Source organism: Tauraco erythrolophus, chromosome 15 (genome assembly GCF_009769465.1).
Source record: "Tauraco erythrolophus isolate bTauEry1 chromosome 15, bTauEry1.pri, whole genome shotgun sequence".
In the NCBI taxonomy this organism is placed as follows: Eukaryota; Metazoa; Chordata; class Aves; order Musophagiformes; family Musophagidae; genus Tauraco; species Tauraco erythrolophus.
The window spans coordinates 3,516,604-3,588,692 of NC_141479.1; the positions used below are offsets into that span (position 1 = coordinate 3,516,604).

Consider the following 72,089-nt stretch of genomic DNA (forward strand, 5'->3'; position numbering starts at 1 on the left):
GCAGGGAGGTGCCTGCATCAAATCCGCCCTGATCTGACAAGCAGGTGTTGCTATGGCAATGGAGACTATCAAATGTTAACACGCTGCTCCAGCTATGTGACAAACAGGACCTATGATACACATTTTCATTTTTTAAAGCATGTGTCTGCTATACTTTTCCTTTAAAAATTTGGTAGCAATGAACCATTTTTTTTCTTCTAATATTTTCAATAGTTGCAAGTTCACTTTGGCAAGCTTCAAACTTGCCTACAGTGTGTTTATAAATAAAACTACTGAATAAAAAAAAGCACAGTGTTTTACAGGTTGCGTGTTTATTGATGCTCCTAATAGACACTGGAAGCTTGTAAACTGTTTCATGAACAGTTTAAATACAATGCTTTGTATGACTGATGTTAAAATGCAGCAAAGTTGGCTTTACAGTAATAATGTTTGATGTTAAAGTGAAAAAAAACACATCATGTGTGTAAGCTGCCTCTATGCAAGTCTATATGCTATGAACTATTTCAAGTTAGCTTATTTCTCGTTCATCCTTTGCATGTCATAATAACAATTCTCTGCTGAATGACAAAATATGACTTGAGTGTTTGTAGAGAAAAAATGAGAATTACCATCATGTAAATGAGACATATACTTTAGGTATTTTCACCGTGCCAGTGTTGCTGGACAGGACTAGAGAGTCAGGAAGTTTTGGACACTAGTCCTAAACAATATCTGTTCCCTTAAAATTTATGTAAATGCTCTTTGAGCATTTGAGTGTATTCTTTCTTAAACACTATCCTTGAAGGTCTTTGTTGAGGGAAAAAACAAATGGCATTTGGTATCCGAATATCACAATCTCCTTTACATCGAATAGTTTACTGCAAATAAGTCAGAATTCAGTAGACGATTTTGCTTCGTAGGCATTTCTGCAAGATAGACTTGCTTGGTTCTGTGCAAAGAAGCTTGACTCTGCCGTCTCAGAAACACACGCTCCATCTTTTGCTCTGATAATGAGATTAAACACTTGTTATTTTTCTCCCTTTCCTTGCTATATTCTTTTTTGATTTTGTGACGACTCATTTCCCAAATGGTATAGAATTATTTCATTGTATATGCGTGAGTCCCACCACACACCCACTTCCCGCATGGGATTATTGTACAGTGAGCACCCACAAACAGAATGCCTGCTTCTGCAACTCCTGTGCGTGCCTCAGTAAGAGGATGTGCCTCAAAAGGCCCAAGAGGGTCTAGGCAGATTTTCAGTTCTCACCAGAGCTGTGTTTGTATTAACCTCACTTCGTGTCATAAATCTTTGACAGATGGGGTAAAGATCGATTTTCCACTTGTGTTTTCAGGGATTGCTTTGTAAACCAATGAGTGCAAAGGCCATAATGATATTAGTTACCATGAGCTTGCTGCCAGGGCTCTTCTAGGACAACTGAAGTTTGTAAATAGGGATTTTTTTGTTCAGAGAGAACATTGATGAAAAAGGCTGTGCTTGAATGTAGAACTTGGTGGCAATTGCCACAGGTTTTACATTGCTGTAGTGTAAAGCAAATGGTATACATTAATTTCATTATCTAAGAAAAGAATTTTTGATCTGGCCTTACACCTAGTATACACACTGACTTCAGACAGCACTACTCTCTCCCCTAGATTAACTATACTGCATAGTTACTATAGAAACTAATGATTTCCTAGATTTCCTTTAGAGCTTACTTTTAACAATTTTACTGTAAAAATAATATATTCCTATATCTCAAAAGGCTTTACCACACTGCACGAATAATTACCAAAAATGTTGTGATGTCTGTCAGTGACAGTTAGAAGTTTACTTTCATAATAAAAAAGTGTAATTTAATTGAAGAATTTTAAAACTTTGAATTGAATTTGAAAATTGAAGAATTTTCTGCTTTCATTGTGTAAACCACTACTGATTTAGAAATTTCTGTGCCTTTGTAAATAAAAGAAAATTACCCTCCTTCCTATTTAACATTTTAATACATATTTTTTATCTCAGAATTTTGCAGTGTTTTTAGCAGGCATTCCAAAAAATATTTGCTTAATGGACAGTTAACAGCATGGTATGGAGAACTGCCATCTCCCAGATGCAAAACTTTTTGCAGGAGCCTACTTTAATTAATTAAAAATTAATTTATTCACTTACCTACTATTTGTATATTAGTGCTATTACTTAGAAATACTTATTTTCTGAAGGTGAGCCTAGTCTGTGTCTGATTGAAGTCTATTTTATGTGATGTTTTGAATTTCAGTCTGAGTTCAGAGAGAGATCCAGGTGGTTTTGCTCAGGTCAGCCTCAGATGCCTGACTAGCCATTTTTATTTTTTGAGGCTTTGGTGTGGGAGCAGGGGGAGCAGTTTCTAAATTTTTTCAGAACAAGTTATTTTTTATCTTAAAACGAAGGGAAGAATTTGGTCATCAGTCAGCCTTAGGAGTCTCATGTTAACTTCTAGAGTAACTTAGAACATTATTAAGAATTTTATAACTTTGCTTTCGATTCTGCAGCAAAAGCAGTAAACTTGTGTGCTTGATGAGCATGTTTGTTGTAACACAAAAATGTATAGCTTACCTGTTTTAGTTCCCAACTGCAGGAGATAATAATAGCACTTAAATATGGAAAATAATTTGTAAAGCAAAGTAGCAAACATCAGTCTTTGTAAATACTTGGCTGTATATTTAACCTGTCTTAATTAATGCATTAGCTATGCCAGATGATCATCTAGCTGGCAGGAAAAATTAGTCAGTCTGAAAAGAAATACCCTAGTTTCCATGGAGCTACTCTAGTCTTTATGGACATGTTTGTAGTTTAGAACTGTTCTGTAGATAGAAAAAGCAGCACTGAAATAAATGGAGAGCAGAAAGGCTGCGTAAAAAGATTTTGAAGAAGAAAGAAATTAAACAATAAAGAATATTTAGCATTAGGCACTTCACAGGTAAATAATTCTACAAGGATCATGTTACCATCAAATCACCTCGTCAGATAAATATTCCTCTCTTCTTAACTTCTCTGGATTTTATTTGTGAAGTGACATTGCATATGTCACTTCACAAGTGACAAGACAGTAATAAAGTGACAAGACAGCAAGACAGTAATAAAACATCAGGAATTCCTCAGTCATTCTTTTCTGTTTTGTAGCTTTGTGTTTAGTTGGTGCTATATTGTGCCCTGTTACTTCTGAGCTAACTGTCAGGCCCAGGGTAAGAAACTTGCCATCAGCTCAGGGGCTTATACACCTGGTTCTGACAACTCTGAATGAAAGAATAGGAGTAGAATTTATTCATCTAGTCTCCTCCTTGGGCTAAGTATCTCAGCAAGGGGTGTTCCTAGTAAAGACACCACCTTCTCCCCAAATCCCAACTGACTGAAAATACTGTTGAGCTCAGCAGCAACACAATTAATGAACAACTTGATTTAAAAAAAATAAATAAAATCTTTCCTCTAGCAGAGAATCACTGGTTTATATAGTGGAATATGAAAAGCCACAGTATTCTCATTAGCTTTGCCAATTTCAAGATGCCAGTTCTCAGTGGTCAATGATCTTTGTCAAAAGGTAATTGTGTCTGACTGGACATTCATATCAATTGACTGCTTCAGCCAGCATACATGCACCCAACTGTATTTGAACTAATTGAGTCTCCCCTGTAAATCTAATTATAAACATAAACAATATCATCAAGGGCTCATTAAGAGGGTAATTACTAGTTTTGGAAACATCTATAATGAAACTCTGCCATTCTACAACTGCAATTTAAAGCCACAAACTAATTTTAAAACACCATCTAATATATCTCTGGGATAAATGTGGTTCTTTCAGGCAGAAGTTTTGCAGATTCCCAGAAACGAAGAATTCAGTAACGAATTATAAGACATGCTTTCTTCTATATTTGGCCTATTATTTCAGTGCAACTCCAACTCAGTGAGCAAAACTGACAGTGAAGCGAACGAGACTTTTAAATGTAGTCAGCTCAGGTTTGAATTTTGTGTAAAAGGAGAAAAGCATAAACACACAAATTTGGAATCAATTGTCGCTGCTTAAAGTTGCAGTCATTGGTTAAGGGTATAAATATAGTCTGTCCAAACAGCTAGCCTTGATGCTCTTGTTGCTCTAGAGTCATGTAGACACACAGCTGTATTCCCCTTTCACAGCTGTGCAGTGTTAGGATTCAAACACTGCTGTTTTGTTAGGACAGCTTTTTTAACCAATAAACAACTCGCTTACCATCTCTTGGGCAGTTCTAACACCTGTATGAACAAAGAAGAAAAGCTGCATTTCTTGCCTCATCCAATGAAAGCTTGTATTACAATAGGTACTATATATGTGACATATAAATTACGTTATAAATTAATAGGAATAGCAATTAGTTGGAATGAGTAGGTGAAAGTGGCTGTAATAACACTGCTTGTATGAAGCAATCTTTTTCATACGTTAGTGAAGATAATTTGTTACTGCTTTTCTAAGAGAAAGGTGTGATTTTTAAAGCTCTGCACTGCGTTTCTGCCTTTATACATAGGAAAATCTCCCTGATAAAATCTAAGACATTGTTACCACCTCAAGACTCACCTTTGCAATAGTCCTCTTGTTTCAACCCTCTTTGTCAAAATTTCTAACTCTAGTTGTTACAGCTGGTTTTAACATAAAAAAGCCATGTCCGTTTTTCCACATTTAATTAAGTTTTCTACATTGGCCCTTACCTTCTCATTTTCACTTGTCTTTCAAATATTTAAGCCCTTCATGCTCCTGATTCTCTCTCCTATTTTATGTGATCTGTAGCACAACAGTACTTGTTGGTCTACCATAAAATATCAATGTCTTTAAATTCAACTGTAGCAGACTTGTACATCTTTGTGAATCCTGGATAGTAACTGACAACTGCAAGCTAGGTTTGGAACTTGCTTTGGGAGTTGGTTCATCATCTTTCAGTAAAATTTTGCTTGTTAACTTTAAAGAGAAGAGGAAGCAGGAGTAAAGACAGGTTTGCATCAAGAATGTAGCACCACTTCTATTCAGCCTTAAAGTAACGCTGTGAAGTACGAGTGCTTAGGAGGTAAAAAACTGGAACAAGTAATTGAACACATAAATAAATAGCACAGAGAATTTTTCAAGTGATTCAGTACCTTCCTCTGTTCTGAAGTTTACCCACCCACTCCTACATACCACCTCCCGTGGTGCAGGACATTTTAATGCAATGTGGGAGGTTAGCATACAAATTCCTACTGCCTGCATTTGTGCATAGCTTCCCACACACCTTTTGAAATAGGGTCCCTTATTTAGAAAAATTAATGAATATTATAACTATGTCCCAAACTACACATGCAGTGGGTTGAAGATTACTTGTTACATCCATTTTGAATTACTTGGCATTTCATAATTTTTCACTTTGTTGCTGAGACAAGTTTGTGCCTCAGCTGTGAGCATCCAGTAACATGGAGAAAGGTGGTATTGTGCTGACGACTGGACAGCTAGATGCTGCATCTCGAAACAAGTATCTTGCAAAGGATGCTGTCCAGTGAAGTTAAACATGCTCTGATGTTGATTCACTGCTTGCATTGATGACACACACAGACCTCAGGAGAAAACAGTGATTTCTCTGCAACTATTTCATAACAGTAATATAGTAAAGATGAAATAAATCAACACCAAAAAAGGATTAACAGGTTATCAGTAAAACTTAGTGACAAGTCTCATCAGCTTTCAATGATACGCATGCTTTAGGCTGCTTCAGTCAGTCTTCTGTCTTACAGCATGCTAACATACTCTACTTCTATTTACTAAAGGTAGCCAGGACTTTCTGGTCTGTTTTGGTGTAATAGATTCCTGGTTCACAACTGGAGCTCAGAGCTGTTACAGTAAAACAGATGGAATGTAAGGTCAGGTCTAAACCCTACAGCTCTTATTATTTATCACAACAAATTATTATTTATCACAACATCAAACTTGACTAATTTCAACAGATAAAATATGGCATTTCCTGTTTTCAACCTGACACTTCTTTTTAAAAAAAAAAAATTATATAGATCATGTGTTTGTACATTTCTGAGAAGTCAGTCTGAGCCAGCCCATACCTTCGACTGATTAGTGAAACCAGACAAATCAGTTTAGTTTCCTAATTTACTAATTAGAGTATAGGAAACAGAAACAAACAACAAAACAGTAACAAAATAGATCGTTTCCTCTATTGGTCTGAAACATTCAGAAAAAAAATACTGGTCGAACATAGAGTTGGCCTTTCTGAAAGGACTAAGTGCATGATACTTTATTCATAGAATCACAGAATGGTTTGAGTTGGAAGGGACCTTCAAGATCATCTAGTTCCAACCCCTCTGCCATGGGCAGGGACACTTTCTACTACACCAGGTTGCTCAAAGCCTCATCCAACCTGGCCTTGAACACTTGCAGGGATGGGGCAGCCACAACTTCTCTGGAAGTGGATATCAAGTTTATGCCTTCATTTCCCTGTAATCCTGAATTTCTCAGGTGAAATTAACAGATGTCATTCAACATTACAAAAAAAACCCTCTGTAACCTATATACTACTGCCCTCTACTGCATTTTTAATATAAATCATTAAAGTATGCATTACGGCAACTCAAACCATACAAGTCAGTTCTTGTCAGGTTTATGAGGATCGTTCATGTCACTCAACCAGCCCACCTGTACAGCAAAGCTATAAAACAAAAAGTGTTCAAAGTTTTGGGGAAGAAAATTGTAATGTGTCTGAACCACAAGAACCAAAAAACCACAAGCATTTGTATAGTTATATTCAGTAAGTGTCCCATCTTTCATCTCCCAAATACATAAGAAAAATACAGCATCACAGTGACTGTAGAATTGAAAGCACTCTCCAGTCAGTCCTAGCTGTTCAAATACAAGTTGGGGAAAAAAAACCACAACAACCTATAGGAGATGTGAAACACAGCTAATATTAATGCCTTTGGATTACCTGAGGTTCACAAATCTCTAATGCTACTGACTGCTGAAGATGTCTACTAGTACAAAAGACATTAAGTCTATACAAACATTTCTTTCCCAAGAACTGAGGTTTTCGTATTACTGAAAGCAGCTCACATCCAGGATACATTTTGGAATTAATAGCACCAGAACAAACTAGGTGTTAATCCTCTTAGTTCAGTTTCCCAGGAACTGATGTTTTGTTTCAGTATAGGAAAGATTTCTGCAGGACATGAGGCTCTCCAGCCTTAACTTGGTTCCTCCAGTATTTACAAAGCATTCTGCATACTCCTACATAACTCCTTTCTAAGGGAGAATGGGCAGATTGAAGTAGAAAGACAGTGCCGCATATTTGTCATTAAAATATATTGGATTAAGGTACGGTAAATAACCTTCCTTGATGCCATCATGCTAGGGAATGTTTTTTCTTCTCCCTCCACTGCCTGCCATGAGTTGCGGTTCATTGCCAGGACACCCCGCCGGAGCGTTTGTTGAGACACTCCTCCCTCTACTGGATGCTTTGTTAGTTGTAGAGACAAGGTTTGCATGAAACCGTTCCCTTCGTCTTTACAAAAACGTGATAACGATCTTTTTTTAACTGGACCAAGTGTTGATGTATCCAGGCAATACAAGTAAAAAGGTTCATTAGTTCACTAGCTGCTCTGTAACAACTTACAAGGCTACAGAAATATTTTATTTATAATTTGGCTTTCCAGTATCCTAACGTTTAAAATTACCTGCTCATTTCCAGATTTCAGCAGAAGCTCTTTAACAGCCTCAGTAACATGCTATGGAGTGTTTAGTTAAAAGCTAAATTTAAGAATTTGTTCCAGTACGCAGAAATTGTTCTAGAAATAACATTATTTTCTATGATTGTTAGCTGAGATTGACACTGATCCATATCGAGCACCTTGAAATGCTGAGAAAGTGCAAACAGTACTGTAAGTAGTAAAATGTGCTTTAGCTGGTAACAAACTGAGTAGAACCTGCAAAAGTGCTAGAAGTACTAGTACGATACCACTATTGCTTCCAGATCTGCTGGGGCAGGGGGGAACAACTTAAATTTCAACTATTGGAGAACTAATCCCTAAAACCTGAAATGAAGGTACTTTATTAATCTATTTCACACAGAATTAGTGATCACCTGTTACATGAGAAGGAAAAGAGTTCAGGATCAGGATATTCTGCTCAGATGTTGCATGGTTTAGAACAAGATGTTGGCAAGCAATATTAATATAGACAAACTTAACATCAATATTTTGAGTAAAACATTGCATATGGATTTCTTTGATTTCCTAGGCTTATATTACATTCTGCTTTTGCCTGAAGAATCCTGATTTAGGAACTAAACATTCCACTTAATTCTCATTTGTTGATCTGAGTGACCACAAAGTAAATTAGTCTTAAAACAAAGGAAACTATTAAGTTAGAACTTCAGAGAAAAACTGCAATTCAAGCAAAAGAGAAAGTTGACATAGTTTCTCAAAACTGTAATCCCATCCTTAATGTAAGCATTTAAGATAGCACAGCAAAATAGCATCAGACAGCACGCAACTATAACTTTGTTATTTGAAAGATGCACAACCTGAGCTAGCACCAGTGTTACATCAATATTCCAGCACTGCAGAGGACACCAGTCTTCACATGGCTTGGCATTGCTCTAGCCAGGCCCTGTTATCATTCTGTCTCCCCATTCCCTGGGCTCTCAGCCTTCCCAGCTTCTTCCAAGAATTGGCACAGTGCTTCAGTGCAGGACTTTCCCCATTTTAATAGGGAGCTGGAGGAAGGCCAAGTTCCCCCTTCTCCTGCAATCATATGGGGTCAATGAACCTTGAGGAAAGTATGAACAAGGACTGTACTGGGACAAGATGTCCGATTAGTAGGGATCTAGGGCACAGAGAGGCACAGCAGTCAAACACTCATCTTCTGTTACAGTCTTTATCATGTGAAAAAAAACAACCTCCCATAAGGCAAGTTTCAGCCTCATCATTTTTCTTTCTTTCTCAAGAGTTATAAGCAATCATATGTACTGTTAGTGAAGCATCCAGGCTAGCTACCCAAGGACTTCTGCTTGCCCACCAGGCTTTTGGATTACTTTGATAAAGGAGATAATTTCCAGGGTTTTTTGCCCTACAGAACCATTGTCTACTGTTAAAGTTTCTTCAGAGCCACAATGTGATATTTTTAATTGCAAAAAGATTGTTTCATACAACCATGAAACTGTATCATCAACATGCATGAGTTTGTGGACCAGTTTGGAAACCAACAGTATAAAGGCAACTGCAAACATACAGGACACTTCAGGATCGAGGGACCGATTTCAAAATGATTACCTGAACAGAAGCATGAGGCATCCCAAGAACCATTTGTTTTTTGTTGTTTTTTTTTTTTCTTCATATGAGATGAGCAAGAGAGAAGCAAATAAAAGAAATCAAGTAATCTTAGTCCCACATCTCCATAAATTCAAGAACAATTAACAGAGAATGCCAAACGTACCACAAGACAGTAGGTACATTTGGAAGATGAACCAAGAAGCAATTACTGTGAGAAAATGATACACCAAGAATCCATGGGGAAGAAAAACAGCAACAAGTTGACATTCCATCTGAGCAGTGAGACAAGACATTATTCACCATAGGACACAAGCTGTATTAGATCAACTTTATTATATTATCAAAGTTTGACAATAAAATATTCAAAATCTATTGACCGCATTCATACACAAAAAGAGCATATAAAATGCTAGGTCTCAGAATATGTTCCATACAAAATACTGTTAAGTGTAAAGCAGCAAAGTCATTGCCAAACATTCCCTGAATTTAAGAGGGCCTTGAACACACTGTGCTCCAAGAACTACCTTAATACCAAACATTCCTTCCTTCGGTCTGCAAGTCCTTTGCAGTTATTGCTAGTTATTGAAGCCTTCTGGTTTTAAACAGAATCACATAGTGACTCTGAACCTCTTCAGAAGTATTACAACAGCTGAAAGCTTCTTCAGCATTTTCCATACATTTTGTCAAAAATAATAAACACATTTGGTCCTCAAGACTATTTTTGGTTTCTGAAAATATCCTGGAAGAATAAAACCTAGTAAAAATTATGAAAAGAGAGAGACATGATCGCTATGTGTTAAGTATAACAAAGATATGTCAGTAAATTCAAACATTTCAACTGTGCAGCCTGGCAAAGCACCTGAGTTACTTCTCTTAAGGAAGTGCCACTTTCTCCTTTCAAAGATTTGTTTCTTCAGACCTCTCTCCCCTCAGGAATCTAGAGTGCAGATGGCTCTAGCAGGCCTGTAACAGTAATGCTAAATACTTTTGCCTTGTAGAGGAACATGCTGTAGTGAGTAAGCACCTCTCAACATGCTGAGTTAAGTGGTTCAACTATAGCCTGCAGAACCTTCACATCCACTCAAAAAATCTCACTGTGCTTGCTCCAGCACAGCACTTAGAACTCAGGCATGCACATTCTTGCACAACAAGGCTTTATAGCGACATACAACATTTAAAAAAAAAAAAGCCCTGAAAAACTTTCAACTTCATTTTACCAGGTTAACTAACACAAGTTTAAAGAGACTCACTCTAGGGCTTGTCTACTAAAGGAAAGGTGATTTACAAGTCTGTAGGTTAAAAGATACAGTCAACTGATCTCAAACATAGTACTAGATTGCCAAAATTAGAAGAGAATAAGAGAGAGGGTTTTATTTGAGGGGAGCACAAAAAGTAGTGTTATAAAAATAGTAAAGGAAAAAGAATAATAGAGCATCTTCTGGAATCATGTATTTTGGAACTTCAAATCAAAAAAAAACGCTGAAGCTAAACTCCTGGTATGAGATTGAAAATGTCACCAATTAATGGGTAAGGATCTAAATGATGCTTCTCTCCTCTAAATGAACATTCTCCATATCAGGTTAACAACTGTTTACCTATGTTCTTTTCTCATTTTTTCAGCCCTTGATATCCATGTTGGTATTCTGCCATACAGCCTGCCTCCAGCTCCACTCATTCCAGTGCTTTTTAACAGGCATCCTACTTCATCAAGACAGAATGTGATAAGCAGTTTTCTTTAATTTCTTTCTGTTGTAAACCAGTAACGTAGCAATTTATTCAAAAATTGAGTCAGACCATAGGAAGAGCTTTATCATCATTGAGCAGTCTTGGAACACAAGCCTGAAGCTTATCCAGCTGACAGCCCTGCATAAAATAGAACACTTGGCTGAAGGACTTTTTTGTGGGGTTCGTTGTTGTTGTTAGTTTCTGGGTGGTATTTTTTTTTTTCATTTCAACAGTTACCAATTACAAATGGCTTGGGGCAACTCAGTACTTACTCTGGAAAAGTCTAGGCAACATTGCTGCTGAACTGTAGGTTCCTGGGCAACTGAGGACAAGATAAACATTCCATTTTTAAAATCAGGAAAAGATGCACTCTCCCTCAACAAAAGTAATAGGGAAAATGCAGGGTGAAACTGAAGCTACATAAGGAAGTTAAAACCTAGGAAGATATTTAGCTTATCCATGACCCTAGCTCAAGTTGTTCTGGATTTATAAGTCATTTCTGAATTAAACCCTACTTCCTATGCCAAAATGTTTGCATTCTACAGCAACAAGAGTTCAAGCCTGTCATTTCAACACGTCTCTTTGATATCTTTAATGGCAGCAAACATTTTGTGCATGCTATTGAAATAGTTAAAAACTTAACCCTTTAGACAAGTTCAGTTTCTTAAGCAATGAATCCTCAATAGTTCTGATGAGTTTCTGAAAGTCTTAAAACATTTTTCTTGGAGGACCTAGCATTTTGAAAGCATTCAAAATTGTGTTTTCAGAAAACTAAGTGCAGTCTAACTGGGTGACTGGTTTTAAAGCAGGCAAGTGAAACTGTTTCTGCAACAATACTTACGTAATCAAGGCTGTAAATACGATGGCCTTTAGGCTATCATTTCTGTGGAGTTCAGAGTTGAAGTTTTTTTTAATACAGAGTAAAACAATACTGTAGGAATAAGTGTTGCATGTTCAGCAATTTATAGAAACATATAAGAAACAGTGTATCTCAACTTTTTGAAGCAGTAATATTGAAAATTGTAATCAATGGGCAATGAATTTTGATTTTAAAATGTTACATTTCTTTTCAGCTGAATGTAATGTTGATCCAATGACTACTTGGTCAGAAACTGGATCAGAGCCTAAGTATTTGACTGAGAAAAAGGGTTATACTTCATACTATATTATGCTGGCTTCCATTCCCCACTCCATTTCAGGAAGTTTACTTTTATTGTTGAATTAACGCTTACCATCCGTTATCATTTCCACTATAGGAGATCATTTTTCACCAGAAATGCAATTCTGCACTGTATGGGTTGTTTGCCAGTATTCAATTCAGTTAGCTTTAATTTATGCGCTACTCCATACAGCTACAGTTATTGCTAGCACCAACCACTGTCTAGCTTCTTTCCCTCATTGATAAACATGATAAACACAAGGTGAGGATTCCTCAGACTCCAGATCGTATGTAATCAGGTTCTAGCAGCTGATGAGCAAACAATTTCTTTTAAAAAACCCAAAAAGGTACCTAATAAGAAGCTTTAAGTAATTCACACATCTATCCTTTTTCCCCCAAAAGTTGTAATAAAAGAAAGGCTGGATTATGACAAAGGTAGTACAGAGAAGAGGTCTGCCTAGTACTATCTGACCTAGTAGATATGCACATTTACAAACCAAGGTACTGGGAACTGTAGGTGAGAATATGCAAGACCCTTTAAAAAGTTTACTGTGCTTCCCAAATTCTTAATGTCATTCCCTTTTTTTATGGGCATCTGAAATTGCAATCCTTCCTAGCCCTCCCGCTCCAAACCCTGCAAAGACCACACGAAGGAACTCAGGTATCTGTGATTCTATGTAGTATGTGCAAGGGGCTGCACAATCTCCAAATGAAAGTCTGTATGAATATTGGGCACACCACCAGAGGCACCAAAATGCATACTTGACCAAATTTGCAGAATGTGAAAATACCATGAAGCATCATAAACACGAATCAGAGACAAACAATCATTCAGGACACCAAACAACTTCTTGAACACAGCCTTAAAAAAACCCACAAAATAAATAATTCAAATATCTAAATATCAAGAGATTAAAAGGCATTTTCCCATATTTAAGGGAAGGCATCACAGGTGAGAAAAGTAACTGTCAACACAAGGTATCACAAATCAAAAAGCAGCTTTTTCACATAGGAGATAGTAGTATCATTGGATAGCATTTGAATATGCTCATTTCCTGAAAGCTCAAGTATCACCACTTCCTGTTTTTGCATGTCCACCCACTTTTGACACTGCAAGGCACTCTGTAAGTTTACTGTACCATCCCCGTCGCTGTAAAGAATCTTGGGTTCTTTGTCAGGAAAACTTTCGTAATGGAAGGAATCGGGTGTTTCCACGCCAGTACCGTAAAGACAGTGTACACGCACACCAGGTGGGGTCATCTGGTAGACTAGGGGCTCGGTGTCTTGTCTCATGAGCCAGCCATCTTCAAAACTGATGTCCCTGTAGAATTTTTGGTAATCCCGAAGAGTGTAGTTAGCTGTAGGTGTGCTTACAAACACTTTATCTGGAGGCCATGTGTAGTTGTAGGGGAGCAGCCAGTTTGTGGAAACAGCCGATCTCTGCTGGTCTCTAATCTTGAGAGAACTGATAACAGGTATTCTATTGTTGTCACCTTAAAAAAAAAAGGTGGAATTTCATTACACGCAAAGCAACACATGAATCTCAGCCAGCAGCAATGACTACACAGTGATAACAGGAATAAAAAGATTATTCCCTTTGCTCACAGTGACAATTTAAGAAGTTTTTCCTCATTTATGATTGTCTTGATAATTAACTTCTGGAAACTAACTTCTGATAACTTACACATTTATATACAAGTTGATGAATGAACAACTGACAAACCAAGAACACTGGTGCCTTTCCAATATGCTCCTTTTTAAAGGAGAAGGTATTTCCTATACTAGCCAAGTAAGAAAACAGCTTTTATTAGGCATCATTTATACCATTTGCAAGTTTTGTCTTAAATGCTCCTCTGGAAGCGTGTTTTACAGAAATTCTGGTACATAGATCATGTTTTTGCTGAAAGAACAGATAAATACTACTATCCTTACACACATGTAAGAGCTCATGAAGAGACTTTATAGGCTTAACAAAATGTTTCAAGTTTTGCACATTCAAAACAAGCAGATTAGCAGTATTTAATTCATTACTATATTGTCTATTTACGATTTGGCATAGTGTTTTACCAGTTTATGCACTCCCTGGTGCTAACAAAACCTACCAGAACATGCCTCCAATTGAAAGAAAATGGTAGACTCTTAATAGTTACCAAGAAAACTTGTCAAAAACAAACAGAAGCAAAGCAAGCGTTACTGTGTCTGCTTATGATATCAAGTAAGAATGCTGCTCTCAATGACCAATTCGGTCTATGCATAGTACTTCAGCAAAAGAAGAGTTAAAAGCTTATTAGCTTCTAGTGGGAGTCATGGAAAATCACCAACACCAGCATCTTCCCTTCCAGCCAGCATTTCAAGACTGCTAAAATACTTGCGTTGCTCAGAACCCAGGTTTTCTCACATGTAGCACTAATATTTTCTAGCAACTCTGGTAACCTAAACTATATCTTTGCCAGGAGGGAAGCAAGGGGGGCGACAGGGACACAAAACCAACAATTCCTGAAAGACCAGTCAATAACTACTATACTTTGGAAACATTTTCAACTGGCCAAGCTTTTCCAAGGATTTACATTTTCTTAATATAATACAAATCTAGAGAGCTAGAGCTTATTATCAATACAGGTCTTAAATTATCCAGTACCCAATAAACTACAAAACTGTTACGTTTTACCAAATTTAGACTTACTCTTATAACAGAACTAGTGTTTGACCAAAACATTTCAAGAATTTTTTGTAGACATCAAGTCCCTTGTTTTCTTAGCAGTTGGTTCCAAAGATGGCTCACACTAACACATGACTAAGTTATTATTCACATGCATCTTTATTCATATTTTAACTTCTTGCATTGTTTTCCGCAAAATTAAAAGCTGCTTAATAAATGGCAGGTATCGTGATTACTAGAAATGAGGCTTTTTCTAATAAATAAAAAAGAAATTTGAGGCAAAGTTATTTTCACAGTGACTGTCTGATCAACCTGTTTTCCGTTATTGCAATGGCTGGCACACCTCAACTCTTGTCAGCTGAACCTTGAATCAGATTTTCCATTAGTAGGTCCAGGTGGTTACAACAGGTAGTGATCCAGGTCAACCACACCATAAAATTGAAATACTGAAACAGAAACCGCTATTCCTGGAATAGCACCAAAATATATTTTCAGTTCCTTAAGGTGGCACTATTGCTTCAGCAAGGAGACCTAAAGCATAGTCTTTAATGCCATCTTTAGGAGTACTATATGGAGACATTGCTAGTATAATTCTGAAACAGATAAAAATACTCAAAAGAACACAGCAAGAATCACAAAAGTCCTGAAAAATGTGTTTCATATTACTGTGTGGTATAAACACTTAAGGGTGAACACTCACCACTAAGCTACTGAATGCTACTTGACAGTTTTCAGCAAAGCAAGCCCAAGTTCTGAATTGAACAATGAAAGGAAGGCGTACAAAACTTATTTCCAGTAGAATAATCAAACACAGAACCTGACTGTATTCCAGCCTTCTCTTACAGAACTGTTACAAAACACTTATTAAATATTTTACTTTTCTCTGAACTACAGAAGTACTGTATGCCAAGACCATGCTTAAGGCAGCAGGCACACCACTGACATTATAGTGAACAAAACATTAGGTCTAAGGAAGACACTGCTAGCATCTCAAGCTGACAAAAAGCAAACAAACCAACCACCTCAGTGAACTTCGTGTCTTTGCTCACTGTAGTGGGAAGAACATTCTCACTTTATTGGCACTGGAATTATAATCATACAAGCATTGATCCTGCAAAGCACATGAATACGTTGCACCAAGTATCACAGAAGATCTAGAGAAAATAATTCCACCTGTGTACTGTTGACCAGTTTGATAACAACTGTGAAACTGACATGAACAGAAATCTAGGACTGTGGAATTTTATATGATCATGTGGAATTTTATGAAGGTGATATTAACATTGCTCACTCCCTGCCATTTCTGTAGCATGCAAACTTGTCAGACAAAGCCTGTGGAAAAAGGGAAATCAATTTTCACAGTGTCATTGCAATAGATTTAACAATGTATAACTCAATACAAACATCCAATTTAAATTTTCTAATTAGTAACTGAGCTGTGCACTCCAGAATCAAATGCCTTTGCTAAGCAAAGTATTCTTTGATCTGTCTATGCATGGCTGGCACTTGGTGTGTGTACTGCATTTTGATGAAGTCCAGTTTCTGATGTTGGCTTTGTTTAGGAAGCTAGTGATATCCAAAGCTAACAAGTCAGCAACAAACTAAAAAACCAAGCCAGAAATATAACAAACTAAATGCCAAAGCACGTGAAATAATTATTATATCACATGATGTGGTAAGGAACTTTTTCCATCAGTCATTTGCAGTTACTTAGTGAAATAAGTTATGCCTCTTCATTAATTTTTTTTTTTTTAGTCTCAGACACATGCAGTGTCCTAAACCCAAAATCTCCAAGATTGACTTTCCTTATCTGTAGAGTTATAAGTTTTGACAGGTATTTGTGCTGTGGGCACCACTTCACCACCACGTCTGCAAGTGTCCCTTAATGTTAACCTCAAGCAGCTATATGATCTTTAATCAAAGGGAACTACTGAACGCTCTGGATTCCTTGTTAGCTTTGCAATACTGAACAGAGAGCAATCAGGCTGGAGGCAGAAGTGACAGAAATAGAAGACACCAGGCCAAACAGCAGATGACACAACAATCTGCTGAAAAAGTGTTAGGAGAGGTCAAGAGGGGACACAGCTCCTGGTTAAGAGAGATAAAAAAAACCACTTAGTCCACTCGTATGAACATAAAGAATTGACAGTCAGGTCATAAGCCTGGAAACATTAAGTTGCCATCACTTGCGAAAAAAATATTATTAACTTCATAGTGCCTTAAACTGGCATCCTCCAGTCTTATAGTTAACAGTCTAGTTAGTATCTTGCACTAAGAAAACACATGGCAAATCCTCAAGTTACCTACCTGAAGCCAGCACACGGAGAGTTTTAGCCACTCCTCCCCATGGAGCACCTAATGACACATAATCCTTTATGTACTTGTCTTTCCAATCCTGAGTCTGATGGTTGAGGAAGTAGAGGGTGTACATATTGCCCATACTGTGGGCAATTAAGACAACAGGACTTCCATACTGCTCGTACATTAACTCTATCATCTTGCGAAGGGCCACAAAATAGTCTCCATTCTCATCTAAAGAAAACATACACAGTTATGATTGTTAATTGTGAATGCTTAACTTCAACACAATTATTTAAAAGGTTATTTTTTTAAAAATTGTCTGTGGAATTAATGCAGAGCTTAGAAATTCAGATATTAAGTGGGAGGGGTGGGTGTTTCTGTGAGGATATGTTTTGGCAGTGTTGGTTTGTTGTTGTTTTGGTTTTAAGCAAGTCTTAAGCAGCAAGTTGTTTAAACCCCAAAAAAAACGAACACACCACGCCACAGAGCTTTCATCTGGGTCCAGGGGTACCCAGGCCCTAAGAACTAGTCAAAATTAAGGATTTAATTTTAATTGTACAGGTGGGATGGGAGAAGAGACCCAGAACATTATTTGCTGGCTGGGAGAGTCAAAATTTTGTTCAGGTAACAATATGTTATTTACTTGGTGCCTTGCGCCAGTCATAAGGTGCTCCTCGTACATCTTCATCACGTTTGTAGCCCCAGTCTACTAAACTCTGCACCAGCATATAAAAGTAACTGCCTGTAGACATCAGATAAGAGTGAGAAAGATTAGCATTAGAAGCAGCTGTCAGACACTATCACAAAACAAACTGAAGTTCTGGAGGCATTATCTCTGATACCATATATACAGACATTAAAGCTAGTCTTAGTCTTTGACAATCTAGAAAGCATTAAAAAAATGAGTTATGCTTGCTGTTCCCCCTAAAGTGAGAGAATACCATTATTAAAACATTTTACTAGTTGGCTAATCTATCAAACAAATGTGGCAGGAAAACATGGTATGCACTAAACAGATAAGTCTTCCTCAGCAGAAACGTGTCTTACCCTTGAACTGTAAAGAATACACCTCAGAAATCACTACATTAGAGTCCTAGCTTTTGCTGATTGCAAATTAACTTCAGGTAGGGTTTATAACACATTCATAAAGGTTGGCCTGGACTTCACCCACATTTATTCTTGGAAACAAATACTTACAGTGTACCCCAGGGCAAAACTCTGGACACTACCCCAAAACTATTTTCCATCTATCAGGTAGTGGACTAAGATGTAAGTGACCAAACAATGTTTTAATAGCAAACAAGGGAAACATTTGCAGAATGGCTAATGTTACATAATAGAAGATGTTATATATTAGAAGCTTTGACACGTAGGACATAAGCATTACCACAAGTAAATGCATCTAGTAACAGTTTGAAAAATTCAATGTCAAAACATCACAGTCATGACTGAATATCACAGTCGCATTTAAGTTTTGAGCAGAACCTCACTCAGTCTTGATCACTTAATATATAGTCCCTGAAGTGAACAGAGGCAATTTTAAATATGGCTCTGTTCTAGTTATGAGTCAGGTAGTGAAGGTCATTAAGGACATTACTGCCCTTTTGGAAACTGCTCCCTACAGAAAAGGAAAAGAAATCCATGCTATGAAGCACACGAAGCTCACTGCCTTACTGACTATTAAATTACTCAAGTCTTCAGCCACAGCTAACAACTTCTCACAAAAGCTCATCTCACAAAAGTGTCTGTCTTCAAAGTGCCTACTCCAGTTTCATCCAAAGAACTTAAATTTGGCACAAGACTAAATAACATGGAATCTTTGTCTCAATCTATCAGGCCAAAAACCGGACGAAACAATACAATACAAACACTTAAAAGCAGTGAGCCATGTGCTACCCTACTAAAAAAACCAACACATCCGTTTTTCTGCTTCCAAACAGAACTGTAATTTGAAATCGCATTTCAGTAGCTTGTTGTATAAAGACACACTAGAAAAATCCTACATGTGACAAAGCACTTCAGACACAGCTTGTACATACCAACGCTCCTTTTACTCGGGTCAAGAAATTCCAAGGAAAATGTCTGCCCAAAACCTGGGACTCTGATATCCACTCCATCTGGTGGTTCTGTGATCTTACTTGTTCGATTATATACAAGCCTGGGGGAGCGGTGGGGGGAGAAGAGAGAAAAACATGAAATGTCATATTACCACCTGATAACTCTCAACTACATTGGGTCTTACACTCCAAGTGCAGTAACAAGAACTCTAAGTGCTATTACCCAGAAGAAAAAAAAAAAACACAAACACACAAACATGATAAGAGTACTCTAATGGCTAAGAGGTTATACAATACAAACTATTATTTTAATTAGTTTAATGCTCTACATGCAGAATCTGAGACTTAGCTTCTCCATAAAACTGAGTAAACAGAATTGTGGCTGAACTTCAACTTTAGAATATAAGCTACTTTATATAGTTCTTTACTGTATCACTTTGCATCAAGCCACATCACAGAGAAAACTTGTCAAGAACTTAAGAATGCAGCAGTAGAAGATAAAATACCTGTAAAATCAGGTATCAGAAAAATTCTCCTAGACAAAAATAATTCATTTCTGTTGAACTAGGACACCCATACCAGCCTAAGGGAGTACTCGATATTTTTTGACTAATAACACTTAGTACCTCAGGAAATACACAGAGCTATTAAGTGTTTTATAGAGACTTTTCCTATCAATTTGAGATGAAGAACTTGGAACATCGAGTCAGAGTGGGGTTTTTTATTACTATTGTTGGATTTTTGTTTGGTTTTAATACCGTATCAATACAATTGCCCTTTCTGAATGCAAGTTTTTACCCCTAGATGGAGTCTTATAATCTGAATTGATATTCAAATCTTCACACGCAAAAATCTCTCTAACCTGTAAGGCATATAGCAAGACTTAAAAGCAGAGGCACAACTACACAACAGCGTGGTACATTCACATAAAAGAACAACATGCCAATACAGCATTTCTAAATTGCACAAGCTAAGTATTTCTTGTTTTTATAGAGGTATTTTTGATTTTTACAGGAACATTAATGAAGCACACTGAACAGTGAAACAGTCTGGAAGCTTTAAATGAGGCAATTTTTTAAACCAAAATAATTCTGGAAAGAGACTTGCAGACTGCACTTAAAGGACCCCATGTCTCAGCTGCTCATGAGACTGCTCTCTAATGGCAAAAGTGCAAGCTCACATTCCACCTGCCTGTCCCCTCTGAGCTGCCCAATGTACTTCCTTCCCCCTGGCCTCATCAAAACTTAAACCAAAGGTGCAGAAAGTGTTCTGCTTTAGGTAAGCCTACAGAAGCATCTGATAAGTGCCCAAACCAATGCTGGGTAACTGGTAGGAGAGAAAGTGGAAGAAACTAAGAGAACCTCTGCTTTTCATCAGTGATGAACAGCTACTTCAGATGCAGAGCCACATCCTCCGATTCATCCTGTTACTCTACCTAGCAGAATTCCAAGTAATTTCTCTACTCTGATTCAAACCAGTGAGAAAGTTTAAGGCGGCCATTCTGTACAAAGTATGTCAGCCTAAGGAAAGGAGATAACTGCAAAGAGCAACGTTTCTGGTCTTACCTGATATTATCAATCCAGCAGTCAATGATGACAGGAAGAAGCAACTCTAAATTCAGCCAGAGCGTAAAATAACTGTCAGTCTTCTTTGAGCAGAGATAGTGCACTACTGATGGCTTATCTAACTTCGCTTCCAACTGATTACCTAAGTCCCCTGGAACTGAAAGATATAAAAAGGTGACACTTTAATTAAAGTATTTAACATTTTACATTATAATAGACACGTCTTAATTCTGTAGCCCTCTTATGCACTATCACTGCATCCAGAGGTACCATTAAGTTTTGTAACCAGATAAAAAAAATTACATAAGAACAAAGTACTGCACACGCATTTTCCACTGAAAATATTTGGATTTTCAAAAATCATTAGCTGGGGAACCACCATGTAGAATAATTCTGGATCAACAGTTTCTAACTTCAAAAAACAGACTACATAGGAACAGGTCATGTTAGGCCACAGGTATGAAAAACAGACAGTCTCCAACATTATCAAAATTATCTGTGTTTTTAAGTGCAAACAATCTTTCTGAAATAATTTTTTCTTCAGCACCATTTATGGTTTTTATTTTCACTACTTCACCTTTGACTGCAATTTTGCTACACAAGATTTAGTTGGCGAGCATAATAACCCAAATACAGAGTTTTATATCTTTTACATTCAGGTTTGAACGCAACAACAGTTTTGATATTCACTTTTCTTTGATACATTGCATCAGTAATACTTGGAGGGAAGGGTCTTCTATTTGCACCTTCTCTGAAGTGCGGTGTTCTTAAGGCATATACTAAATGCCAGTATTCCTTTGATGAAGTTTGATTTTCCTTTATTTATTCTAAACACTAGATGGAGACAGAAATATTCTTTCTAAATTAGAACTAATCTTAAAAAATGCTCTTAAAGTTTTCAGCAGCAAGTTTCCAGAGAAACTTCTTACATTCTTTTACGTTTAATCACTTTTCCTTCAAGAACCAGAAGGACAAAGACACTTCGGTAACTGGAAAGTTTCTTTCTATTAGAAAAATTTAGTAGTTAGGCATTTAAGAGTTGCCCCATCCTTTTCAGCTCTACACACTCTCACCTTTTTGGAGTGTGCATAACTGTATCCTATTTGCTTGTCAATGTTTAATTTTGAAGTTTTTTTAATGCAGGCCTACCCATACAGTTCCTTTTCCCTCCCATTTCAGTAAATTATCTAATGAAAACAGTTTAAGTTCTGTAGAAGACTGATACTTAGCAATGGTTTAGAGAAAGAGATAATGCCTTTTAATGAAACACCTAATTTAACTGGAAAGCTAAATATGTTATCACAGAAACACTTAACGCAGAACTGAAAAAGAACTTCAGACTAAATATAGACCCAGACAACCGCACTCTTACAGCCTTCAACCACTGAAGGTTATGCCCCACCGCAAAATATATACCGCGGGATTTCTTTATTAACTACCCCTACTTTCTCATTAGGTTTTTAGTGTTGTTGTTTCTGTAGTCCTAAGTGAAACGTTAAAAGACCCAGTAGCTGACCACAGTTTATTTTAGGTCATGTTTCAAGGACTCTGATATACTGGAAAGCATAGTAAGGGAGATTATAGTATTGCCTCACAGCCTAGAAAGAGTTTACTGAAGTTCAGTCTTGTAACCTCACAAAATGCCATTTAGTTATTGCTAATAGAACTATAAGGCAACACCTTGTTCCACAGTCTTGTACCTGCACTGTATCAGTGCTCTTAATTAGAAAAGGAAGAGAATGTAATTCTATTTATATCAATCATTCATGGCTGGCCAGTTTCAGCAGCAGACTTGCCAAGGACAGAACAGGTTGATTTTGTCTTCTGTTTCAATGCAAAACAAAGTAGAAAAGTGACATTGTGTTCTACCTTGGAATCTCATTTCCTTGGGTAAAAATAAAGTTCTTCCAGCAAAGACACCTTTCAAAAACTCAAACAAACATCTGGAGTATCAGAGTTTTAGGAACTGAGATTGCCAAACAGCACTCAAATAACCATAAGCACTCCCACTCAGGGTAGGAAGACATACAACTGAAGAAGTTTAAGATTATAATCAAGATACATTTATCAACAACAGTACTGAAAGTAGCAAACTGTACAAAGTCCCACTAATGGAGTGATCTAAGATTAACTGCAAGTTTAATTTGGTTAAGATATTAAGTATATTCTGCAAGCTGAAGAGAGTTCACAATGAAGCTATAGGGAACGAAATGCAAAGAAACATGCAAGATCTTCAGTCCTCACCCCACAAAATTTATGTGTTAATGATTTACATTTTGGCTGAAGAACTACTTAGTGGCTTTTTGATAAGTAGCAGGTTAAAAAAGATCCTATTAAAGATTAATTCTGTAGGATAAGCACATACCTTTCTGAATTTTCTGTGATGGAATTTAAAAGCAGTAGAACACCACATTTCCCTTTGCTTTCAGACCATACACAGAAAGCATCTGCAGGCAGAGTAATCCAAGCAATTTTCCTCCTCATCCTCTCATCTACCTCTATCTGTATACAGTTTCTAAGTCTTTTTCCTGGAAATGTTATAGAAAGTTTTTACTTTTTAAAGCCTGCAGACTGATCCCGTAAATGTACAAAATAACTGGCAAGTGAAGTTCTGCAAAATACTTCAGCACTAGTTGAAACTGGATGTCCAAGAAAAGATCTCACGCACTACTCTTGCTTCCTTCATTTGCAGTGTGCAATACATGTATTGACTTCTGAACTGTGACATTTGGATATATAATGAGGTTTCATATTCAGCGGAAAAAAGTGTTTCTGTCAGATTTGATGATCAGTCAGTTTCACACAAAGATGGTAATCACAACAAGACTTATTCTAATACATCAATAAGCCCAATTCACTTCCAATATTATAGTGTCTTTTGAGTTTTGGTTGGTTGTTTGCTTGTTTGTTTTTCTTTTTTTTTGTCTCAACTGCCCTGACAAAACTAGTAGATCTCCATCTGGAATGTGTTCTTATTTGATTAAACTTTGTGAAAAGCACATTTACAAATTTGATTTGAGAGTTTAAAAGAAGTTACAGCCTTCTCCAAGTCTGGGAACTACAATAACTAGCTTTAGGATACACTGACACCCCTGCCTGTCACTATCCCTAAGTCTTAATGACTGATTCATAGTTTCAAGCAGAAAATAATAAGCAAATTGCACCCTGGAAAGTAACTTGCCTTGATACCACTCAGGAAATAAAAAGAACATTCAACAAAAGCCATGAATAGGAGTATTTTCAATTTCATTTAGAAAAAAGAAAAGACAGCACTTACATAATAACTGAGGGGGAACTATTGTTTGTGTGGCAAAGAGGCCATCAATTGGTACTTTTTTGACTACTTTTATCTGAAATACAAATGCCTTTGAATATATATATGTATCAACTATCATAACTTTTTAACTGGTATAATTTCCTCAAAGAACTGTCATCTTTTTGGTTCTATAAATTAGCCTTCCTTTAAAATGAACTAAGCTTTCTAGAAAATTAATTTTAAATTCTGACCACAGTACTCCAAGGAGAATGTCTCAAAGTAGCTCATAGACGCAATGATAGACCCCCACAGAAACGTCTTGTGTTTAAAATTAGGAACAAGAAAGCAAACAACATATCACATGATACTCCTAGATACCTCAGATCACATGAGGCAGAAACATTTAAATCACTCCTGACATCCAGCCAGCTGACCACACAAACAAGCACACGTCAATTAGCAGTCAGCAGGAATTCACAGACAAACCTCTTTTGCATGTAAATCAATTATTAACAAAATTCATTTAGGTGTCTTTCTAGAAAACTTTAGCCAAGTACCTAACAAATTGTTTGCAGAAGGTATCAGAACATTGATATAGTAATTGTGTTGAGTCAGCTCGAAGGTAAAGAGTTCAGTGAATCCACCACTGATCTTATAAGGACAGGTTATCAGCTCCCAAAATTGATAACACATGAGATAACCACTGTGTACTATCAATGGACTATGTGAGAAAATGAAGGAGGAAGAACAGCCACAAAAGAAAAGAGCTTCTTATTGCAAGCATTAGAAGACAAGTGCATTGAATATGTAACCAAACTGACAAGTGCAAAAATATGATTGCATGTCAACATGAAGCAGATACCCAGAAGCACTTGCACAGAATACCTGCATACGTGTGTATATATATATTTAGTAGGTATTGTCAGTAGAGCAGAGGCATTCAGTAGGTTATCCTGTTCTTAAAGGAGATTTTCCTGTATGAATATATTGTCCTGGCTGAATAGGAAACTCTTAAAGGCATGAAGGCAATTCAGTATCTTAAGTAGTCCCATTTTCCCTAAAAACTCCAAGACAATCACCTTACATTTTAATGAGCATTGTGTCTTTGATATCAAGCCTTCAGGCAGGACTCTGGAAGTAAAGTTTCGTCTTTTACCTCATGTTTCTTATTCTCTACTACCACTATGATATTACTACCCTTTGATGCTTTGTTATTTAAATCTCAGGGAAAACTGAGCAATTGCATTGCAGTAGTTCACTGTCAGTTAATACCCATGTCAGTTTGGTCCCTGGTCTTGCTCCAGCATTATGTGCAAACATGATCTTCAGGCATAAGTAGCTCCTGCTACTAAGGCACCATTTGATGATACACAGACCAGTTTAAAAAATAACCTAATCCAAATGGAGTGGTGCCACTCTCCACATTCCTTGTGCCAGCTCCTCCATTAAGGCAATTCAACTACAAAATTAATCACTTCTTCCTCAACAAGTTAATTTTCTCATCCTTTAGCAAGACAAACAACTCCACAAAGTGGCCAATAAGCAGGCACAAGGAAAGCAGGGGAGCACTAACAGCTATTAGATTGGCTTAGCTGTTTCACAGAACCACATTTCACCTGAGCCAGTTAGAGGGCTCTACAAATCTGAGATCTGTTGCCACCACAACTACAGCCAAGAGTTACAAAGTTGTATTTAAGCAGCTCATCTGTTTTCAGATTTAAGATTCCTAGGAGCGGTCTTTTTGTTAGTACCTGGGGAGCCAAACAAGGTTACCCGTATATAACCAGTGCCTTGTATCTGCTGTGCTCTATTTCCTCCTCTGTTCCTTCGGTAAGCACAGGTTGCAACTTCAAGTGGATTCCTCACAGGAAAAATTTGAGAGCAAGTTACACTGGGTCTTGTGACCATCACTGGTCCAAAAGATTTATGAAGTGATCATTATGTTTACAGCATTCCTTTAAACAGCATTCCTTCTTTCTTTCTTCCTTATGATCAGATGGCCAACTTGCCATGCACAGAGTAAGACCAAACTTAAGTCCTCTTTCTACTTAAGAGTTTTAACTTCCAAACAGATCAAGAGTGAACGCTTAGATCATGAGACCACATTTACTACAAGATAAAAACAGATTTAAAAACTGAATGCATATGAGGAATTAAGGGTCTAGATGCCAGCCTGATAAATCAGGAGGATCAACTCTGTATCCCCTTCTTGTATGGGCTCCAAACCATCTCAGGCTTGCATGGGCCTGTGCAATGCAGCCTTGCATACACCTCTCAATCTCCTTTTGCATTTGTGATTCCAGTGCAATGTGTGTTTTTCTCCCCTCTTCCAAACACCTGTGTTAAGCCAAGGCTTAGAATGCCTCCCTAAATGATTCTCCGAAACTCTTCTACCATCCTCATCACAGCAATTCCTAAAAAGCTTATCTTAACCTGTCACATACGCAAGAAGGATGAAGAAAAGGTCATGAAAAGTTAACTAGAATCAAGTTGAGAACATTTCATACAGAACCAGTGAGTGACCGACAGTCACTCCTTCCTCTCCTTTATTTGTTTGACCTTCACTGCCCATATCATGTCTAATTGAAGCTAAGCTCTTAGTGCAGGTGTTTTAACAACAAGTCATTTCTAGGTATCAGGAAAACATGGTATTTTACAATAGAAAGTTACAGGAAATTACAGTAAGAGCACCTACTTTCTCAAACATATAGACAGCTCCGAAAAGTTATTTATGTTAAAACCCATTGAAGCTTCACTTTCTGGACAGGTCAGGACTGGGCAGCAGAAAATAGCAAATTCTAAAACATAGACATGGACTAGAACAGTAAGAGATGCAAGTTCTGTTGCATTTGATGAAAATTTACTGTAACAGCAGGAAAGTCTGTGTTTTAAACCATTCACTGATGAACGTGTGCTCTGCCATGCAGTATTTACCAGAAACATCTCTTCGAAAAACAAAATGTAGGTCAAGCCATGGTTTTTAAAAGCTTCCTTAGGGAACATATATACTTACAGTAGATCCATCAGTAGTAACTCCATGCTTCTATAATCAGTATCCCTTTATCCCAATTGCTTTTAAATCTTCTTTGATTCCTTCATAGCTAGAGTTGAGTATTGGATCAGCAACTAAAACACTATCACCTTTGTCATCAAGAAGCTTGCACTGGAATAAATGCCAAAGCTTATTACTAAAACCCAGCGTTACAGAGTGGAGAGATGGGATAAGAGATTGCTTCTAACCTTCACAGACAGAACTCGAAGAACTTCTGCTCACATTTTAACTCCAGCCTCTTAGGGCAGCCTTTTGCAGTTTCTACTTCCAAATCTGCACCCTCTCAGCCAGTTCAGACATCTGTCAAGAACTGTCAGTGTGTACATGGTGGTCTGGAGATACACAGCATCTTTAAAAAGTTCTTGTTTAGCTTTTACCCTTTTATGTCAGAAGTTTAACATTAGTAATAAAGTCAATAGCAGAGCCTATATTATTATAAACAGAGCTTAAACTGAACAACATGCCACTGATTATCCTTTTTCCAGCATTGTTCCCCATTTTCTTACTTTTTCATCCCCTCTATCATGAAGGTTAATTGCACAATAAGAACATACAGCAAAATGAATGCATTCACAGGACTGACTACTAACATGAATATATCACCAAACACACTCAATATACTGGAATGCTTAAGAATTACAGTGTCCATAGACAAGTTATTAAACATTTAAAATTTATTTACAGTTTTCTTACCAACGGATACAAAAAGCTTCTCACTAATATTACTTAGTAACTCTTACCTGAGTACTTTCTATATGTTTGTTACAAACCATTTTATGCCAACAGGTGACACTACAGGCCACTAATCAATATTCATTTCCTATGCCGTGCAATGAAGTAAGTCTGTCGCTTTTTATATACATGTACTTTGACTGCTGTAATACCCAGTCTCTTCCCACACCCGATTCCATCTAATCCCTTTTATGAAAGGTTCATATAGCGTGAAATCTTGGGAAGCGAAGGTCCGGTTTTAGTTAACGAGCTAAAAACGTATTTGGGCGAGTCTTGTTTTCCCGTACCCCCGACAAGCCAAGGCAACCGAGTATTTCGGCACATCTGAGCCCCGCGGTGGTGCGAGGTGCCCGCTCCCCCTGCCCGGGCCTGCGGTACTCGCTTTCACGGCCGGGCCAAGGGCAGCCTGCCGGTGCCGGGGCACAGTTACGCCGAAGACGCTCCGTGCCCAGCGCCGGCGCCCCCCGGTGCCCATAGCGCCCGGCGCGCTCACGGAGCGGGGTCAGCCGGCGGAACGTCCCGGAGACCCCGGGCAGCGGCGGCGGCCGGACCCCCGCGGCGGGCACAGCACCGCAGGCCGCCGGCCGCCTCCGCACCGGGGCCGACAGCGGAGACAGCGGTCCTGACCGGGCTGCACGGCGCCAGACGCACGCACCGACGCCCCCCGGCTCTTACCCAGCACCACGGGCGGCCCCGGGGGCCGGCGGCGCGGAACGCACCCCCCGCCGGGGCAGAGCAGCAGCAGGAGAAGGAACCTGGGGAAGGGGCTCCTTCCCCGGCACGGCAGGAGCCTGGCGCCGGCCGGTGGGACCATCGCCCCGGCGCATACCCCCGGGCCGGCAGCGCCCGCCACCCCGCGCAGGACCGGAGTGCGGCCCCGCCTCCCGGCCCGGCCACAAAACCCACCGCCCCGCCCCGCCCCGCCCCGCCCCCGCAGGCGTCACCAGCCGATTGCGGAGCGCACGAGCCGCCGCGCCGGCTCTCCTCACGCGACTGTTAGGCGGGCTGCGGCGGCCTCTCGTCAGGCTGCGATGGCGGCAGCCCGCGCTGCCGTCCGGCCCCTGCCCGCCGCCCCTCAGCCGCGGCAGCCCCACTCGGTGCCCAGCCCCGCAGAGACCCCCGTAAGCGCGGCCCGTGCCGGAGCCGCGGCCGGGCCCGCGAGAGGCAGAGCCGGCAGGCAGGGCTCCCCGCCGGGCCCGGCCGGGGTGAGGCCTCGGGGCCCGGCTGGCGGTGCGCGTTTGTCTCGCGTCACGACATGGACAGTTGTGTGGTCGTGAAGATCTCTGAAAGTGAAGTAAGGGCCGTTTGCTGCGGAGCTTATGCATAAAATAGCGCGTAAGGGGCATGGTCAGAATGGTTTAAGGGAAAACAAAAGTCCTTGGAAGAGCTGGGAATTTCAGTATGACACAGTCAAGGGACTGGGCATCTGATAGGAAAGTTATGGGCATAGCTGTACCTCAGGCAGCGCCTGACTGGTGTGACACCTAGTTGGTACAGAGTATCATTGAGGTCAGGCATTTGGCAATACCCGAAAAAATCATTACACCTTTGTACACATAACAGAAGCAGGTAGACTTGTAATTACAGTAATTTAAAACCAGAAGGGATATAAGCCTTTGTGCCTCAGCAATACCATTTAGGAGTTACGTGCTCAGTTTGAAGTACATGTTGTTCAGTGGGTGCCTGGCTGTGGAGGGCGAGGAGGGGTATCTGCAGAAGCGGAAACGAAACGGACAGAAAAATGGTACTTGGAACCAGTGTAATCACATCATCAGTCATAATCGTGCTGATGAGCAAAACAAGGTTTCCTTGGTTCACTCGTGTCCACTCCTGCTGTGGGCACACACTTTCTGAGCCAGGGGTTATGTGTTTATGCTCGTGATAAAGGTAATTCTGATAGGGTTGCTTTGCAACAAGGGCACTACAGTGTCTACTTATATATTCCTACATCCCTCGGTCTGTCTCCTAATTTTCAGAAATATTCCTGTCTTGGATGGTTAATACAATAGCATGAACGTTATCACAAAGGAAGACATGTCAGTGAGAGACAAGTAGAAGTAGAGAACTACTTGTTGACTTGGTGACTCCTGCAAGCTATATGCACTGTAAGGTATAAAATTGAAGCTGTCTTTGCCTAACTGAATTCAGTATTCAACAACATTTGTAATTCCTGCAGAAAGACACGTCAAAAAGATCTGTGTGTGAAGGTAGAGTATGGTAAAACAGACAGCCTGTTGACAGGAGTTTAGAAAAATGATGGAGGTGGCTTGGCATTGACATGGAAGGAGGAGGAGACACCTTCCTCCTTATGAAACAAAGGAAAAAAATGGAACAAATCACTCAAGGAAGTTAAGGCTAAGTCTAAATCTAGACTTGCCTCTTTCAAGGCAGCTGCCACACCACACATTTACAGTGAGTGGAAAGGTGCCAACATCCAGCAAACCCAAAGACCTGTCCCAAAGGCAGGTGCTTAGTCACCATGCAAGTGTCGACTTGAAATGACCTCCTACTAAAACAAACTACAGAGTGTGCAAGTATGACTATAAAACTGGTTGCAACATTGATCCTGGTGTAGGAATTAAATGTTACAAAATGCAGTGAAAGACCTTATGGTAGGGTAAAAACAATATTTAAAGAAAACTGATTTCGGTCACTCTCAGTCATTCTCTCATGTCCTGGTATTCAAAAGCTCCAAAAGGCGCAAGTCCAAACAGGCCAGGATTACTTGTGCTGTGACACGAGGTTTAAGGAATGCCAGCTGTCAGGTCCTCACTACCTCTCTTGGATTCCCTTGGGTAGCAGCAAAGCAGTTTTTGCAGAGATTTTCTAAGCCTTTTAAGACTCAGTTGTTGTAATTTGAAAATCTTACTGTAATAAGATTTTTTTGTCTCAATCTCTTATTTCACCCTCTGTAAATTTTGGACAGGCTCGCTGCCTGTTGTCTTTGTTCCCTCCTTTTGAAGTATCTGTCTGTCTTCTTGCTGAGCTAACAAGAAAGAGGAATGGCCCCTGTGACTTACCATAAACTTACTGCCATTTTCCCGTTAGCAGAAGGCAGGTCTTCTGCTGATAAGGCCTTTCTGCTGTAGGCCCCTCAGAGGACATCTTCTGGTCTTGATGTAAACACTGCATTTGTCAGAGTTTACTGGTTTGATCACTCTTATTGTGTGTCCTTCATTATCAAATGTGTCGTTTTTGTAACCCTTGCCTTATTGATTCTGTTCATGATACCACACACAGACATCTCCGTGCTCAATTCAAACCAATCTGAATATTTCTTTTACAAATCTCTGTGCTATTCTGGCAGCTGGGAATATCTTCACACTTTGCTAAAAACCTTCCCATCTTATTTTTCTCCGGGGAAAGCCTGCTAAGCACATAATTGCTATTCCTCCTGCAAGCCCAGGCTCTTTAGATAACGGTCTTTCAGCTGATCAGTCAAGTAGGGTATGCTGGTTATTTCTTTTGTTGTCTTCTTCTGGGAGATCAGGACCATTCACATCCAAAACCAAAGTAAATTAAGCTCTTTACCTTTAGTGAGGTTGTTTAAATATTCACAGGAAATTTCTGTTTTCCCATTGAGTGCCTGGTCCTATTGTCACTTGCACCAACAAAGGCAGGCACCAGAACACTCAAAGTCCCTTAGCGATGATACCCTGCCTTTCTTTAATCGAGTCAGTGTAACTATGTCTAAGTGCTGTTTTGTTAGAAGGGCAATCCAGCTCCTTCTCTACAAAGAAGGACTTGACAGCAGGGCATTTGTAGATTAAGAGCAAATCGGGAACACGACAGAATTCCACTACTCCTCATCCAAAGCAAATTCAAGAAGTAACACAACCGACCACAAGCCTGAACTGCCAGTAAAATGCCAGGAAGCTTAGTATTACACAAAGTACAGGCTATACACTGCTTCCTTCACGTGTTTTGTATCCAAAGCTGGCTAGAAATGAAAAAGGAAGTTGCTACAGTTTAAACCACTGAGAAAAGCAGTACTGCACCTTGTTCACTTACATATGAGGTAACAAAAATCCTTAAGAACACTGCAGAGTCCAGTTTGTTACCACTGTAAAGAATATTTTTAATGTGCATAATCAGCCTTCTAAGAAAATATTCTTTACTTCCTTCAAAAAAACCCACCAGAAATAAACTATATTGTTAAACACCATAAATGACAATATCAGTAGCGTTATCTCTATTTAAGACTCCTTGAGGGCTTGCACTGGCAACTTGACAAAAAATGTGAATTGAATATGAGTTTGCACACTGATTATTTAAAGGAAACAATCCAGAAATCTAATATTTGCTTAAACATCTTTTATTTGATTGAACAGAATTCTCTTGTTTGCTTCTGATCTTTGCCATTTAAGTAGTGTTTGTATTGGCTCAAACATGGTTGTGCTGAGCTAGACACACTAGTAGAATAACAGCAAGTTTGAAAGAAAGTTGTGAAGGCAACCAAAGTGTTGGCAAAGATCTACACTGTAGGCAGAAGCCCATGTCAGCATTTTCCCCATTGTTAATGGGCTCCATTCAGGCATTAACCAAGTTCAGAGTGTGTAAAAAACACAATCATCATCAGTCATATATTTCAGAAATGCGCAATCTTAACTTCATCACCTCACAAGATTTTACCAGCCATCCTAATTGTGTGTTTGAATTTGCACCAGTACAAATTATTTCTGAGACCCAGAATCCACCCTTAATGAGAACAGTGAAATACGGACACTTGCAGAAGTGTCTTAGACAAGAAAGAAGGTAAAAGGTTTAATAAGATGCTTATTATCCTGTACACAAAAACTAATAATTGCATCAATTTGCAGTGATTTGCTTTGATCATCTTCCTTGTTAGCATATAGACAGCATCTGCTCTCCGTTTCATTTTTTCCTGCAGTTGTCAGTGAGACATCTCTTCTGGAATTTCCAAAAATTCTTTGTCTTTGGAAAATATTATAGTACAGATGTGTGAGATTTCTTTCCTTCCAACCCTCAAACATCACAGACCAGCCCACGTATTCAGTTAAATAACTTATGTTCATATGCACAACTTTGAGCTCATGCCCAAGGCCAGGAAGGAACCAACTAGTGAGAAGCAGTCAAGCCTACCCAGAAACCTCTGTAAGCCTATGCATTGATAAAAACTGACAGATACAGAAGTATAAGGAATTTAGGAAGACTGAAGTGATATATTTTGGTTTTGTTTGCTGCAAGTAGTCAGTTGCCATAAAGTTCACATTCAGAACAGCATACTTACTCAGTTTTAAGCTTCATTAGAGAATAGAGATTTTTTTTAAGAAGCTGGGATTTTTTTTTTCTCCCCCAAGTAATTCTTCTATCTGTACCACAAAGATTTCCAGTGCTGCTTGACACAACAGATTTATCCTTCTAAGTTTTCATACATCGGTAGAAATCCTGGCTATTGTTTAAACATGACTTTATTTTGAAAAAGCAGCACTAAAATAAAATCGTAACACACCAACATGGTCTTTCTTCACTGTTTAGAGATCAAGGTAGTTGTTCGGGTCTTTTTAAGCAAATATCAGCCCTTAAAACTCAACTCAGGAGGCAGAAAACAAGTTTAATCCCTTCCTTCTCAAGAACGGTTTGAGGCTTAGCTGAAGTCAGTCGTACCTGCACGAGGTATTTGGTTTTAGTACAGTTGTGGCTGACCTGTAGTAATACTTATATGCTGCAGCTGACCTGAAAGGTGGACAGTCATAAACATATATTTATCTTAAGAGCTGAGTGTGTATTTCAAGGAGGCTTTTTGTTGTTTTTAACTAGCAACACTGGGTTATGTAATAACATTTCTTCAGAGTAAAACTTTAAATGTAGAACATTGCATAAATACGCCAGACGTTCAGTTCAATTTATAACCTAGTTTTGTTAAATTAGCCAGAGGAGAGTTCTACTTCTGGACTGTCCGAAGAAGGTATTGATTTCTTACCTTTAGCAAAGATTGGGTTTTTTTAAATCCACTGTTGCACAGGTTAGCAGACTTTTTAGTGTTTGTTGAACAGCACTTGTTAAACTCAGGCTGTACTGGCATGTAAGCACAGTAGCACAGTCCCAGAACACAATCTGACATGCATTTGAACCAGGGCTGCAGAGATACTTTCACTTCCTTTCCCTTCTCTCTGCTTCCTCAAAACTTCTTGTTCACTTCCATATTGTTCCTATGCTGCTGCTCACTAGCATTAGGACAGTAAACAAGGCTTGAAATAGGTTCCTCGGTGTCTTTCAGGCTAAATTTGGTTACAGCGCAGAACAGGGCCAAAAAGAAGGGAAGAGGGCGGTTGTACAGTGGGAATACAGAAATGCAGGCGTACACAAGTGTCACCCTAGAACCTCAGAGCCTCGCCGTTCACCAAGGCAGGATATCCACAACTGGTAGATCCTGTCACTGTCATCTCTCCTATCTTCAAGCCTTTAATCTATGTAATAGAGATGGTATTTTGCTCACATTTTGCTAAGCAAATCAATTTGTCCTTGTAAACCATCCACCTAATAGAGCTTCATAGTAAATTGGGAGGATTTAATGACTAACAAGCTGAATTGCAGAATTCCTACTCAAAGAGAATTCTTAGCAAGAATGCTGGGATTTAAGGTACTGGGAGTTTTACTCAAGATTTACTCAGAGTTGGTGTTCTGGGTTGGACCACTGAAGAATTTTGAAATTGAAGCTAGGCAAAATATGGAATTAAAAAAAATAATAAAAGGTGGCACAGGAAGATGGAAAGGGGAGATACAATTTTGTGTAGGATGAATATACAAGGAAAAGAGTTGAATCTATGTTGTGATGAAAACTGAGTAGGTTGAACCCTCAGGGACAACTATATCTTGCACAAGTTCCCATAAATTACAACAACTTCCCAGCACATTGCATAAGTGGTAGAACCTGACATTTTTTGCTGTTCAGAGAAACCGTTTGCACCCTCTGAGATAGAAGCTAACAAAGTGGTTTTGATCTGCAGGCAAGATATTTTTCAGGTGAAGAGAATATTTGGAGAAAAAGCAGAATTTGGCATGCTGTTACTGTAAGGCTATCGTGTCTTACAAAACTGTTACAGTGGCTAGGGCACCGTGACACACCTGTCAAAGAAAGCAAAAGAAGTCTTGTTTGTCACATGGCATGAGTCAAATAGCAGCATTCCAGGATTCTGGCCCACATGTAATGAGAAGGCAAGGAGACCACTGTCATTCTGTTTAATAAGCAGTTTCATCCAGCATCACACCTTGTTTGGGATCCCAGCTGGGCAGGGTGTCAGGGAAGTTGCTGAGAAATACAAGGCTTAGGAAATTTGCTAGCTCAGGGTTACTTCTGAAGAGACACAACACTGCTGCTACTAGATCCAACTGATGACTGACAAAAGTGAAATCCATTTCTGGAAACACAAGTGCGTCCAGAAGAACTGAAACGCGTGGCTGTCATTTAGTAATTTATGGAGGGGAACGTTGATCTTTCATTAGTCTGAGTAAGGTTTCACTCGCTCATTTTCAGTGCTAAATTGTTCAAACACCAAAAGCTGGGATAACATCTGACTCTGATCATATTTGTTGAGAGACTTCAGCCTGTAAGAAACAATCTGAGAGTTCCTCTTTAGTGGGTGCATTAAAAACCAAACTGATAAGAGTTTAAAGGATATAGAAAGACTTTTTTTTCCTCATTTTATAATTATGGCTCTTTGGATCTGAAACACATACGCAATCCCACTAAAAGATCCATCTATAAAGCAAATGGTCTTCTTAGATGTAGAGATGTAATGTACATAGACCATCCATTTATTTTCTGTCCTTTACATTGTCACATTAAAAACTAGATATGAGTAGGAAAACTGACTACAGTTAACAACCAAATAAGACAGACCCAAATTTTACCAAAGTTTCTTAATTAACATTAAAAGCCAAACAAAATTAACACGATGAACAAAATCAATTGTTCATATCTGTCAGTGCACGTAAAAATAAATGCCTGATTTGCTGTTTGACTGATTTCATTTTGCAATGAAAGAGATAGGTTGCCTACAAATGCATCTAAATTGTGCACAGGCTCTTACTATCCCATCCCTTGGGCGAGTTAAGTTAAAAAGTATTGCTTGATGATTACTGTAAGGACATAGTTCCCTTCTAGGCTGAGGGACACAGGCAGCTGGGAATGGTTAATCATAGGAAAACGGTTTAATCAGCAGCATCATGAGTAGCATTATGTCAGGCTGTGTCAAACATGCAAGTGCAAAAATGAAAATACAGGAAAATTTTTCTAAGCTTGTAAGGGGCTTTTGAAGGTCATTATTCTAATCCTTTTGTTCAAATCGTAGCTAGGATCAGAGATCAGGACAGTTATTCTGATAGTTCTATTGGGCAAATAGTGCAAGGAGAATATAAAATGACAATTCTAATAAGACTCCACCATTTCATTTAACTGATTTCTGGGTTTAACACTGAGTGAAAGGCATTTTGAACAAGGGGCAGTGAACTAACCTGTCATGTTTTAAACTGCAAAATGATATTTTAGAGACATTGTGGACATGTTAGGAAGGGGAAGCTTGCCAAAGACTGGATGTAGTACTTTGAGAAAACGGATTTAGTGGAATTATTATTACTTTTTTAAATTAATAGGCTGTAAACAGCTTGAGATACTTTAAATATTGCTACCATGCTACATTGCCAATATGTTACTAGAATAACACTCAAGAGTTTCTTCATGGTACGTGGAAGTGATTTGTTTATCAGTGTTTGGCAGCTGGAAGTGAAGCTGCTCAGATTACAAGCCACAGAAGTGGGAGAAAATGGGTACTGCTATCATGTGACATAATAACAAGTTTTCTGCTGAAAACAAGAAATATATGAGCCTTCATGTGACAGATAAAGTGGTCTCATGATTTCCTGTTGAAGAATATACCATTATGAGACAAGTTCAACTCTTCTACTTGACATCATCCTAACATAACTTGTGGAAACAGTTTTGCTGTGTTTGTGGGCTGCAAAGATGCCTTGATTAGCTGGAGAAAACAATTCTCTCAAAGCTTCAATCTTACTCTGTTTTATTGGATATTTCCTCATTTTGGCAAGCTGCTAGACAGTACTGATTTTTTTGTTGTGCTTACAGAAGATAACTGCTTTCAGATAACATAGAAAGCCTAACAATTTTCTAAATTTAAGTTCTGTTTGAATGTCTGTTTAAATTCTGTTTTTATGTGCTTTAGAGTTGTCTTCTTGATCTCTGTGTAACTTTGTATGGAAGATAGTATTACGTGATGACAAACAATAACCTAACAAACCACCTAAACTGTAGATTCAGCCTAACATTGCTCAAAACCTGAATCAGAGAACTAGAAATTGGATAAAATTTGTGGCTAGATCTGTGATTTGTCATAGAGGGGACGGGGACCCCTAATAATTTGATCAACCGATACTCAGCAGCAGAGTCTCGGAAAAGCCCTAGCCATGTTTTCCCTACTATGTAGTTGGGTTTTCACTCAGTAACAGACCTCAAAATGTGCCAAAAAGCAGCACTCTGTATCGGGACATATTGCACATAGCAAGCACTTTGCTGTGCCAACATGAAGTACATCCAGCGTCCGGAGGGGACCCAAGGCAGCAGAGCTGTCACAATAGTTTCAGTAATATTGTGGTCGGATACCACACAACTTGGTTAATATGTAGCAACTCAAAAGACAGGAAAACAGCAATCAAGAAAAAAGTGGTCACACATTTGCGGTGTAGGGAAGGAGCAGATATTAAAGAGATACCATTCTGTACCACTGAGGACTAAGTGCTTCTCGCACGGACAGGCGTAACAAGACACAAAGCTACCAAGAAAAAATAACATACACAATTAAAACTTCCTTCCATACAGTACCAAATAAAGGCATATTTAAATTATACTTGACTTTTAATGATTTAAGCACAGAATAAGACACACAGCAATCAGAGATACAAAGCTCTGCCAGACAGAGGACAACCTGTGGTTTAAGGATTACGAGGTAATTGCATCACATGAGGATTTCTGTGATCGTGGAGCATCTGGAGTAAATGAAGAAAGAATGACACAGTGACCTCTGGAATAAAGGCTTCTAAATGCTAGAGCACAGACTGGCATTGAGGAAAAAAAAAAAGCTAATTATTATTTTTGTGGTTTGAATGTAAACTGAAGTAATCTCTAATTTTCAAAAAATTTAGGACATTTTTGACAGTAGTTTAAGTATAGACAGCCAAGCTGTCCTCATTTTTACACTGCAGCAGGGTGAAACAAACAGACTTGAGATGAGGAATCTCCGTGTAACTTGAATTCTTTCATTCTCCCTCTGCAGCACACCGCAGTTGAATTGAACTCTTGAAGTTTAGAAGTAGTCTGTTCCTCTGTCTCAAAGAGAATATAAAAGAACTGAATGAAGAGAGAAGGCAACAACGATGATGAGAAGCGTGGAATGGTTTCTATGTAGGGATTGATCATGTATGCAAGAATTCTTCAGTCAGGAAATAAGAAATGACTGACAGACGTGGGGTTTAATCAAATAAGAACTATGGAAAGGATGAACAGGGATCAACTGCTCACTGTTTCTTCTGACATATGAGCTGTGGGGAACCAGGTGAAGCTAACAGAAGACCAGCAAACAAAGAAAAGGAGGTGGCTCTTCACGCAGCATATATCAAAGCTGCAGTGCTGAAAGTTTATATGAGTTCAAGGATAGACTTAGGAAGTCTACAGAGTAAATGTCTGCAAAGCTTTATTAAACACACAGAAACCATGCCTGGCTCAATCTCCTCGGCTGTAATTGGCTAAGTGCCGGAGAATATGTGGGGCAAGTGTAGTCACATGTGGCTTGTTCGTATATTCTTGGGTAGGCACCTGGTTTTAGCTGCCATCAGAGACAAGATACTGGGCTAAAAGGACTTTTTGGTCTGACTCAACACTGGAACATAAGAAATAAGAATGCCTAAACCCAGATCATGTTATTAGGCTCAAGAGTCAAATGTAAGAATATATTATGTGTGTGTTTAGTAAATAGCTGTTACTGTAGCTGTGTGTGGCATCTTGGAATCAATCCTGACTACTTTTTATTTCAGATTGAGAATGCTTGGACAAGATCAATCTGAAGAGCAGCATGGTACAACGTGCTAGCTTCCTTAGCTATGCAGAACAACATACCAGGTATGCTAATTGCTAAGTGACAGGGTGTAAGCTTCCTCTACAAGTTTCTTTAGCTAGCACACCTGTGGTGGCTGCTACAGAGCAGGAAAAAATCCTTGGATTCCTCATAAAATTAGTAATCTTTCTACTTTCAGCACAGTTAACCAGTCTCCTGATGTAAGGCCACAAACCTAAGACTTTGTGTTGCACTAGGGCCCAAACTAGTGGCTCAGTGCATGTGTGTTAAAGGAATTAAGTAAGACTCGAAGCTGCTCCAATCTGCTGAGCAGGGTTGTTTCACAACATGAGCGATCTCGGTTCGATCTGCTTTTCAAAGAGACTACAAGAACACACGAATGGAAACTGCACTGAAGGAGCAATTGTTAATATTATTGCCAAACTTTCCAAACTTTGTTACATCAGAGGCATAGAAGATTAGATCCGATTCCAAGTTATTTTTGTTGCAGAGGGAGCTGCCCTTATTGTAACATTGGAAATGGACATATAATCAAAACAACTAAGAGAGCTAGAAATAGGAGTACTTAGAAAATAACATGATCTGCAAGACAGAAAAGACATTGTGCTTTTTATCTATGCAGTTATCAAGAAACTAGAAGCAATATTGAAATTCAAGTCACGATTATCTAACCTTCTTATGCAGAAGAATCAGTTCTAGGGTCTCAGCCTTGAACGCAGCGTACCTCGTGTAGAGAGGCTACATCTCCACGGACTGCAGTCTTAGCCAAAAAAAGATGGTTCCCCAGTGCCGCCCTGTGTTCAAAATACAAAACTACATGGACAGATCCTTCTACGTGAGAGTAAGCTATAGGAAATAGTGTATGCCTGGTGTACGTGCAGAGCAACAGCTACCATCTGCTGCACATGCACAGCAAAGTGTGGGTTTGGGTTTTTTTAATCACAGGTCCTTCACTAAGAGATGCACTGCTAAAGTGCACTGCACTTCTTTCATTGCACTGCTGAGTAGCAAAAAGAGACATTGCTCCTATAGTAATATAACATTTACATACAATCCCAGAAAACGAGGTAGGAATGGTAGTAGGTTTAGCTAAACTATGAAGAAAAATCAAGTAATGTTAGGCAGCAAATCATCCAAGCAGTATTTGTCATCAGTAATTAATTACTCAAAAGGAAGAGTGTGTAAACAATGTATTTGATTTACCAGTAGCAATTGTGGTGCCAGATATGCCTGTGTAGGTAAGGATTTTGGCTGGCAACAGTTTGTGTACATACAAATAGCAACTTAGTGATAGCTGATTAGAGCAGGCCAAAGTCTCACCTTAAATTGTAACAAATCTATACATTCACTGTTCCACAGCTTGTGCAATGAATAACAGGAAATTAAAACCATATACGTTCATAATAATGTTGAGAAAAGATATTTTTTAAGTTTTTGCATAATCTCTGCATAGTTGTTATTCATTGTTCGTATTCCTGCTTATAGTCAGAATTATAAAGATAGTTCGCCACTGTCTTAATTAGCACCTCTACTCTCATCAACCTGGTATGTCTGTGCAAGGAGAATATTTCACCATATACTGGAATAGTTTCACAACTGCTGGAAACGTGTTCTCATTGTCTGTGATCATGCTGTTAGGGTGAGATAGTTGCCAATATGCAGGTGCATACTGATGCACGTACAACAGCCGCCTTGCCTTGTAAGCACTCCTCCTATCACTTGTTCTAAAGCAGTTTTCCCTGAACGTCACAAACAGGAAATCTTTTCTCTGGCCAGTTGTATAAAACTATCGTTATTTGCTACTGAGCTGAGTAAGTGATATAATTTTGTAATACTATTAGAAGACTGATTAACAGCAATGCACACGGCACAGAGTATTTCAGACTTTCTGTTTACAGGGCAAGGTACACATCTTTTGTTATGTTCTGGAACTGATCGCAGGGTAGGTCTTCACGAAGTTATTTTCTCTGGTGATAAAGAAGCACTGAGAGTGTTCTCATTTGTACTTGCTACCTCATGGGCTGCTGTCCTAAACAGTGTTTGCAAGAGCTTGGAAATGTCTGATAGTGTCTTTTCCTACACTGCACTTTCCTTTGCAGTAGTTGCAGAGCAGAGACATTGTTAGCTGCTGCATGCTACCATGAGATCCCATTTATATAGGAGACTCTCCTGTAATCAAGAAAGCAATGTTTAGATCAGCTATGAACGAGCCCATAGTTCTCTGACCAAGGCAAAGTGTGCCACTTTCACAGTATCATTGCTAGCACCGTTGAATTGAGTTTGTTCTAAGACAGCTATATCCCTCCTGCAAGTACTACCTTGTTTCAATGGCTGAAGAAATAAGAGGTTTAGAGTAGTAACTGCCTCCCTTCAGCGTTAGCAGGCAAACAAGGTTATAACATCAGTTTCCAACGTCTCAGTAAATACATGATACTTGGTGATCGTTATTCTAGTCACCTACTAGACAAATATCCAAGGGATCATAGAATGGTTTGGGTTGGAAGAGACCTCAGAGATCATCTAGTTTCAGTCCTCCTGCCACAATCTGGGACACCCTCCACTAGACCAGGTGGCTCAAAGCCTCATCCAGCCTGGCCTTGAACACTTCCAGGGATGGGGCATCCACAACTCCTTTTGGGCAACCTGTTCCAGTGTTTCACCACCCTCATTGTAAAAAATTTCTTCCTTATATCTAATCTAAATTTCCCCTCTTTCAGTTTAAATCCATTGCCTCTTGTTCTATCACTACACACCCATGTAAAAAGCTCCTCTCCACTTTCTTACCCCCTTTAGGGTACTGGAAGGCTGCAATAAGATCACCCCAGAGCCTTCTCTTCTGCAGGCTGAACAACCCCAACTCTCTCAGCCTGTCTTCATAGCAGAGGTGCTCCAGCCCTCGGATCATTTTTGTGGGCCTCCTCTGGACCCGCTCCAGCAGCTCCATGTCCTTCTTATGTTGGGGACTCCAGAGCTGAACGCAGTATTCCAGGTGGGGTCTCACGAGAGCAGAGCAGAGGGGCAGAATCACCTCCCTCGACCTACTGGCCACGCTGCCTTGGATGCAGCCCAGGACACGATTGGCTTTCTGGGCTGTCAGCGTACATTGCCAGCTCATGTTGAGCTTCTCATCCACCAGCACTCCCAAGTCCTCCTCAGGGCTGCTCTCAATCCATTCTCCACCCAGCCTGCACTTGTGTTTGCGATTGCCCCGACCCACGTGCAGAACTGACCCCTGAGGAGCACCACTCGTCACTGGTCTTGCCTTGAACATTGAGTCATTGACCATGACTCTTTGAGTGCAACCATCCAGCCAATTCCTTATCCACCAAGTTGTCCATCTGTCAAATCCATGTGTCTCTAAATTTAGGGACAAGGATGTCATGTGGGACAGTGTCCAATGCTTTACACAAATCCAGGTAGACTATACCAGTTGCTCTGCCCTTATCCACCAATGCTGTAACCCTGTCATAGAAGGCCACCAAATTAGGTGGGATTTGTCAGGTAGGATTTGCCCTTAGTGAAGCCATGTTGGCTGTCACCAATGACCTTCTTGTTTTCTATATGACTTAGTATAGTTTCCAGGAGGATCTGCTCCGTAATCTTGCCGAGCACAGAGGTGAGACTGACTGGCCTGTAGTTCCCTGGGTCTTCCTTTTTTCCCTTTTTATAAATGGGGGCTATGTTTCCCCTTTTCCAGTCAGTGGGAACTTCACTAGACTGCCACAACTTCTTAAATATGATGGATAGTGGCTTAGCAACTTCATCTGCCAGTTCCCTCAGGACCCATGGATGCATCTCATCAGGTCCCATGGACTTGTCCACCTTCAGGTTCCTCACATGGTCTCGAAACTGATCTTCTCCTACTGGGCGGTTCTTCATTCTCCCAGTTCCTACCTTTGCCTTCTGTGACTTGGGCCGTGAAGCTGGAGCTCTTGCCAGTGAAGACTGAAGCAAAAAAGTCAATGAGTACCTCAGTCTTCTCCATATCCTGAGTAACCAGGTCTCCTGTTTTGTTCTGGAGAGGGATGACATTTTTCCTACTCTTCCTTTTATCACTGACATACCTGTAGAAGTTTTTCTTGTTGCCCTTGATGTCCCTGGCCAGATTTAATACTGTCAAGGCTTTAACATTCCTAACCTGATCCCTGCTTGCTTGGCCAATTTCTCTGTATTCTTCCGAGACCACCTGTCCCTGCCTCCACCCTCTGTAGGCTTCCTTTTTGTGTTTGAGTTGGTCCAGGAGCAACTTGTTCATCCATGCAGGCCCCCTGGTGGTTATGCCTGGCTTCCTCTTTGTTGGGATCCTTCTGAAGACAAAAATTAGAGAGGATTTTAAAAGTCTGTTTGGTACAGCTGTTCATACAAGTTACATGATACGGATTTCCCATGCATCAGCTACTCTCTAAATTGTTACAGGCACGCCCTTACTGCATGGAGAGGTGGATGCTCTTTAAGCAGAGGCTATCAGCCCAAAGACACTCAGCATCTTGAAGTGAAATTCTGATTCTTAGAATAAATAGCTGGAAATATAAATTATAATTTACATTTAGTGGTCCAAACACAGCTGTCTGAAAATGCTCAGTGGCAGTGTAAGCTCCAGACCATCCACCAGAGGGAAGCTCATGCATGCATACAAAGAAAAATAAACTAGACTTCTAGAGCTTGGAAAGTTTTCCGAAGTTATTTTCCAATCTAAAAGTAACAGAGTTAACAGAAAATTTCCTGCGTTGGTAACTGAACTGTTGCCCTGCAAATAATATGCATGCACACAAAAATCTTCACAGATTTACACTTTTTTTTTTAACACAGAAATGCAGCCTAATTTCATTGTTGTTAATAGACCAGAGCTTATGTTGTCAGAAATCCAACTGCATGTTTGTACATGAAAAGCCCCACCCACATCCCATCACTAGAATAAGATACTGAGTTGTTTAGCCATGGTTGTGTTTAGCGTGTTACTGAACATACTACACCGCTCTCCTTGTTAAAGGAAATATTTGTTAAATTTCCCGCAAAGTTGTGTGCTACTAGTGTGAATTTGACAAGTCAGGTGCTTTTAGAGGATATTAAAGGCAGCTTACAAACAGGCTGAAGTTTTCATAGCGATCCAACACTCACGCAGAGCTCTTCAGAAACATGCTCCCTAGCTAATGTTGCCTCTAATATCTGTGATATTAAGTCTAATAGCCTGTCTTCAGAGTCTTACTCAAGGAAGTCTTAGCATTTCAACACCTGTCTGGGATATTTTTTGAAACAGAAATCCCAAGCCGTTGCTGCAATTCTGAAATTTATTTGTTTTCTTGTTTAAATGGAAGATACAGCCAGAGGCCATCTGGCAAGGAAGCTTCAACTGGAGAAACATGTTTCTGGAAAATGTAAGGACAGGTGCTTCAGAAGTTCAGCCAGGTCTACACACCACTGGCTTAGAACTGTACTAATACTGATGCCAGCAGTTGTACAGACAACTGCTCTTTGCCACCAAAAGTAAAGTTTTAAAGAGGAAAAACTTGCAGAGGTGTCATCCAGTGTTACAGGAACACGCAGGTTCTTTTAGGGATCCTTGGTAGAATGAGGACTGGCCACAGGGTTGTGGTTACAACTAGAGCTTTATTATGACAAACGTTTTAATTATCAGCATAACTTATTGTTATCTACAATTTCTAGCAGTTAGCATAGCTTATTGTTACACAGAATTTTTAGCAATTGTCATAGCTTTCAGTTAAGCAGAATTTATAGTAATCAGCATAACTTTCTTACTATCTAGAATCTTTAGTTACCCAGGCTTTTAGTCACCTGGGCCCTCCAAAGATCAGGTCAAATTCTAAATAATCAGCGTGTGATACAATAGTCAGAATCTAGATTCAGACTTTACCTAAAAGAACCTGCCTGTCCCTGTAGCGTTAGGTGACAAGAGCTGCTAGGCATCTCTCCTTGATTGTTTTTTTCAATAAAAATCTGCAACTTAGTTCAATCTAGATGTGCCATTGGCAATAAATTAATAAAGATCCCTTCCAAAGTTACTCCTGGAGAAATAGTCACGTGTATAAAGGTGATTTCATTAGAGGAAGAGACATTGCCCAGCACTTCCTTTTGTTAGTTGATTTTCACAAGTGGTTTTCAGAAATTCCCTTTAGAATACAAACAACTGTTTTGGGTTTTTCCCCCTACCCGATCTGTATTACGTGTAGTTGAAAATAAAAGGGACTGGAATCATGTATCAGATGAAATCAAAATCTTGATTACACAAATAGTATTTTGAAGATATAATACATGACTTTGGTGGAGTTACTCTGGATTTACTTTTGGATTTATTCAGTGGAGTTATTCTGGATTTGTGTTAGGCTCTTACAAGATCAAAACCAGCTAAGCTGATTTGGAGGTGGTGGTGTTGCGATCTTTTTTCCATGGTGAAAGATACTTTTCAACCTCATATTATGCACTACATTTGCCAGATTTGTAAAATTCTACATCAACACTTAGGGAAATAATCTATATCAGAGTCTTAAATTTAAGAGAGCGAGCTATGCATAACTCCTCTCTGTGCATCTTTTTTATGAAAAATACCCTTCCAGTTTCACTTCTGTGACTCTCAAATATTTCTGTTGGTGCTGCTGTTTTTGTTCCTCCTTTAACTTTTTAGAAACAGACTTCAAAAGAAGATGTTTTCACATCAGGGTGACAAACTATTTCCATATTCTTTTGCCAAGCACTGAGAAACTTAGAATTCATACAGGATTTGAATACTGCACCGACTACCATGTTTCCCAGGAGATAAAGTCATAGCCCAGTGCTGGCGCAGCAGGCGAACAACATAATATATTTTTCTCTCTGACACAGAGCATTTCCTCCTACCACCCCATATCCAAACTGCTCTCATGGTGGTTGTTTAGCTAAAGGGCTACAATTTCCCAGAGCATTAGAAATACAACTCCCACTCACTTTATTGTACCGGTACAATCTCACTATAGGACAAATGTCTATTTCCTTTATGCCAGCACATTTCTAAAGGATGATCAACTGTTTTCTGCTAAATTAAAGAAGATAACATGACAACAAGAACAATCTTTTATGCTTTGGAATGGAATTTCACAACAAACATACAATGCACAGCTTTTTGGATTTCATGAAGTAGAATGTTGAGTTATTCATACAAATATGAGTAGAATAGGGTAAAGAAGGTTTCTTTCTCCTCATAGTTGTTGATTAGATCAGTAACTTTAACAAAGCAGCAATCTTTAAACAGGGACATTTTTGAAAGACCACCAACATGCTTTAAAATCTGCTGAAGTATGATGGGTGTATAACTAAGCAGAGTCAGGTGGTACACTGTATTTTTATTTTTGCTTTGTATGCAAAAACGCACACTGTGTTCCTAAACAGGAACGGCCATACATGGTCAGATGTTGGTAAGAGTGAGCATCAGGATGTGAGCTCACATGCCGTCTTAGTCTGCAGAATACCAGTTAGAGAACTTTCTCTCGAGTAGTTCACTACCACCTTCAGAATAAAAGCAGAGTGCCAAGCTCCGAGGATATTGGCAACCAAGAATAACTGAAGAATTTCCAGAATGAGTCAAACTGAGGAAAGCAGTAGCCACTCGACGTGGAATACTGTGAGGTCAGTAGTCTGCGTCATACTGAGCTTGTCATTTCTTATTGGGACCCCTGGCAATTGCATCGTCATCTGGACTATTTGTACAAAAATGAAGCAAGTATCTCCTTCAGTCCTGCTGATCTTGAACCTGGCTATTGCAGATGTCCTTGTACTAATTACTTTACCAATTTGGATTTACTCCTTTGCTGACTCGTGGGTTTTTGGAGTCATCTTCTGCAAAATACTGGTTTTCATTATTTACTGCAGCATGTATGCTAGTTTATTTCTAATTACAGCACTGAGCTTGGAGCGATTAATGGCTGTGTTTTACCCTTTCACAATTCAAAGATGCAAAACAAAAGAAAAGATTTCTTTAATCATGTTCCTCATTTGGTTCCTGTCTATTATTTTCGGCATTTCCGTCATTCCGTTTCAAGAGACAGAAGAAATGAACGGTAGACTACTATGCACATGTCGCAACTACTCTTCTAACAGACAGAAAGTGTCATATCTTTTGCTGGAGACTCTTGCAGGTTTTGTAATCCCTTTTTTAATTATTTGCACTTGTTACATGTGTGTTGCAAGAAGAATAAGCAGAATGACCTACCAGTCTAAGCAGCGATCGGAACGGCTCATTGCCAGCGTTGTGGTGGCGTTCATTTTATGCTGGTTCCCTCATCATCTCTTTAACATCCTAGATATTATTTCAATTCAGATAGAACTGTCTAATGAAGAAATGTCTTTGGCACTGGATGAAATTGTAGACAGAGGAGTGTACATCTCTGGAGCACTTGTATTCATCAGTAGCTGTATTAACCCTCTACTTTATGCTTTTGCTGCACGAAAATTTCAGAATCACCTGCAATTTGCCAAGATATCAAAGCTGTTTGAACAGATGAGCCAGACTGTAACAGAGGAAGATAAGAAAAAAAGTTTGGTTGTTGTAACCAAACAAGAAGATACTTTAGTAAGCACAGAAAATCTCTAATAAGGAGCATGGACTCAGTGAATAATGCGATTCTGTGTCATTCCTGCAGTAGTGCTTTCTCCTCATACTTTCAGTTTCGTTTACTAAGTCCAGGTAAAGCTAGAGACAGGTGAAAGTTATTAGGGTTTGTTTTGTGTATTATAAAAGAATTGACATTGACAATCTAGTTCAGTTCCTAAGTTAGTATCCGTGTGGTGAAATTATTTCACTGGTGCTGAGAACATCAGCAAGGTGACTGGCACCTCAAAGTGTAAGGAATACAGCATTTTTACTTTCCACTGAAATTATTTGTCATTTCTAGAAAGTCTGTGTGCAGAAAAATGAAAAAGACTATGTGGAAATCAGAAGCTTTGAAAGTTTAAAACTGAGTTTTCCTTCAGAAAAAAATTGTTAGATGCTCAAAAATCCTTATATAATCTAAAGTTTTTAGAGAATATACTTACATTCTTGGTATGGGTAAGAATGGCTTTAAAATGTATTAACAACACATAAAACTCTTTTGGGTAGATGAAAAATATAAAGCTATCTTTTTTCATTGCTTTATTTAGATTTGAAAGTATTAAGGGTTGTTTACACAGTCATGCTCATTTACTGAATTATCTTGTGTTAATAGGTTTTAACAAGTAAACTGTGAAGTGTGACATGCCTCCAGAAAAAAACAGGAGGTACAAGAATTCTGCGTCCTATGGCAAACATTTACAGACATCATGCTATATTTGATGTCAAATGTACCGCATTTGGCAATTGTCAAATGTTTGATATATTTGATGTCAAATGCGCTGCATTTGACATCAGTGGCAATTAAACTATTGATGTATTAAATATACATACTACAAGTATTCTCAAAAAGTTTGTTTCAGTTAAGCTTCCAAGATGTCTATTAACTTATAGAGGAATTGGACCAGGCTCTGGTGAGAGGGAAGAAGAGAACCTTGATGCTATTTTCTATGTGTAAGAAAATTGTGGTAGCAGTACAAAGTGTCTGATACGATAAGGACTTCACCTTGCAAATAAAAGCATTGTTTTTTCTTCTCTTGTAGAACAGAGTGGACTTTGCCATAAGAAACCAATAAATTTTGTGCTTGCAAGGACCTTATTTTAGTTTATGAACGTGTGCAAACTCACTGTGGAAAAATCGCATGTCATCAAGTGTTTGCCCTGGAAGTTTTTTTTATTTCAATTGTACCTAACACTTTTAATGCTTACTCTTGCTTATTTTTAAGTCAATGATTTGTAATAAGATCAAGATAACTACTGATTACTAAGAAACATACTGTAATTTCCTGTACATCCTGTATGTTCTGGACAGCTGCTAAATAGATATGTTACTTATCTTTACAAAGGTATTACAAATACTAACTAGAACTTAATTTTCAAAATCTGAGTACGTAACAACCAAGGATATTTGAGTTGTATTAATTTAGCTTGTAAACTGAAATAAACACAGGGAAGTAAAATCCTTACCTGTTAATGGAAGAATATTTCTCAAAACTTCGCATATGTATTTATTATTCCTGCTTGTTATGAAAAAGTCATTTTTTCTTCTTGGTAGGGGAAAAGTCCACACAACAGAGGGCTTTCCATCAATAGGACTTTTCACTGAAATTAAAGTAAATAAAACTTTAATAAGACCTTGTTTGCAGAAAAGAGTAAGCAGCAGATGATATCACTTAGACTTTACCCCATCCACCTACCACTTTTTTCACCCCACTAATGGCTCTTTAATTGCTGTTAGTATATTCAAAATAGCAATGTGGCATTATCTCACAACAGAACCAGCAACTTTAGTTATCTACTGCATAAAAAAAGTGAAGCTGTGTTTCCCAATACATTCATAAGATGGGAATCACTCAGTATTCAACAACAACACAGAACAGATGAGGAGATAGTAAACACATGAGCACTGCAACTGAACTAGGCCACAAGAGGCCGAGCATTTCTGAACTTGACAGGTTGGGAAAAGACCCAAACTTTAGTACAAGCTACCTGACCAGAATTTTCCTTCCTATCAGTCTGTATCCTTTATCTAGCTATAATCAATCTTCTTGTTAGGAATTGGGTTAAACTCCTAACCATCTCTGTGTGTGTATCATCTGCCTCATGAAAGAAGCAGGGGTTTTGTGCCATTTGCCATTCCACAAGCCTTTTGAGAGAACTGGCTGCAGGTTAAGTGGCTTATGCTCAGCTGTGCGTACCCAGGACAGACTACAAAGGCATCAGTGTCCAGCTGTACAGTCCATGCAATACTGCCTACTGCAGTGGTGTTTGCTCTTTGTTTGGTTGTTTTTTTAGGTCAATGGGTAAGGAATAGTGAGCCAGGCCTTTTTTCTTTTGTTTTTATCCTGTCACTCACAGACAAGTGAACTTTGCTGCTCAGGCTGCGTCCTGCCCAGGTCGAGGAGTCTTACAAAGGGAACTAGTACCATCAGTAACATCCACAGATCACCAAATACATTCTAGGAGATAACGATGTGATTAGTTAAGGCAGCTTTGAATTGAAAGCTATTACTCTGAGGATTCAGAATAATTTACTACCACATGCTGCTCTTCCACTGAAATTACCAGTACTTAGTTTAGAGACCTAAACTAAGCTGACTAAACAATCAGGATGTTTCCTATGGTTAACAGACCAAAAGGCAGCACATTAACTATATTCTACTTCTGTGCTTTAACAGTAGATAGCATGAATTTTCTGCCTCAATATTCAGTTCTTACATTTTCTCCACTTCTTTTTACTCAGAACTGGAGTATGGAGGCACTTGTAAAACATGCAGTCCATCAAGGAGCTAGAACTGTCTGCTGATGTTCATATCAATGGCCTTGGACAGCTGCCTCCAGTAGTCAGTTGTCTCTAAGAACTGTTTCTTTTGAAGGCTGTTTGAGGAGTGGTAAAGGATACTAAACCAGCAGCCTTTACTTTCATTTTTCTACAGAACAAATAGAATTAATTCTTGCAAACATTGGTATGCACAGATAAAAACCCACTGATTTAGTATTTTGGCAACACAGCTGTGATGTAACTGAGTCCATAAGAGTCAGTGTAGAAGTATAAGCTGATGACCTGGTTAACTGCTTCTTCCTTTAGCACATATACGTCAGGCCTATCAATGTAGCAAGATTTAGCTCTTCATCTGTGCTAATGTGCTCTATCACAAAACTTTGGGATTCCAATAGGCCCATTCGACCAATGGACTGGATATTCTCATCTCCTGAAGTACTGAATCACAGCCAAACCTAAGACCTAGCATAGATTTTGCCCAAAGTCCTGCATCTTATGAAAGTGATACTTCAAACTTCTTGTTGACTACATTACATACCCATCTTACAGGTTATGTTGGAAGACTGATAGAGAACAAAGACTTCCCTTGATTGTTCAAACTAGTTCAAAGCAGTGACTCAGAGGTAAGAACAGTCTTACTAGTAACTCTTGAGGCATTCAGACCCTTCTGAGAAAAATGAGGTTTATCTCATTTGAGTTCCTCTTATTTTTCTTACTTCCTAGCTCCTCCATCCTTGTTTATGAAGTCTGTCTGTGGTTTCAGTGTCCAGCTATTTCTCATGACACAGCAAGGAAGAAGGCTGAGCTAAGAGAGCCGCTTCAGTCACCTGAGTCAGATCACCTCGGATTACACTGAAGTACAGGGAACATTATGTGGAATCAATGCAACACTACTTAGAACACTGAGTACTAGCAGGTGACCAAATGTTTTGAATTTCTCATGTTTGTAAAAATTAATAATCTTCTAACATTAATCTCTAACATTGAAGTCTTATCCAGCCTGAAACTGCTGTGAACATTCCATGTGTATATGTCAGGAATTTTATCACATTTACTGTAGTGGGATCATGCTGCAAAGTAAATCCATGATATATTAACAGGGTTGAAGGAAAGCCTAAAGTATTTTTAGTTCATGGATAGCCACCTATACAAGGAGGATAAAAAAACCCTCAAAAAAACCAGTATCAGTCTTACACCTTTCATTGCCTGCTGACATGAAAAGTTTTCTGTAAGCATCATGGTAAAATAGTTATTACCAGAGTTTGGATTAACAGTGGAGTTTTGTCACATTTAGAGACAACTTGTAATTTAAGAAGTAACACAAGGGAAATCAGAGATCTTTGTTTGCAGACAGAAGCAGGGCAACTGCATTATATTAAAGAAATTTTTTTTTTTCTTGAAGAAAATCAGCAAAACATCGTCCAGGAAGAAGTAGAGCAGAAGTTAAGAGACATTTTAAAGCCAGTTAAGACTGCAATTATGGAACTATTTGGATTACTATTAACAGGTCTAAAAGAAAGATTTACATGCAGGACTTGAGTGGAAGGAGCAAAAGAACCTGGAACTAACAGATAGCAAGGAGACTACATAGGCATGCAGATTCTTTTGCATTCAAGCAAGAGTCTGATCCATAATAAATATTTTAGAAAATACAGGATTGACAAATATTAACAATGGTGAAGTTCTTCTCCTGCAGGTTTTATATCCTACAACTCTTGTATTACTCCCTTTTCTGCATTTATAGGGAAGAATTTATATTTGATAGGAGTAAAAAAGCAAGTGAGAAATAAGTCAGTTACAAATATTAGGAAGAACATGGCTGTGGAATGAAATTGAGAAGTTCAGCTATGAGAGCTGAGTATACAAAGAGACCAGAGAGAGAAGTGAGAACTATTGTGTTGCAAGGCAGTTCCAGATTTCTGTAAGTGCTTTCTTGTCAGATCAGTTAATCATGAAAACAGTTCTTTATTAGAAAACTCAGCTAGCCCTCTGCTGGTTGTTAATAGGTTAAAGAAAATAAACCAATAAAACACAGTTTAGAGGGACATAACCCTGTCCTCCAAGAGGGTGAATAGCTCGTGCTGCTCCTGGGAGTGATCAGGGCCATCATGATGGCCACTAGGATTTCAGAAAATTTACAACACTGTTTACAGTACAAAGAAAATTCTTGCACTGATAGGTACGGAGATAATAGAATCTATGCTATTTGATTCCTTCTTTCCCTTTAAATCAATCATTTTCAAAAGTCATGCTGGTGGTTCTCAGTAGGGATTCAGCATTTTAAACTAGATTGATTGAAGTGGAAAAAAGGTTCAGATTAAGAGAAAATTATTCTTATGGAATGTGCAAAAATCAGTGATTTAAGTGATAGAATTAATGAAAAGATTGCTATAAAGTCTTCCAGTATAGGTTCAACAGTCACAACTCTGAAGTTAGGAAGATTATACATCTACTACAGCAGCAAAATTCACTTATTCTTAATTTAATAGATATCAGCTACCTTGACTGCAAAGGTTACTGGCTACACGCCAGTTTTGGCTGCAGTTGTAGAAGTACTAAGAGTATGTACAACTAAGTGCATCATGTTTTCCTTGGCTATTAACTACAAAACAGTGCTAACTGTACTCAGACATCTAGAAACATTAGTGTATTGTAGTAATGGTGCCCATAAAGTGAAGTGTATGTCCAGGTGGTCTTAAATCAGAGGATTAGTAGTTTGGACTGCTCTTAGTAAATCTTAAAGTGAAAAATCTGACTTTTCGTTTTTGTATAGCAGACCTGTTCATGATGTAGAATGTTACATAAAAAATGAAGGGCTAAATATTTCATTTTCAGAGAATTATGAATTTGAAGCACCATTTGTGGCCTGTCATTCCCTATTGAACTCGGTGAGTAGTATCAGAAACTTAGAAGTCATGGACTTTTTGTAAACATTGCTACTAATGAATTATGTTCGTGTTCATTAGATGTAAAAATATAGCCACGAACCTTCAGCTACACTGTAGAGGGGAGCATTATGTAGTTAAAACTGAAGGAAGCTTTTAGCAGAGCAGTTTTTTTACGTGCCTTGTTCTCTCCTGCCACCGTGTGGCTCTTCCATTTAAAAAGTTAGGCCTCATTATAATACTTTTAAAGTCACTAACACAACTGGTGAGGTACTTTGTTCATTGTTTCAGTTATGAATCATATTTTAAGGTTGAGGTCAGTGGGACTGAAAGGTTCACATTAAGCATTCAAGTCTTATTAATTTCAGAGTGATCTAGTTGGTTCTTTTCTTACAGCTCGGGAACCTAAGCCCATAGTATTTCAAACATTGCATAAGTGAGGCAGGTGATAATTTTTGACAGAATATAATTACCCTCTGACAGTTTGTCAAAAGCCTGTGCTGAAAAAAATTTTTCAACAAAACCATCAATAAGCATGTTGAGCTAGACCCTGACTCTTGAACTTGAGTAGCTCACATCTCATCCCAGGTGATAGTATTGATTTCTAGGCTCTCAGTAGCTTTGAGCTACTCTCAAAATTTTCAAAATATCTTGACTTCATTGTGATAAAGGAATTAGAAATAGTTTTTGCAGTCTTATAGATGTCCATAATAAGAAAATCACAAAAGTTTTGCCTTTAAGAAAAAAGGAGAAGTGTTAAGAGTAAAGCAGAAAACAGAATCAAAGAGACTTGATTCCAAATTCCCTTTTTCTCTGTTGCAATGTTTAGTTTCTGTACGTAACACTTTTAGAGTCTGTCTGTGAACATGGCTTGACTTAATCCTCTTGCATTTTTCATATTGACTAGCATTACACTAATCAATTAATCCTAGTTTGTAAAAGAGCTGAATCACAAAAAAATGATTTTGCTGAAGAACTTTTTGTAAGCACTTCTAGGAAGAAGAGCTCATGATTTGAAGGGTTCTACCCATTCCTTCCCTTAAATAACCATTCTACCCCAGGACTTGCATTGTATATTCCACTTAAACCCAGCCATTTTACTTTACACACCTTGCTTTGCTCTGTGATGACTAAAGTAACAAGAAAATCGAAGATTTTCTTTCTCTGTGGATTCACTCAGAGCTCCTGTTGTTTGTTGTTATGCAGGCAGGGCTGGTCCAAGGGTCAAGCCAGGAAGTCAAGCTGTATGTCAGGGTCAGGTCCATAGAGAGCAACCAGGAACAGATACAGCCTGATGATCACCAAGTAGGACCAGAGCGGTTAGTCAGGGCTGAGGTCAAGCCAGGAAGTCAGTCCATAGGTCAAGGCCTGTATCAACAAGGTACACGGCCAAGCACAAGCATAGCTAAGGCAGAACTCAAAACAGGCACCACAACAACATAGCTCAGGTAGGAGCTGAATCTCCAGGCCTGAGTTTATATGGACTCCAGGACCTACAGGCAGGGCCTGTGGAGTGGAGGCCTCAGGTGGAGCTAATCAGAATCATTAAGGATTATTAGTGCACTCAGGGTCCTCATAGATTGTCAACAGCAATGGAAACACCAAAGAACGAGAACAGGATAATGCAAATTATTCTTTCAGTAGTGCCCACAAGCCTCAATTGTTGTTTTATGTGACGGCTTAAGTTGGGCAACTTTGTATAGAGGAGGGGAGCCTCAAAGGAGAAATTATGTTGGTTTTGCTTTTTAACATTTCAAGGTTGCCACTTTTTCACTGATACTCATGTTCCTTGTAGATTTAGTATTACATCTGAATAAGAATTTTAATATAAGTACTTCAGAGTCTTTTTCCTACATCTAACCCTTTTCTTTTCTTAAGTCTTCAAGTCCTATCACAGTTTCTCTGTGTTTGAAACACAAGAGGGTATTTTGCTTCCTCTGAGATATAGAAAATTAAGTCTTAACTTTTCACCATTGGAAATATGTGGAAATTCTATGAGCGAAGGAGCTAGGAAAGCATACGCTGTTGTGATCACAAAGATGTTATCACAAACTGCACTGAGAATTTCACCTGCTTTGGATCACTGAACTTTGACTGGAGTTAACCAGATGACTAAATAGTCCAGTGTAACTGTCAGATTGGGCATGTGATATGATCTTTCATTTCGTTTAGGAGAATGCCATTGGTTGAATAAAGTTAAATATTTAGCAAAAAAGAAAAAATGCTTGGTACGTGTTAAAAAACATAATGATGCATTTCCCAAGCATGAAATTCATATTGCATTAACTATAAAGTACATGTTCCCTTATTGCTATACAATTTTACACACATGAATAGTTTTAGGCACACCGATAGTTTCACAGAGAGGTAGTGATGTTACTTTAATGTTTTAAATTACTGGTGTTATCCACACGTCCGAAGCTAAATCGAAGGGAAAGAAGCTGTTTAAAAACCCAGAGCGTTTTCCTGCCTTCTTTACCCATAGGTGAGGGAGCTGCGGGAGATGAGCAGGCCTCTGGCCCAAACTGACCCGACAGCGTGGTCTGTTTTACACTTTCCTCACACGCACATTCCTCCTTATATTAAAGAAGATAACACCTCTTTCTCTACTTCAGCTGCTATTATAGTTGCTTAGTTGCTAAATGTTTATGACAGCTTGGAAACACCATTTCTGAAGGAGCTGGGACCCCGCTACCCCAGGCCAGGGAGCTGCCCGCGTGGCTTCACCCTGTGCCAGACCTCCCAGCTCTGCAGTGGTGAGTTTGAATTCAGGCATACTCATTTCTAGCTCATTTTCAGCATGTCAAAGTAGCATAGTGAGGCAATGGTGAATAGATACACCACACCATGCCATTACTTTCTGTATGCCAAGGAAATCCCTTCTCATTTTCTACATTTACAGGCAAAATTAAACACACAAGAGTGTGGCATTGATAAGCTTGGGAAATGATGTTTCATACTTGCAGGCTAAGTGTAAACATAGCCTTGCTTTTCACCTTAGCTGCTTTAGGCAAAACCACTTCCTCTCTACTTCTTCCCCTTTCCACATGCAAATTAACTCATCATCGTTCTTGTTTAAGGAGAAGTAGGATGGTGTCTCTGATCCCTGCTATAGGCTGTAACTGTGATGTGGAAACATGCCTCAGATCAGTATTATTCTGCAAAGTGGACCACAAAAGAAAAGGAAAACCCAATTTGATTTGTCTGAATCATAAGATTAGTTTCTTAAGCTAGCAACTTGCCATATTTTGATTAATATCACATTTTATTCAATCGTCAAAGAGCTGTATTAAAGGAGTAGTAATTACTAAAAAGTCCAATGGCAGGAAAATCTAAGGATTTTTCTCTTTTTCAATAACATGAACTGCTTTGAACAGTTAATTATCTATCTTTAAAATCTGTTGTTTAAACACTGGCTCTGGATGTGTAATTAATGATTACATGACAAAAAATAAACTAATACTGCATAAAAATATTTCTTTAAGAAAGAAGGATTTAAACCTGTATAAAAAGAGGCTCAGGAAATGGAAAATTGCCTCTTTGCAGTGGTTAACAGAATTGAGGAGACTCCATTCCATCAACAAGAAAATAGAGGGATGCTGTAGTAAGAAAGGCAGTGAAAGTAAAGAAATGTTTCTCTACTAAATTTGTAACTCGCCTATGGAAACCAGGGCTGCAGGTGTTCACGGAAATAAGTAGTGTTGCAGGAATTTTAAAACGCTATAATTTTATGACCACTTATACAAGCTAAGGCAATGATATGAAGTAACCCTGTCTACTGCCTCAGGATATAAGCTGGGAGTCAGGGGGGCACTCTTTTTAATGCCCTGGCATTACCTATATCTCAGAAGAAGAATTTTCTCTGTGTTTTTTTCTGGGTAGAATTCACATTCCTAGAAACTTCAGATGGTTGATGATTCTGGATGGAGAGTTTAGTTTTGTAATTAATATAAAACATTTCTGTAGAAATTCCATCATGCCTCAAAATGCTAGCCAAAGGTAAGAAGGGATTACAGATGCTGCCTTGATGACCTGCATGCAAACAGAAATCCTCTGCACAACTGACAGGCTGTGCTATTCATGATACTAGTCTATGCTTTTGTTATTCCCAGTTTGCAGGTAGGAAAATGGGAGGTGAAGGGAGGTACCCAAGGCTACACAGTAAGTGTCAGGCTAAGAGTTAGAAAAGTGTAATAATATATTACCATAGCTGAGTATAAGTCTAACAAAATTAACAACATATAGCACAGGTAGGCAAAATATTTCAAAAATTTTTTTGTTAAAAGATTTTGCTGGCTTTCTATAGAATTAGTATTTCAGGAAGGTAGGCATCTTAAACTATATGGAATTAAACTTAGTAGGGTTTTGCCAGTGGCTTCCTGGATAGAAAATTAGGGAGAAATAGTAACAGAGAAAGTTACATTGAAATAATACATTAAAATTTAAAAATTAGCATTTTCTCAGACTATAGTTAGTATGAACAAAGAGTTGTATACGTAAAGCGTATATTAAGTATAGAAGTAATTGCCTTTACAGACAAAACTTCCCACATCTTAATTAAAGCAGAAGTTTTAGCTTTTGATTGCCAAAGTCTCTAAAGAAGTTTTAAACAAAAGCAAGTTTTAGCAAATATAGTCACAAAAGCAAATACAGTCACAAGGCAATCTCAAACAGTAATTTTTACCTGGAAAAATAATTTTACAGAAACTGAAAAATAACAGTCTTCAGAGGGAACACCTACTCTTTGATTTCAACATGTCTCAGAGGTCAGACTGGAATCCCAGGTTATTACTTCTTACATTCACAGAGAAGATCATACATAAATAGTTGTTTATGTCCATCACATATAATCCCTCCTTTTAGAAGTGAGCCCAGAGGCTATCTTAAGACACCTTAGAAGCCCACAGAACAAGAGGAGTGTTTTTAATTCTAGTTTCAGACTAGAACAAAAAAACATTGTAGACTGAGACTTGTGACAAATCAGAAATGCACTCTGAAGCCTAGCATTTTTCGTTGATAATATGAGCTCTAGTTTTTAAAATTATTAGTACATTAAAGACTTCTGTTGTATAATCCCTAATTTTTACTTTCTGAAAGTATATTTTCTGGTATGCTGTGTCGTGATTTATTTTAACATCAGACCTGTAAAATTATGTTTCAAATTAGTTGTATATTTTCCATTTAGATGTGATGAGCACAATAGTACAGTACAGATTTTTTGTAGATGAGTTTAATTTTGAGCAACTTATACTTCAGAGAAGCCAAAGAATGTGAAGGCTACATCTCTTATACATCCATCTGAAATGGATTTCCTTCTCAGCCTACAATGTATTTATCTCAGGTATTACCTTAGTTTCAGGTATTTATCAGGAACAGCTTTCTTCAAGAGTTTAAACATTGTCTCCAAGTCAGACTGCCCATTATGAAATCGTTGCATTTAGAAATAAAAACCCGATGGGAAGCTGGTTTTGCTGACATATTATTCATGCCTTCGCAGCGCTCCATTTTTCACCCTGCTGTTCAGTGGGTTGAACTGGGCGGGTGCTGCGGATGACACACAGCTCTTTCACTTAGCTCTCAGTTTTATGTAACACGCCTATCTCATTGCCTCTGGCATTTATTTCTTTTATAACCTACAATATTCACATATTCGCTAGAATACGGAGAAGATGATACATATTTAGAAAATATTTAATGAGTTAAGGAATCATCATTTTACCTTTTGCTCAATCAACACAAGGTACTAATCAGTGTACAAGAACTGGGTTTGTGTGCACACATCTGTATGCATGCACATACACTGTTGTGTGTAGGGAGAGATTGCATACGGAGAGAGTTCCATGTTTTTTCACAGGATAAAGAAATTGGTTTTACTAAAGTTGTAAGTCAATCAAAAATATATGTTATAAAAGCAAGGAAAATCCCTAATTGTGTAAGGAGTTTGTTCCTGCATAACTGTTCCATGCATTATTTACTCTCATTGACTTTAATCTGACCACTCCCGAGCTTGAAATTAAGTATGTGCTGAATATTTAGATTTTACTCTGCCTGATTATATTTCTGATATCTACCAGAGTTTCTTCACATGTGCATATGTGTTTGAAATATGAGATGCATCTACTATCTAAAGATGTTTAAAAGTTTTAACTCACAGAAGGAAATAATTTTGTATGTTAAGAAAGAAGGGCCCAGCATGGTCACCTAGCCTGAATATGTATATATTGTATGCAAGTTCCTGTTGGCTAACAAAGTATCATAAACTCAGCTTTTGTGTTTTAATAGCACGTAATAAACTAGAGAAAGAACAGGTTGCAGACAGAGCATGTGATGTTCTGCATGCCCTGTAGTAGCTTGTTTGTACATCTGTACCTATAGGCAGTAGAATCCTTGTTTCACCTTTTGCTCAAACTTCATTTAATAGGTGCAAGCAGTCAGCATAGTAGAAATAGAAAAAAAAATATATCTAATTGGCTGAATTTAGTCTGAATACCATACAAAGCCTTCCTGACTAAGGTATATCATAGAATATGTAAGGTATATCAAAGAAGCAGGGAAATTTTTATTATATAACCAGTCTCTATAAACAAGAAAGTGGTTAACACCACTGAGAAATGAAAATTTGAAAATGCAGATTCTGATCTGTTTGCATAATGTAAGGTTTTGAGGCTAAAAATAAAACCCAACAGGCATAATGAGATTTGCAATAAAACCCACAAGTGTGCAAATCTAACGCTAGCTTTCTCTTGAAAGCCTATACTACTTCATGTGCTATAATAAAAAAGCAGTGCTGTGGAGTGAAATAGGAAAGAAGAGGTTGACAGTGGAGAATATTACTTTACTCACACTTTTAGGGCCATGCTTTGACTAACATGAATAGAAAAGACATGAGAATCTGAAGATACAAGTTTGAAAAGCACTTAAGAATACTAATAGCCCCTCTTCTGTGTACATAAATGATGGCAGCAGCACAGTTCTCACCATCTAACTCAAGGTATTTAACTAAGGTGGCATAGTAACAAAACTGGCTGTCTATGACTTCAGGAGTTAAATTAAATTAAAACCTTGATGCTGCAAAAAGGACTTCTCTCTTCCCTCTGCCCTTCTCATGTAACCCTCTCTGCTCTTTGGCTACGTGATCCCGCTGCTTACCTTGAGCCACCTCTGGAACTCGCCTGACTGCTGGTTGTTCAACGTGATAAAACAGCAAAAAATTACCCTTGCCCACCTTCCAAAGGTGTACATTTTTGCTGGGTTAGTGGGTTTTGTTGCCTGACCTTTCGATCAATCAGATAAACTCCAGAGGCAACACAAGAAAGATATGGGAGAAAAGAAAAAAGAAGCTGGAAGCGGGGGACAGGACTGGATGCCCTCCTTCCAAGAACTGTTAATTTGGCTCAGCCGCTTGTCACCCTCTGGACTCCCTGTTTAACCTATAGGAAGAAGTAAGTAGCTCTGAAGCAATTTAGAGGGAAATCTTATTTGTCCGTCAATTATATTAAAAATTAAGGAGATTACTTTTCCAATTTATCTTCTTAAACTAAAGATTTAACTTTATGTGGTATAAATACCCCACCTTCATCTTCTATATTCCAAATCCAACCTCCAGAGCAAGTTGGAGAATATGCTATGGCCCTCAGTGCATTTTTGCATTTGTTTGACATCCATTTTTCGGTTTGACATCTCTCTCATCTGGTGACATTTTCTCCTCTCAGTACTCCCTTTGTTTACATTTCCAGGTGTGGGGCTTTCTTATTTAATTTTATTTTTTATTGAACTCATTCACTCAATACTTATTTTTATATTTTTTGTCAGTGTGTGACTTTGTAGTTCTTCCCACTCCATCACTCGTATTAACAATGTCTTTTGTTCTCCTGATTACTCCTTTTCTAGCTGTATAATGGTGTTTGTGTTCTTCTGTAGTTGCTTTGGCTACATAGAATCATCAAATCATCCGTTTGAATTTTCTGCTATGGATGCTGTTTGCTATTGGACAACATAGTTCTCTCTACAATTGCTTACTTTCTGTATAATGTTTAATTTGGGGTATTTTCTAGTTACATATTTTTTTCTGTTTCAGTCTTTTTTTTCTGAAAAAAAAAAAAACACAGAAGCTTGTAACAGAGCACGACGTCACTAGCAAATAGGAAAAAAGCCTCAGGAAAAGTAAGAGACAATGCTTTTTATCAAGCTAAACTTGTTCACTGATTTGTTTAACCCCTGCCAAACAGTCAGAGATTTGACTTTTCCCTCATCTTACGGATCTAGCCCAATATTTGGTTCAGAAGATGCTTCCATCAACCTAGGGATTTGAATTTCTCCAGTTCTGTAGCATCTTGACATCTGTGACTCCATAAACAGGAGACCCCTGGAATGAACAGCGGCATGTCCTCATGCCATAGATCACCCAGCACAGGTGCCTCCATTCAGATGTTGTGGGAAAGTGCTGGTACTGTAGGCTGAGGGTTTCAGGTTGGGACTGTAACTGAAAGGTGACTGTCTTCCAGTGAGACGAGAGAAGAAAAGGGAAGCTGCAGCGCTGCTCAGCAGGTGTGTGGAAGGCTGGCTGTAGGAGAAGACATCTTTGGAAGCAATTGTGTAAATTTCATTTTCAATGCTCGAAACTTAATAATAGGTCTGAAGATTACTTATGGATTTTTATATTCCTGTTTTGCCTCTCAGATAAGCATTATTTCTGATGTTACAGACAGAAAATGTAGTAGCCTAAGTAACCTCTTTGGGATTTTTTAGAACCACAGTAGGTAATTTGGAAATAGAATCAAGACTTTCAGATTCTATGGCAGCTCTTTTCCCATTAGATTGTCTTTCTTGTGTACATCATGTTACTCCACTGATACTTTTGGTATACTTGTTCTTTGTATCAATGTGTTCTCTTTATGTATCTCTCCTGACAGTTATAACATACCTAATGATTTTAAAACTTTTTTCTCCTACATCCATCCTATTGTTTCCCTCTCCCTTGTTTCCTTAGCCACATCTTTCAGTCATCCAAGCTCTGCCTGTGAGAGAGTTTACAGCACCTTTGTCATATTGGTGCTAAAAGAAGGAAGCTCCCAATATAAAATATTGGAAGAGGGATACAAAAGATGGGTTTGAGATATTGTATCAGTGAGGCATTAATACAAGTCCTGGTAAGCTTGTGTCTTGTAAAACTATCCTGTAAATTTTCCTCCTTTCATAACTTGGACTTGCAAATGAAAGCAGACTCACGTAGTGTTTGACAACAGAGGCTACACTGTGACACAGAGCTGATTAATTCTGCTCAGTATTTAGTATGTCTATTTTCTTGCCTTTTGTCCTCATAAATGCATGACATCATGCACAAATGGAATTGTCTTTCCAACTACAAAATGAATCTGCTTTGTGACTGTCTGTGAATTGTCCTTTAACGCTGTGTGAGCTACTACTGCAATAATAAACTTTGTTATCTGTAAACTATGGCTCAACCTATTGCTGAGCAGACTGTAACATAAGTGGTTTTGAAAAAGTTATAGAAGCTTTCATGCCTATTGACCCTGTACGTCCCTGGCATACTAGGACAGGAATTCCAAAGAATCTCCTAAGGAGCTATTTATCAAGGTAGTTTTCATGTAACAAGCCATAAAGAGTTACCTTCTCTTTTGGGCCAATGTTTTCTGGGCCAACATACGTAAGCAATGCTTCCACTGTTAATCATTAACATAGTAGTGCTAAAAGAATTGTTTTGATCTATGAACATTCAGAATCATTTTAATTTGCTAACATGCTACACTCTGCAGTTCTATACATTCCCCTGAAAATATGCAAAAATGGCATTCATTCACAGGATGAGGAGCAGCCCTTTTCCAGTGTGTCTGTATGTGTATGCATAGAACATATGTTAGAAATCAGGAATAGACTGAGTTTCCGCTTAAAAAATTCAGGGATTGATGATTTTCTTTCTTGTATAGTATAATATAGAATCAGATTAGTTTATCATGGTGAAGCTTAGTTGATCTGATAGAGTTTGGTCTATTACATTTCCTTTCCTGTTTTACAGATGACTGAATTTTTCCCTTGGGATATGGAATGAGGATTGAAATAAGGGAGCTGGCTTTGGTCCTTCAACTCCTTTCTGAAAGTAAGGCAGATAAAAGTAAAATTTACTGTGTCTCACTAACAGCTTTAAGGAAAAAAACAACTTTGCTTCTAAATTTAGTTAAAATTGATATGGATCTAAACAACGGGAAAAAAAAGGTGAATTGTGCACAGCACTACCATGAGTATAGATGTAAATTAGGCAACTTTGCTCCTGGCGCATGGATATTACTTAGTACAACCACAGTATCAAACAGAAGTGATGCAGCAATAGCCAGCTTTCTGTCTCGTGTTCATAATACAATGCATAAAGATTTATTTCATTTGGTGCATTGCAATAGCTGTAGCAAATTAATTTAATGGAAGAAATAAGAAACAAGACAGAGCAACAAGTCTAGCTATTTGCATGCTTAGTAGACTTCCTGAAGCTGGAAGTAAACAGTGCTTATGGTATCAAAATTCCCTGCTTGCATTCTTCCTCTCCACTGTTAACTGGCACTTTACTGTAAGCATCAAAGTAAAAACATGTCTTGAGGTTGGATTTTAAGTTGAATACTAATTAATTTCAGCAGGGTTTTCTAGGTTTAAGGGGTAGTGTGAAAGGCAGGTTTTGGTATAAATAAATAAACAAGCAGCAAAAACTGACGTCTAGCTGGAAATATTGCAATGACAGGTGAAAACAGCTGTGGAGGACCAACCTGATTGAGGCCTGTAAATGTAAGGATGAGGTGGGGGCAAAAAAGAAAGATGCTAGCAGCACCTCTGACTGATTTTAACAGCGTTTTTGAAAGATTTAATTTAAAACATAGTATGTGTATGACTAGTATATAAATTTGTTTTGTACACATTCTGATTAGTTTTGGTAGTGTTCTGGTTATTGCCAAAGCAAGAACTGATTGTGCACAGTCAGTCCACAGAGGTGTTTAAGAAATCAGGAATTTGGACTGTGGATACATAGTTTTTTCTCTCAGTGGCAAAGACAGTTTACAAAGCTTGCTCAGCTTATACCTCTATCCTCGTGCGTGGTCCTTGGTGGTAATAGTATAACTGTTTGTGAGCCTACATGGTTAAGCAGATCAGGCAAATTATCTGTGTTAAAAATAACCCTTTTTCTTAGGGTTATTTAAACCCCTAATATCCTAAGGATAAGAGGGTTTTTTTTGATACAGATCAGTTACTTTATATGTTTCATCATGCAGCCCCACAAACAGTTGTATGAACTATTGTGCCAAACCCCAGAATAGGGGCACAGAATTCTTTAAACACACTTTGCTGCAGAAAACACAGGATATCAAGACAGTCTCTTCCTTCATGTATTCGAAAAGTAATTTTTTTTCACTTTTTTTTTTTTAGTGTAGAAGTGCGCTTTATTGTTTCTGTGGAAACCACTAGCAAACAGCAAATATTTCGAGAGTAGTCAAGTGTAACTGGCAAATTGACATCAAGATGATCAGTCCGGTAATTTTAGTAAAAGAAGCAGAACTGGGGCATTAATTGCCTGATTTTCTTACAGATATATTCTGTTTGTTTTCTTGGTATAATTGCAAATAACAATACACATTTTCAGGTGTAGTTCTACAGGTTATCTCTTTTCAATGAGCTTCACTATTGTATCTGTTCTGTTCACAAGTTTAAGCAAGAGCTTAATCATCATCACAAGTAACAGTTTACCAGTTTGAAAGGCAGAAGGCATAAGAAAAAATCATTGCTAGTGAGAAAGTTTCTTTGGTTGGAAATTTGCCAGTCAGTCTTAAAATAGGAAGTAGATTGCAGTCTGGTTTGTGTTGCTGTGTTCTTGCTGAAAAAAAAAAAACACCACCTGTCTGAACTGACCCTTTGGTTTTCAGCATCAGCAGAGAGACGGAGCTTAAAGGATGTGAAAATTAAATCTCGCCTAGATTATTACAGATTATGTTTTATTTCCTCTGTAGGCAGATTCAGCCTTTAAGAATGTAATTTTATGCCTTTTAAAATAGCTTCCTTATTTAGGTCTCCAGGGTAGGATCAAAAATGTGTGTGTTAAAGCTAAGTTACATTGTATTCTTTTGATAGCGAAGACTCCGTGTACACACTAGCTGGGGGGCAGGATTACTCTGTTATATCAAGAACGGCGCTAATGGTTGCAGTCACAGCATGCATTGTCTTACCCCACTGCTCTACCCCCTCCTCTTTATTGGAGAGAAAAGGGAGAAGAACGGAGATGACATGCAGTTTTACTGGGGGTAAATGGCAAATAAGAAAAAAAAATTGAAGGGAAATTTAGCATTACTAAGTAAAAAAAAAGGACACAAGCTCATTTGTTTGCTGTTGCAGACCACACAGTTCTGGTGGGTGAACTCTTGCATTGCCCAAATTAGAAGGATGCAAAATCTTGGTACCACCACTCTGTAGAAAAGACTAGTGAACAGCTTTCTGTTCCATGATCCCATTTGCATCCCACAATTTCATGAGAGTTCAGGTATTTGATGATTTTGTTTCCCAGATCTTGGACGGCAACCTTTCCTGGCACTTCCTACCTTGTGAGAATATCTCAGCCTACCAGCCTGGGATATCAAGAAATAAGAACACAGCAATGACAACAGAAATATTCTTTATCTTAGCACAAATAATACTTTTGAAATTATTTAATGATTCTGGATTTATGAGAGATTATTTCAGACCATTATGAAATTATCTAAAAACATGAAGCTTGTGTCACCCGAAAGCAATTTTGCATTTTGGATGAAACTGAATTAATAGCCTGAGGCTGTACTGGGTTTCAGAAGCTCAAAAAAGATACTTTTTGTTGATGGGTTTTTGGGTTTTTTGTTTTAGGGATTCCTTGTATCTTTTATAGAAGTGTAAAGTCTTGTAAATTTGATTTCCCAGCTTTAGAGTATCTCTTTGGTTTTGATCTCTTGAAAATGTGTCTCAAAGTAGAAACCTTCCTCTTTTTGTTAGTGGGATCACAAGATTTCCAGTGAATGTGGCTGAACATACCAAACATATTTGCATGCTGACAGGTGGGGTAGCTATTCTCCCCTTGGGGCAGGGTTGGTGGATCTTACTTGTTAGTAAAAACATGTCTGTTGTAATGGATAATTGCTGCTGGAAAGAGCTTTCTTCAACAGTAGTGTTAGCCCGGCTAGCAATGAAGCTGACTCTTCCCTTTGTGTCAATTTAGGATGCAAATTAGGAAAATCAGCTGAAAAATCTTTTTGTCAGAATCCTAACCACACTGAACGAAATGGTTGGAGCTTTTGGGAATTCAGTCTCAGATCACCAGAGGCATTATTAAGTAGATACTTGAAACACAGCTTTCCTTTTTCACTGTAATGATCACTAGTTTTTACATGTGAACTGGTGCATGTGGGCATAAAATGAGAAGATTACTTGGTTCTGTTCTTAGCTTTGCCTCAGGACTTCGTTTAATGACTTGGTCCAGCCTAGCTTCAGCTGGCTCACAAGATCTCTAGACCTGTGTATCTGCTACTGTCTCTACTCAGAGGATGACTGACAGCTTGAATTCCTGAGCAGGGACACTTTGCTTTAGATGATGCAGTTGTTCACACCCATACTCTCCACCTTGCTGGCCTTCAGGGATGCTGCAGCCATTCACACAGAAGTTGCTGAACTTTTGCATATTTTTGGACATATTTTTCTATATTTTACAGCCTGCCATGTTAAAGAACATCCAAATCTGTGGTATTTATCTCAGTGTGTTGGATTGTAAATTGCAGCAGTACAGCTACTCCTTCACAAGCTTCACAGCTGCTTCACAAGCCACTGTGCTGAACCTCTGTGAAGAACGTAGAGGCTGGATGCACACCAAGCTTAGCTTCTTTGCTAGTCAGAACTGCAAAGCCGCTCTCAGATCTCTCCTAGATTGCAGTTTGTAGCAAGATGTCCTGAAACTATGGTAGGTCAGGGGCTGATCCATAGGCAGCTGAAGCAGAAATGAGATATATACCTACAAACAGTGTTTTCATCAGCATCCTAAACTCGCGCATCCCTCTGACTGTTTAGTTGCCTCCTGGTAATCCAGTTAACTTCAGGTGTCTCATCTGTGACAGGGGCATAGGAAAGAAACATGCCTAAAGTATTTTGAAGAAATAACATCATTTCTGCATGCTCACATTAAAAAGTATGTGGGTCCCAATAAATTGAATAGCAGGTATATAGTAATGTAAAGACATTTGAATGGTCAGAGCTTGTAAGTGATATTATTTTTGTCTCAGTTTAGAAGAGAAAACTAGACAGATAATCCTGATTCTGTGATGGGGCTAAGTTTTATTCTCTCATTGACACACTAATGTAGTACTGGAGTAACACCAATATTAGTGGGATGTTCGAAGAGAATTCCCAAGTAAAAATGCCTTCTACTTTCCATAACTGATATTTTTTCCTAAGCAAATAATGACATTTGACATATGGCACTAAAAGACAAGTTCCTTATTCTTTCAGCCACACATGGGGACCTGTACATACCTCAGCAATGCAGAACAGAATGTTAAGCCTGTCCTTGAGCCAAAGCCCTGCTGCTCAGCTCTTGTTTTCTTGATCTTTAGTGAAAAAAAATGATGCTAAAAAAGTGATGATAAAAGTGATCTTTTTATAAAACAGTTGTTTTCTGGAGAAAGAAAAGTTTCAGTGATTGGTATTAAGGCGGTTTTCAGTCATGAAGCAATCTGCTAAGTGGAAAGGGAACTTTCAGGAGCCGTCCAGATGTTGTAGAAATGTGACTCTTTTCTTGTCATATACAAGAAATATACGCATTTCTTCAAGTGTTGAACTCTGTTAAAGCAAATCAAATCTTACAAGCTTGTTAAAAGGATCTTAGTGAAAATTAGTTTTTTACTAAAACATTTTTGTAGAAAGAACTGTTCTAAACTAATCTTATGTAAAAACAAAGTAAAAAATCAACGACAGAAGGCTTGTAGATTTTTGAACAGTGGCTTTGATAGAATTACATAGACTTATTTTTTCCAATTTGTATTTTAATGAAAAAAACTCGATTATTTTGTTTTTCCATTTGCATGTAAATTTTAGTTTGGAGAAGAAAGTCTTTCTGACAATATTGGATCAGTCTTCTGACAAAAGTGGCACCTTTTTAAAAAGGCAAACCCAAGATTTTTCTTGCCTGCAGACATCAAAAATCCTGATTCCCTATGAAAGAAGGGTGTCAATACAGGTGTTATTGCCAAATTCCAGTGTCATAATTACATTTCATACCTAAATTCTCCCCTCCAATTTCAATTAGACAAGGTTTTCTATGTTAGGATGTCCATGTCACTCGTTCCCTCCCTTCAGGCTGCTGGCTAACTTGTACTTCAAGGGTGACCATGTTTCAGTGTGGCACAGGCAGACCCTGTAAACAGTGTGTGCCTTGTAATTGCTTTGTAAAACTTCCTCTGTCTGGACTGTAGAAACGGAAAGCAATGGAAAGGTGAGATCGTGCTATTATGAACAGACTGTAGCATGGGAGTAGAGGCTAGTGAGACATCGTTTCACATCATAATATTCAGTATTCCAAATATGACGAGGTAACAGAAATACATTGAAGAGCAACAAAAGACTAATAAAGAGCAGCTAATATGCAAACACCTTATCTTGCAGGAGATTGACCATCAAAGCTACTGCAATCCACAATCCTTGAACAGAACAAATATCATGGAATATACTAGATAAAATTAAAGGAGTTTTGCCACAGATACCTTTGATCCACTCTGACTGATGATCAATGTTTACTGTCATATGAGGGTTTCGTCCGAGTTCAGGCTTTGCCTCTGGATTTTTGTGGAGCTGATCTCTCCTTGATCCAGCAAACTATGTAGCTACCTCCCTGTAATATGATGTTCATGAGGAAAGCTGCAGTCCTATGTGAAGGAATAAAAAAGAATCATTTTCAGTGTCCCTGAATTCTAGCATTGTGTGTCAAAAATAGCACAGCATTTTCAAGGTGTCTTATGTCATTTCTTTCTTGTTTTCACTTCCTTCATATCCTTATAGTCACTAGGAAAAAGCTCTTAGTGTCTAGGTACATTGGATCTGAGCATTTCCTGACTGGTACATTCATGACTAGCTTGTCATGTTTGGTGCTGTGTCTGTAACTCTATGACACTGTCAGCGTACCATTAGCCAGTCATCTTGCACAGCAGATTTGCAGCAGATATCAGTTATTTGTGCACAGAAACAGAATATTATTCTTGCCTTTACTGGCTGAACCAAATCTGTGGAGAGTTGTAGGCTAGCTCACATTGCTGCTGCCCAATCAGTACTGCTTTTATGAATAAAAATGATTTTATTATCCTAAGCAGGAATCTTTCAGTAATAGGAAATTTAATTTCAATTGTTGGTTTCTAATAAAGATTGTCCATTGCTAGAAGAATTTATCTGTTAAACTGGAGATGTCTAAAGAAAGGGTCTGCAGTTTTTTTCAATATTCTAGGCAAGATGCCGATTTCGGAGCGTTTCTCTAAGCTACTATTCATACTACAAAACTGGTCCTAGTGAAAGAAAACAAAGCCTGTTTTTCAGATGAAGACTGAGGCACAGATTTTTACTGCTCTACCCAAGGTTCCATATAAGAATTAAGTCACAGAGGAAATGAAACCAAGATTTTTTGACAGCTCTTAAATTTTAATGGTCAATGGATTTTTTTCCAATTATGTTCCTACTAGTTAATAGCTGATTCTTAAGGGAATGTGACCAATAACACAGGTTGAATCTCAATAGCTTTATCAGCTTTCCAGAATGTATTGTGGCAGCTGATCTTTTCAGTGAGTTTGCACAACTCACCAAACCAAAGGGAGGCAGCTAAGGAAAGACCTCAGAGCTGAGAGAACACTGTCTTCCAGGTTTCCAGCCTTACCATATGTTTAAATGTAAAACTTGTTATGTACAGTGTAAGGTTTTAGGGAGAAAACAGTTATATCAGAACTTGGGGAGAGTTCCAATGGTGGGAAGAGTCCCTTTTTAATTTTTTTTTTTTCTATGTGTAATGAATTGTTGGCTTTGAATTTTCTGACACTTTTTTTTTTTTTTTTTAATAAAGGAAACTGATATTCCTGTCAGAAGCAAAATTTAGAGGACAACGTTTTTGGGGTGTGATGAACCATTAGTTGAGAGATTAACCAAAAAGGCAAAATATAAGATACTCTGAGATAGTAGAGTATGGTTTCCGACTTCGTTGAAGTGTGGGTGAACATAAAGACTCGTTTATGGGCAATTTTGAAAAGCAATCTATATTACACTCATTTACACTGGATAATACTCTGAGAAGAAATACCTTCTCTCTTTTTACATCACAGACTTAATATGGAAGAATCTCAGAAGAAGGTGAGGACCAAATAAATAAATGTAATTCAATTAATGTAACAGAAGGCCTATCTGTGTGTACACACAGCTGCTCTACGGGACTTCAGGATTCCAAGCCATCAACAGTAAGGCCACAAGAGTAATTACAAAGTAATTAAGTTCTTATCCATTACAAAGGACCAAATATCACACTTGATTACACTAATCTTATTATACTCAAAAAGATATATAGATGAGTACTTCAGATTGTGAATCTCTCTCTTCTTCTGTACTTACCAGTGTTGTCCGAAGAATCTGAAATCACCTGGAAGCTTTCTTCCTATACAGCTCAATTAAAACTTAGAGATTAGCTGGACTGGATGACTGTCAAGTTTGGAGAGTGCTGGTATCGATGCAGTGAGCAGCAGTGCCTTCCTGTCACACCACCTTGTCTCTGATTACGACACCGTACCCAGAGGGCTTTATTCCTCTACCACCAGTACAGGAAATAGCTCTGCCCCTAGGCCAGTGAAGAAAAAGGTAAAGAGGTCTTACTATCCTTTGTAAGAAAAGAGGGGAGTAAGATAAGAAGAAAGGTAAAACTAGTTACGATGCAATTCTGCTTTAGGAAGCTCAAAGGCAAGCTGAGTGATCGCGGTACCGGTACCGGGGTATATGCAGATTGGCTTGCTTTCTTCCTTTCCTTGTCAGATGAGGGGAATTTTTGTTAATCTCTTCTGTAAGTTCACTGAGGTTCAAGGAAACTTTAGGTGAAGACTCTCACACAGAATATATTTCTTCATACAGCTTGCACAGTGTAAATACGATGTAGTAACATGTTTACAGTAGCAGGTTTTTTATAGTAGCAAGAGATTTTTAGAGTCTGAGAACTGTTTTCAATAACATGAAGAGTATTGGTGGTTTGTGACATGTTTGACACACAGAAACAAAATAAGAATTTTACTGGCCCCATCATGAGAACTAACTTTGGATGTGAAGCAGCTGATACATTTAATGATGTCCTCCTCTTTACCTTCCCAGTCCAAAAAAACTGGTTTTTATTTTCTTTTGTTTGTACATTCCAAACAGGTAAACAAAAGCCAAGATTTATAAAATGTTCTCCAAAGTAGAAAAGTTACTGACTTTGTGCTTCCAAGGTTGGCCTCTACTACAAGCAAGGTCAGTGACTGCTTTTGGTTCCCTGTATCTTGACACTTCAGTCACGTCTCTAGAAGAGGAAGCCTGAAGTTTAGGAAACTAGAAGATAACGTTACTCTCATTGAAAGCTCATCCCTATGAAACCTTCATTTTAACGTTTTTTATGGCTTATGATTTATTTCAGTGACAGAAGTTCTCCAAGACTTATCCTGAAATTTACCTGGCTCCCTCACAGAAGAGAAGACAGAAAAATAATCTGATGTTTTCACCACAAAATGCAGAAGTCATCTTTAACAAATTTTATTCTCATATGACAACATGATCAAGTCAGAAATATGGAAATAATCAGATTTATTGTTACCCTTGACCTGTGAGAGCTCCTAAAAATTATCCGGAGCAATACTACATATGAACTAAAACCAGAAATACTGGGTAAATCA

General features: G+C 38.5%; 2 protein-coding genes across 2 annotated transcripts; one reads left to right on the top strand and one right to left on the bottom strand.

The window, feature by feature from the left end:
• Nucleotides 1-11,936: 11,936 nt before the first annotated feature.
• On the bottom strand, nt 11,937-28,603 carry PLA2G15 (phospholipase A2 group XV). The gene is made up of 6 exons (XM_086620755.1): nt 28,465-28,603; nt 20,750-20,906; nt 19,167-19,285; nt 17,771-17,869; nt 17,134-17,358; nt 11,937-13,660 (listed from the first exon to the last, which is right to left on the bottom strand). The coding sequence occupies exons 1-6, from the start codon at nt 28,601-28,603 to the stop codon at nt 13,149-13,151; spliced, it is 1,251 nt and encodes a 416-aa protein (XP_086476881.1). The 3' UTR covers nt 11,937-13,148.
• Nucleotides 28,604-46,464: 17,861 nt separating this feature from the next.
• Nucleotides 46,465-47,478, top strand: LOC104370436 (leukotriene B4 receptor 1). Its single transcript, XM_009977554.1, has one exon. The coding sequence runs from the start codon at nt 46,465-46,467 to the stop codon at nt 47,476-47,478; it is 1,014 nt and encodes a 337-aa protein (XP_009975856.1).
• Nucleotides 47,479-72,089: the final 24,611 nt, after the last annotated feature.

Coding starts and splice junctions, on each gene's coding strand:
- PLA2G15 (XM_086620755.1), bottom strand. CDS start 28,603: ATGGTCCCACCGGCCGGCGCCAGGCTCCTGCCGTGCCGGGGAAGGAGC. Junction 20,907..28,464: donor GGGGCCGCCCGTGGTGCTGG/GTAAGAGCCGGG, acceptor TATATCTTTCAG/TTCCAGGGGACTTAGGTAAT. Junction 17,870..19,166: donor CCCGAGTAAAAGGAGCGTTG/GTATGTACAAGC, acceptor TGATGTCTACAG/GCAGTTACTTTTATATGCTG.
- LOC104370436 (XM_009977554.1), top strand. CDS start 46,465: ATGAGTCAAACTGAGGAAAGCAGTAGCCACTCGACGTGGAATACTGTG.